We start from the raw sequence: 66,635 nt of genomic DNA on the forward strand, positions 1-66,635 counted from the left end.
AAAAAAAAACATTTACGACTTTTCATTAACCACTCTCGCTACACGTTTGCTGGTAAAGACAATAAAGTGGAGATGCAGGCAATCGCTCAGCTAAAGCCGTTTTCCATTACACTAAACTAGTCGTAGAGGCCGGCAACTCAACGACCTCGTAGCCCTGATTCCATCCTGTTCCGACAACAACAAAAACGCAAGCAAATTTTCTTGGTCTCCTTCGTTTCCTAACCAGCTGTCTTTCAGTAAAATAATTAAACAAGTTTCTCATCGACGAACAACACGAAGAAATCCCCAATGCTTTCCTTGGCTTCAATGTCACTGTTTCTTTTGTTCGTATTTGTTGACAGCATATTCCGATGGTTATCCTTCTTTACAGTCCGCTTCTGTAGCACGTCACCTGACGTAACCACGGCCGCATAAACGATTTCATTACCATATCAAGTAACAGGGCAGTTACGCAACCTGGAGGCCCTGGACCGGCACTCTTAAAACGACAAACGACAGAAATATATATGCTCCCACCACAGGGTCGCCGCATTCATTCTTCCATCGCATAATATCGCCCGCGCACAGGGTCGCGTACGGGGCTGGCGGTCGTCGCCTTTTTCCTCCGGATAACGTAACATACGCGACACGCTATAGGTGGCAGCAGTAGTGCGTTTATCGTGCATCGATGTCGCTTCCGCGAAGGAGACCTAATCTGCTAGAAAGAATCGGTTCCCCCAGAACCTGGGCTGCAGTAGCGATGCAAGGAGGGGGCGGGACATAATGTGAGCTAGCAGGATACCTTGCCTTGGAGCGGCAAGTATAGGCACATATCACTCGTGAGACTCACGCGCATGCGGTCAGTCCTTGACGGGCGGGCATACATCTAGTGCGGCAAGTGCGTCATTGCGAACTCTCTCCCCCCCCCCCCCCCCCCTTTTTTTTTTTTTTTGTAATTCTTCAAATGTGAGAAGGGCACGGGGAGCTCAATTTCCAGACGCACGTCTAGCAATTTCGTTGTGTTCAAGGCTTGATATTCTCCGATAAGCGGCAGGACACAACGTCACTGGTGCGAAGTTCCGAACGTACACCAGTAGGGCGGTTGGCGTACAGATTTGCCGTCTAATAAGTTGAACTTTGGGCGAAAGCCTGCATGGTCCGGGACAGTTCCTTGCGACCCCTACTTCATTATGTGCAAGGTTCCCGCATGATGAATGAACCATATTCTTCCTTTTCTGTTTTGCTGTTGCCGTCTGTTATTTTTTTTTTTTTTTTACATTCACAGAGATCCATCAGGGGTGCGAGAATAGCACAGTTCTCGAAGCTGAATACAGTGAGAGTAGTATAGGCAAAACCTGGATATAAAACTAATTGAACAATAATAGCGATAGGAGAGAATCGAATGCGAATCGAATATTTGTACTACTATTCGCCAACTGAGCGAATATTCGTACAAAACAAGGAATCGTGCGGTACACTGACGCACCATCTGCAGTGCTAGTGTGCGGTACTATAACCTATGAAGTTAAAGCCAGATATGTTAAAAGAAGCAACATAATCGCTATTAAGGGGCCGCGATACGATTCAGTACATTAAATCTATGACCGTCAAGTTATACCTTGCGCAAAAAACCGTTTACTATGACAAAAGAAAATAAATTAGTGCCGCACCTCAGGACATGAGGCGCGTGTCAGCTGCTACGACCTTACCGTCTGCTGAACTTCCCTGAGCTCTGACGTGTCTTCCAGTCATCACATTTATGGCCACTGCCACCAATGAAGCGCGTCGCGACGCTTGCAACGCGCATAGAGTGACCGCGGCAGCTTGGTGCGAAACGTTGGCGTGGACTCTGTATTTGTAACAATCGTCGAAAAAAAAAATACGCCTGGCCTTAATCGAAGTTTCTGCCAATTATCCGGAAAAGACTCAGGAAGTTCGGAACATATTCTACGTTTCGAGTTATCTCGAACATGCCTCATTTGATTTGTGCTAATAAACAAATAGGAGAATTTATTAGATTCGATGTTCAAAATTTTTGAGTATTCACAGTATCGCGCAATCACAGCGCAATTTTCACAGCGTCGCTTCGGACAGCTATCCTGCCGTCGGACTGGCTTCGCGCAAAGGTTCTTCCAATACCCGATGGAGGCAGCAATTTGCTGTTGAACACTTCCAGGTTGAATTTAATTGTTTCTAAACCACGGAGCATCTTGTCAGCAAGACAGCTACCATGTACTTAGAAAATAATTATCGACTGTTCTCAAAACAGGACAAAATGCAACGCACGCTTCTCAAAATAACACGTCTTTGCCGCAGTAATTAGATTCAGATATCAAGCTGACGCAATAATCATAGACATTTCCAAAGCACCAAATCATGAAACGCAACCCATTCAAAAGTGATCTGCCCGCCGCAGATGCTGCTTAGGGCGTTCTGACGCCTATGAACTAGGAGACCGGGCTTCGAACCCGGCCAAGGTGTCCGTGTTTCAGTGGAAGCGATCACATGCAAGGAGACCGTGTGCTGTGGGATGTCAGTGCAAGCTCAAAATTGCAGGTGGTCAAAATTATCCGGCGCCCTTCACTATACGCCATCCATCAAGCCACAGTTTCCTGGGACGTTAAACCCCGGAAAACAAACCAAACCACGCATTTCTAAAAGCACACTACGTGCTTTACAATAAATGGCACTGAATCTGAATAATTGATGTCTTTTTCGATGCTCTATGAGTGTCAGCGCTATAGGCATATCTCTTTTCCCAATTATCTGTTATTTCATTTGTTCAGTGCTTGTCGTGCGTCCTCTTCTTTCGTCGTTGTGTTTTTCTCTAGTCACGATCCTTCGCTCTCATGTTGGAGCTGATTCAAGTATACAAGCCTGTCTGCCGAAAGCTGCCATGCTTCACACCACAGTGCGCAGTGTCGTGGCGCTCGGAGCTCGAACTCGAGCTCCATTTGGTAGCCTACGGAGTCTTCGGGTCCAGCAAAGAGTGATGCTTGGAAGTTGAGAAAACAAAAACGATCAGGCTTAATGGCACTTTAACGAAAACGTATCTACATGAAGAAAACGTTTGAACAGCAAAAGATCTAGAGCCGAATTCTTTGCGATGAACCTCTGGATGAAACTTTTCTCCAGAGCCCAAAAGCATCCTCGTTCGTTTCATACGACCCTTAAAGTCACTCAGGCCCAAAAGCCCCCTCCCCCTAAGCACGCTAGCGATGTAATCAAACACATGGCGTATATACCTCACGATCGGCAGCCATGCAATCATACACATTACTGCACAGATGACGTAATGCACGGGGCTGTGCAGTAACTGTTCCAGTAGACGGAGTCGCCATAGTTGCGCTTTGTCAGGCCGTGGAAAGGGCAATTCTTCTGTGGAGCAGCCACGGCGGTGCAGGTGGGTTCCTGTACTCCGAAGCACGTGTGACACTAGCGGAGAGCCGCTCAAAACAGAGACGGGCTGTCCGCTGTTCAAGACGGCTCCTAACGAATGCGTCTAATTGATTTTGTCGTCCGATCCCTTTCTTCTCTCGAACGGCTACGCACTGCAAATTCCGACATACCGTCGCAGTCACTGGGAGCTCTACTCTGGGAGGAATTCCCTTTTCAGGCAAAGAGTGCGACCGCGCTTTTGCCTTAAGTGGCCTAAGTGGTCTAGTCATTATGATCCCATCAGGAACAAGAGAGAGGTGACAAATGAACGCGCGGATAGGGTTAGCGGCTGGCGGCTGTGGTGATGAAAATGTGTCGGGGGGTCTGACACACACACACACACACACACACACACACACACACACACACACACACACACACACACACACACACACACACACACACACACACACACACACACACACACACACACACACACACACACACACACACACACACACACACACACACACACACACACACACACACACACACACACACACACACACACACACACACACACACACACACACACACACACACACACACACACACACACACACACACACACACACACACACACACACACACACACACACACACACACACACACACACACACACACACACACACACACACACACACACACACACACACACACACACACACACACACACACACACACACACACACACACACACACACACACACACACACACACACACACACACACACACACACACACACACACACACACACACACACACACACACACACACACACACACACACACACACACACACACACACACACACACACACACACACACACACACACACACACACACACACACACACACACACACACACACACACACACACACACACACACACACACACACACACACACACACACACACACACACACACACACACACACACACACACACACACACGCACACGCACACGCACACGCACACGCACACGCACACGCACACCGCCGGGGTGGCGCAGTGGTTACGGCGCTCGACTACTGTTCCCAAAGACGCGGGATCGAATCCCGGCCTCGGCGGCAGCTTTTCGATGGAGGCGAAAAGCAAGGCGCCCGTGTGCTGTGCGATGTCAGTGCACGTTAAAGAACCCCAGGTGGTCGAAATTTCCGGAGTCCTCCACTACGGCGTCTCTCATAGCCTGAGTTGCTTTGGGACGTTAAACCCCACAAACCAAACCAAACCAAACCAAACACACACACACACACACACACACACACACACACACACACACACACACACACACACACACACACACACACACACACACACACACACACACGCACACACAAAAGACAAATAAACCAACAGTGCGAAGGAAGCCGATGGTAGCAACAGGGGTCAGAACGCTCGCAGCAAGCGACAAGTGACGCTCAGAGAGACTGCGACTGGATGACCGGAATCTAGCCATCGCGCAAGATCTGCCTCAGCCAACCTATCCCAGTGTCTGGCAGTGAGAATGGCCAGCTGAAGACGAGAACTACGCATCCGCGAGGAGTCCTTGTCCTGGCCACGGCAGGCAACCATGCCGCGTGCCAGAACCCTGTAGCGCTATCAGCCCACCGACGCAGCCCCAGCGATGACCATATCTAACAGCAGTATCCGTTGTCAGACTGCCTAACTAAATATGTCTAACATCAATTTCCGAGTTTCTGCTTCAATCTCATTGTACCGAACGTGGATCCAACTTTCAAGAGCGACTGTCAGTCATCCATGCTGTCTCACAGTAAACGAGGTAGAAAAGCTGGCTCTATGGTCTATTGAATTTTGCCTGGTAAAATTGCGTCCTTGAGCTTACCTTTCGTTGTAAATTTTAGTGCCTTTCGGAGTACTTTTCTTCTGAATTGTATTTATCACTTGTTCATTTAAATATTAAATATATTTAAATATGAAATATCACTATTAGCAGCGGTTTATTTTTACAAAAAGAAAATTGTAGCGGCAGTTTTCCAGCCTCGGCCGCAGCAATATAAAAGGGATATACGGAGAGGGATAGCGGGGGGAGCTACAGCGAGAAAGGGCAGGGGAGAGCTACGTATACACTATTCACAACGTAGAAAAAGGAAGTAAGTACTGTATCATGGGCCACTCGCTCGGGAGCATCCAGACACTGTCCGAAATACAGTTGCGTGCGAGCGACCAGCGTAATTATTTGTACAAAATTCAAATAAAATACGGTGTACGCAAAGCCTCGAGTGCGTATACTGTCCTGTTAAATATCAGTATAGATTCTTAAACGTGTTTGCGGTTAGAAAACGAGAGCAATGAGATATTATCGAAGAAATTTACCGCCCCAATTGTGTTCTCGGTTTATTCGTAATCAACGCATGCAGTGAATGTATAAGGTCGCTGTGGTACACAGTTGTTTTCACCTGTTTCACAGTTGCGCTCTTTCCAGATCCGCCCATCTGTCTGACTGATGCCAGCGACAGTGAAGGCGTATGCATGGGGCAATATAAAAGTGTACAAAAAAGAATAACAAGAATGCAATACGAATTGAATCATTATATCATTCCGGCCTTTTCTTTTCGGATTGTTCAGTACCGTATTGCCCCTCTTTGCATGACGTAGAAAGGCCTGCGATTCCAGAGATAACCATGCAGTCTTCACACTTGATTTATGAGCGCTAGAAATATGCGTTTAGCGACCGATGTATCCTAAGTAAAAGCGCCTCTTGTTTACGTAGCCGCTTCTAGTGCAGGCAAATCGTCCTCTCCGAAATATGGCCTAGGTGTTTACACAAGTGTAATGTCATGATTCTGCAAGCGATCCAATAGAACTTGAAACACTGCCATCTCCACGGGCTCTCTGCGCCGAAAAATTGACGCCATGGTACTTAGCGGCTCTTCTATGGCGTTATTTTGTTATCTTACTTCATTTTTAACTAGCAACCTTTATGTAATAGCGATCCTCAAATGTATTATGCAACGAAATTCGGAAAACAACATCTGTACGCGATCGCAAACTAATCAGGCAACGGAGGAAACGACGTGGTTTCAAGCTCTATCCTGAACTTGTTCATAGCGCGCCGGTTTTGCGAAAATCCTAAATAAGGGTGCTCGTTTTGTAACATAATCTAGCAGTCACCTCGTGCACCACCATCTTTTAATTCACGCTTTGACTGTGTTTCCGCAATAGCTGAACCGTGCAGTGACCTACGCCAGGCCAATGACCATATAGTATATAGCCGAAATCGAAATGATTTGAAGACGTACAGATTGCCAAGACGACATCATCACACCTTTGTAGACACTTTCTGTTCCTAAGTTAGTCCGCTATAACAGGATGTTCAGGGATCAGATAAGAACCACCAACAAGAACTCCATTTCACAAGCCCCGATTTCACAAGTCTGTACAAACGTACCTGTGAGATCAGGGTTCCATTCCCACCTCGTCCTTCCACCTCGAAGGAAAAACCCGAGTTGGCAGCGCCTGCCAACTGGACCTTTTTATTTAGTCTTGTGACGCCACACGACCTACCGACCAATCAGAGCTCGGTCATGTCGATCGCCTGCCAACTATCGCCACCCAGAGGCATGGCCGTTATTATTCTCTCACGACCGATGGGAACAACGCGCACACCGCGTTAAAACGAGGTACGCGATTCATGACTGTATACCACAAACTATCGTTATAATTAGGCAAGAATTGTAAAACATCCATGTGCGCTGCTCTTACTGAATGCGCTGGCGGTTCAGGAGGAGGAAGTTGAAAAGAGAAACGGCATTCGCCCAGGGGTTTTTCTTTCCTCTCTGGGAGCTATGTGTCGCCGAGGAGCCGACATTGATTTTTCAACGTCGCAGCGGACCGGAACGTGTTCACGAGAAAGCGAACAATGGGACGGGACGAAGATATGTTCGCTTCGACCTGTGACGTATCGTACACGCGCGATCGTCTATGTTATGCCTACGTCATCGCTCACAATTGGCGACCAATGAAGGATGGAGGGCGGACGACTTACGCATCTGATTCCTCTATCGATCTGCTTGTTTGTTGAAGTACCGCGACAACCTTTACCATTGCCAACGCGAGTAAGTGCGAAACTGCGCCGCCGTCGAATGAGTTCGGTGTGAGAGCTTTCGCTTTACGGTTCAGGAGGGGGTGTCAGCTAGAGTTGAAATCCATTGCCTGTGCAGAATACCCGTGCGGGCACCTCATGTGATATATGTGTGGGCCTGATTAGTATAATAACCGGGCTGCGAATGTAACCCTGCCTAATTATTGTGAAGGTGGGCTTGGAATGCAAACTTAACTAACAACGTTAAGTCCCACCCACGGTTCAGCCGTGTAAGGCGTGCGAAATCGAGTGTTAGGTTATATTTCCGAGTGAACCGAACGACTTAGGCTGTTTACGATTTCCTTGACATGAGCCGTCGATACCGCAGCATACCAGTACTTTATTTCTGGCCTCATCCCCGCACTCAAGGCGACTGCGCATGCGTGATATCACGTCCCGACGCTGCACCTCGCCGTTGAAGGTCGTCTTGGGGTCATTTTCTCGTGCACTGGCATTACTGCACAATGCACATGCGTTTCTGAAATTCCGCTTTTATGCCGTTAGCGCTGGTCGGTCTCGACCCGCCACCTCGCGCTTAGCGGAGCCATTCGTTGCGCGATACTTGTACTCACGCAAGAAAAAAAAAAAAAAAAGGAATATTTCTACGTCGCATACGGGATTATCGTGGCAAAAGAAGTGATAAACACAACGAAAATCAAAGAAAGGTATTGCCAGCTTGCATGTTTGCCGGTTTTCCATAGTCACATCACATTCGCCCCATCTCACCTTAAAGGCCATCTGCACTCCGAGTGACCGCAAGTGCGGAGTTACGTACAAAGTCCACCTACGCTGACGCCATGTTCGCTCCCTGTTCAGTGGTTTTTTTATTGGTCTTTCAGGTGTACAGAACGATTTCTGTGTTTATTATGTACAGTGGTTGGACTTCCCGGTTTGAACATAAGAAAAAAAATGAAAAAACGAAAACACAGCGCCAAACTGAATTTTTCAATTTCGCGCTTAACCGAAAAAAGGCTTGCATTCCTGTCATGGGAAGGGCAGCTATATAGCTGGCGATTGATCACGAGTCATATTCAGTTACTAGTTGAAAATTAAGTGTTAGCCAAGGGCGTGCGCATGAGACTGTGGTATTGTTCGATAAGCAGCAGAGTTGTGTGCCTTGGGTTATTGGCCCGCGAGGTCAGACACCTCTAAAGACTAGAAAGCAACTTGCTAGCCATGTTTTTTTTTTTGGGTATCATCATCCTCTAAGAAGTAGCTGGTTACGTAGGTTTATCAAATTGTTGTAGGACGCTGACAAGAAACCGATCTTGGGCGTCACTAAAAGGTACCATGTTTAGGATATCGCGAAATTCGAGCGCCGGCTCCGCTGCTGCCATCAACACGCTAACCACATGATGTTCCGCCTGCGCACGCGCTAAACAGCGCGACAAACCAAAGATACGTGTTAACGTAGTCCTTAAAAGTTCCACCTCCGTTTCTGTCTGCTGGCTATTTAATTTATTTTGCAGTACTTTAGATCATCGATTACAACTACTTGTACTCCTTTTGATCACACTAGACCACCGCAAAGACAATGGGGGGGGGGGGGGGGGGAGGAGGAGGAGGAGGATAATCATTTATTTGTAGAAAAGGAAGTCTCAAGGTGATTAAGGTGAAGGCGCTCACATGTGATGAAGGAAAAAGGTCAGTAATTCAATCATAGAAAATTATATTTGCCATCCCCTCCGTCTCCCTCTAAAAAAAAAAAAAATGAAAGCCGGAAATTGAGCTCTGAAATAAACACTGAAAGATATGACAAGAATTTCCGCGTAAAATAAAAACCAACTCGAACAATCCCACACCTAATTATGTATGGTTAAGACGTTTCGGTGCAAAACCGGTAAAAGTGCGTCGAATTCAATAGTCGAAATTCGATTTTAAACAAAACCTGCTAGTATCTGTGACAAGCGCACCGCAGCTTTTTGGATACTAAGTACATTCTGTCTAAGGAGAAAATGAACAATGTATTTGCAGGCCAAATGTGGCGAGACAATGCTACCATTGGTTTAAATAGCGCAGAACGTGCTTTAAAATATTATTTACTTTTCACATTAACTAATAAGCAACATAAAATATATAGAATGGTCAGTATCTCTTACAGGTACCACATGCTCGCTGGTTATTGAGTAGAAGTCAGGCAGAGGAGAAAATAATGAAGTATGGAAGCCTGGGGTGTGGTGTGACGGTGTTAACGCTGAACGAACTGGCTTGTACATGTCATAGAAAATAAGCAACCGTTGCAACTGCAGTAACTTCATCCGAAATGTAACTGGTTGCAGCGGAAAATTATAGGCTTACAAAAGTAACTGAACAATTACAGGACGCCATTACTATTGCGTTACTTTTCATCAAACTTTATTGCCATATAGCACAAGCTCGCTCAAATTGCCAGGCTGTTGTGGTTTATTTGAGCATATTTTAAAAACACGTTAAAATTCAACAGGAATTGTTTTGCAAAGTTGTCATCGCTTAATTTGCAATGTTTCATAGTGATGACATCCGCCGCTAGACTGAACACACTCTACGTGTAAGCGCTAGAGGCTATAATAGGGCGGTGTTTTGCTGTTTACGAACACCTTTCGCAATGCTCTATGTCCTCTACGAAACATCGCTCTTCGCCACAGGCGCCGTAAAAAGGTTTTGCACGTAAGGGCGCTGAAAAGCTGGAAAAAAAAAATGTCGCCTGTGGATGTTTTCTTAGGAAACTCAGACGCGGCTTCTAGTGTGGAAACATGGTATAGCCAGTTAAATTATTCAGCCGAAAGCTGGTGGAGCTCCTGACGTCAACGCAACACGCCAGGCGCGCCGTTGTGTATCCGAACAATTTGACGCAATCACATCGTCACAGACAGCTCGCCTCTGTAGGCTTTTTGGAAAAGAAGTAGTTGATTGCCTGTAATAGATTACATAAATATAATAATTGCATTATCCGAAACGTTACCTCCTGAAAAAGTAATCGATTACATGATTACACCGAAATTAATTAAGTTGGGTTGGTTCATGGGGTTTAACGTCCCAAAGCGACTCAGGCTATGAGAGACGCCGTAGTGGAGGGCTCCGGAAATTTCGACCACCTGGGGTTCTTTAACGTGCACTGACATCGCACAGCACACGGGCGCCTTGCTTTGCGCCTCCATCGAAAAGCGGCCGCCGAGGCCGGGATTCGATCCCGCGTCATTGGGAACAGTAGTCGAGCGCAGTAACCACTGCGCCACCCCGGCGGGGTATTAATTACAAGTAATTGGTTACGTACAAGTGTGGTTTTAAGGCATTGCTCCGCTGCCTTACACGCCTCTATACTTCGTCTCAAAATATATTTGCAGCACTGCGAAAGGCAGAGGCATCCCTGTCCAATCAGGATCACGCGCACTACAGTAGGCAATTGTGCTCCTACGCGCCTCTCGCCCCCCAAATTGGAGGGGCATGGAGGGGGGGGGGGACTGTAGGAGCACAATTCTTTATTATAGTGCGCAGGGGCGAAATGCACTTAGGATCACAATTCCAAGGCTCCTCTGCCTCTCGCAGTGCTGCAGATATCTTGTGAGACGAACTATAGACGATGATGATTATGCTGGAAATGATGTAAAACAGTTATTGGGTCCAACAAGTAATTTTTCCCCATCAGAAAGGGGCGTTGCGCCCAGACGTGCACTCACCTCGCGCAGCACACAGGCGCCTTGCTTTTCATTTCCATTGAAAAGCGGCCGCCACTGCCTGGGATTTGACGACTTCTGATAGCGCTTCCTGGAATTCCGCAGCCAACCACTGTAAGGGATCGGTGGATATGCGTGGCGCCATTAGGACCATCCGCTCTTTTTCGGTCACTTGTTCAGCGCCCAACTGCGGCCGTCTCCCATTTGCCCTCGGGCAGGAGTCGGGAAGAAGGGCACAGAGAGGCCGCTGCGGCAGGGTCCAACAGCTCAGCGGAAACGTTAGGCAGAGACGGAAATCAGTCCTTTCTTCCGGGGACTTTGCGGTCGCGCTCCAAGAAGAGGAAGGGTGGCTGTTCCTGGCCCTACGGGGCTGGGACGGTAGGTCAACGCCGCTTGCGGCGGGGGCCAGCCGGGCACCGAATTTTTATCTATTGTAGGCCGTCATTGCACCCGCCACCGCTTCGGTGGTGGACGACGGCTGTTGTTGCGGCGCGAGTTTTTCTCTCCCTCTTACTTCTCTATTTTCTCTTCTGTCAGCACGAGGTAGCGGCGGTGGCTCAGCTACAGAGCCAGTAGCAGGCCCGTGCATTTTCTTTTCCTTCTTCCTACAGCCACAACAACAACGCGGGGACAGGCAGTTTTTTCTCGCCGCTGCTTCGCGCGGAGGGCTCTTTTTTTTTTTTAAAGAGCGTTAATAAATGTAAACACCGCCGACCCTTTAGTACGCCGACTGCACCCATCACCCGGACGCAGCGCAGCGTTTGAAAGAGCGCTTCTTTTGGAAATGCGGCATATCATTCAAGGAACAAACGCTGCCAGGCTGAATGGTGTAAGGCCCTCGTCCTTGACGGGGTGCCCATAAAACTGACAATTGGTTGGCGCAGGCGCGCTGAATGGGTGTCGGTGACGACTCCAGCCCTAGATACCAACAATGGTGGGAGACGACGGCGCTGAACGGATGCCTTGGGCGCGTGTGTACACCAGTGAGGGATAAGATGCAGAATGTGAGGACGCGGTTCGGCTGCCGCAATGGTGCCGACTCGGACGCCGATAATTTCCCTGCAAAAGGAGCTGCCAAGGACGCAAACTTTGGACGACGGTTGCGCACGTGGGACTGCGCTTTGATGTGTTTTACTGTGTTTTATTTTCGTTTCCTAGGGGAGAGCGAGGTTGTGTAACACTGGAAGCGTGGGGCGTGGCGTGTAACCTATAGTGAGCCAATCATTTCGAGGTCCATGCATTCTCTAAATTCCATTTCTTGCGAAACGAATTACTTGTCTCTTTTGCACTGTTTGTTGTAGGGAGAGGGAGATGAACCTTATGGAAATGTCAAGACATGCCAAAGTGTTTGTGAACCAATCATGGGTGGGATTTTCGTGATTGGGTGATGAAGAATGTGGGCCGGGCTCTGAAGGTGGTAAGGCCTGTAGAACTTGTTCTGAGCTAGACCTTGATCCCTCGACTCTTCGGCCATGCCGGAGAGTTTATCCAGTTCCATGTTATCGTGCTTGTTGTTTCCCCTGTTGTAAATATGTAGCACATTCCTGTATAAAGTTTTCAGTTCATTTTTCCCCTCAAGTTAACTTTTTGTTGCCAGTTATCGTCGACTCTACCGTCTCAGGCACCGACGACAAGGTGTTGGTGCCGAAGTACGCTATTCACAGCGAGCCAAAGAACCTGAAATTCACTCCCCCCATTACCACAGAAACATGAAAAAAGAGACAAAATTAGTAGTATTTTACTGCAGTGGAATGTTACACTATACTACTAAAAGGGGAAAAAAATTTATGCGTACAGGATATTTGCCGAAAACAAACGAAAATTGTGCTCTGTAAACAAAAAAGGTCCGCCGTTTTTTTACAATATACCAACCGATAAATGCGGCCTTTTAACTTGAAGCTATACAGGAAAGGGAAGGAGACACGCCTTTGTCACTCTGCCCTGGCCTGCATTGTTCGGGGTAGGGATGCGGTGGGATCATAGTAAAGAATTGGATGAGGTAGCACACTCTCCATGGGACAAAAGCCCGTCACGTTCCCTGTCATGCCTAGCATTCGCTTTAGAGCGACAAAATGTTGAGTATAAGTGCTTTCACTAGGCATGGTTTTTAGTTCTTTTTCTGAATTATTCACCATCCGTCCCCTCAATATTTTAACCTCGTTTTTGCTCTTTTATCCGCTGTATGGTAGTTTAAGAAGACTGTTTTGCGTGCTGCTTTGTGCCCACGCCCTGTGTTTTATGTTCTACCTCCTTGCCCTCTATGTAACGCTGCTTAAGCTCGAAGACCTTACTAAAGGATAAACCAGACGTTCATCACCAGCTGAGGTGGGCGACATTCAGCGCAGCGCGGAAGCCTCTTTCACTGATATCTAAATAATCTCTGTCGTGCGCCAGCCAGGCGGCCACGAAACCCTTCTCCTAATTCCTTTATGTCACTTTCTACTGTACTCTTCACCACATCAAGCATACACATGTCCCGCCAAGATTATTTCCTCGTGATTTCAGCTACAATATCACTGGTCATACTTCGCTCTCATTCGCGCCACTCTCCTCCTGTCTCCATCGCTATGCCCGCACCATTTTTTTTTTTTTTTTGCACACTTCCCATGCTCTCCTTATTCTCGGGGAGCTATCCTTTTCTAAAACGCACACACCACTGAAGTGTGCCATTATCTTTCTTTCTCTTTAGGGATGATGTAGCACTGTGCACTGGAGGAGAAAGCAGTATTATCGTTGCCGGTGGAGATATTGCTGTTTTGATAATCATCCACTGTATGATCCATCGTTCCTTTATTGCTTCCACTTTATTTTCAGTAGATGCTCCAAAAAGTTAAATTTCCTGCGATTGATCGCCCGAAATCTTACAGTCCGTAGGAGGCGCGGTCTCCACTGGGTATGTGCTAGCCTAGTTCGTTCACCGAACATCATCGAAATGCCTGACGTTCCCTCCAGCTTTGCAGATACACGGCAAACGCTGAATGAGTCTACAAGCACGTACGCACATTATCTTTTTTAATGACTCGGGTACTATATTGCAAGGAAACTGATTGCCTACGACAGAAAGGCGAAACATTCGTCATCTAATTGCTTTCCTTTCCTGCCTACTGCTTATCTATCACTGTGTGACGCACGTATACCGGCATGGACGATGTTACAGATTTCGCGACAACAAAAATCGCCGATCAAGGTCATCGGATAGCCAGCGATAAAAGGCTATGGGTGACCTTATCAAGTTTGGCCCCATTGCAATTCGCTCTCTGCTGATTTCTGTTCCCCTTTCCTCTTTTAAAATCTTTGCTTTTTTTCTCCCTCTCTCTTGATCGTTTCCTTCCGTGCCTCCTTCCTTCCTTCTTTTTTTTATTTCCTTCTCTGGTTCCTTTCTCTGCATAATCCTTCTCTGCCTTCCTTCTTTCGTTCCTAGTTGTTTTCCTTCATTATTATTTTTTTTTTGTAATGCTTACACAAGTAAGTACGGATTACCTGTATCTATACTGCGCGCTCTACCTATTGGAGCTAAATGCACCAAACAGTAGGAGAAGGCAACATAATAAGATGATGCAAGTTATTATTAATCATCTTGTGATGACGTATATATTTTTGTTTACTTTCACTTTCTATGATTCGTGCTGCTAAGCTAGCCTGGGTGAAGCACCAGCTCCGATGAGTGTGGAAGCTCTTCAGACTAAACGGCGATTTAGCAGAGGTCAAAAGGGTTTTGCCGAGCACCTGAACTGGAAAAATCTGAAGTGAACAGGGACAGGTCCCGACCTGAGACGGGAGGGGAGGACGGTCGATTTCGAACTGTCACGCTCTTCAAAGTTGAACGCAGCATTGTTTGACCCTTGGCCCCACCTTCTCTCTCTCTCTGTCTCTCTCGTTTAAAGAAGGCGTGCAAGACAAAATATGGTAAAGTCGCGCTTGTGAGAAAAGATAAAAAAAAAAAAAAAAAAACTAATCCCGCATACGAGTTACCGCGCGACACTCGCTTGTGAGTTCTCCGGCCCTCGTGCTCGGAGAACCTGTAGCGTCCTCCGCGCGCCGTCGCTCCCTTCGTGGGAAGAGCAATACGGTCGGCATGACAGAGAAGCCAACAACCTCGGCTCTCCGTGAACCGGTGAAAGCGAAAGCGGCGGGTGCCCCGCGCTGATCGGTTGCTGCCGGGGCGGTGGGGTGAGAAGGAAGCATGTACCTGCAGAAAAATATCCATGGAAAGGCTTTAGTAAACGGGGATAAAAAAAAAATATAGCATGTAAAGCTCTAACATACGAAAGGAAGTGGCAAGGGCGGCGGCCGCCGCCGTGGCGTCTGCAAACACACGAGAAATGCGTCACGTGACGGATGACGTCAGTGCGTGTCATCCTTCTCTCTTGCCACCGCGTCTTTCGTCTGTGCGTGCGTGCGCGTTTTTTTATGCCAGCTGCCGCCGGCGTCCCGACCTTGGCAGGCCCTCCTCAGCGTCACGCGGCGGCTGGTATAAAGTGAGCGGGTCGCTGAGAGAGAGAGCTTTTGAACGTTGCGCGGCGCGAACTTGGACTGCTTTCTATTCTGATGCGAAGCTGAGAAAAGCTAGCAGCGCTTGACATTGGCCCCCACTCGCTTCCGCTCACATTCGCTACCGCGCCTCCGCAGCTGCCGCCACACGACCAGGCGATCCACAGCGGATCAGCAGACAACTGCCTGTGAGACACCGACTACCATCGAGGACCGCTACAACAGTGTGACAAAAAAATCGACGGAAAAGTGAACAAGGACTTTTGAAAAAATTGGAAGGATTGTTACGGATCGCCACATAGGATCAGTATCATCATGCCGCTTCTCAGGCCAGGAGACGACGAGTTCGGCGAACACGACGTCGTAGTGACGCGCGCCCAAGTGGAGGACTTCCGGAACAAAATTCTTGGCGAGATGACTGAGCACCCAGGTAAGAACAGTTTTGTACTTGTAGGTGGTTGATTGGCGCTTAGAAGATGTGGAAGTAGCAATGAGATCGGACGCCTGATTGCCTCACATGTCCGTCTTGCAAGAGGCTGTTCATCAGTTCCTCATGTTCATCGTTAAGGCGGTCTACGGGGTGTCAGCCTGTCTAGAACATCATGTCAGAAGCATATACTCCAAAGGGTTTTTAAACCGTCCAATCAATCTCCAACGTTTGCTATGCAAAACAAGCCGCACAGCTTGGTCCGGAAATAAACCCGGCGGGCCCTTTAGTTTTGGCAAAGACTGTAGAACTAAACTGGCGGTTAGCTTACATCAGGGAGACTGGAGTGCATGCCTCGAGAGTATCGGCAATGGTTATTACCTAGGCCGTAATGAGATGTGCGTTACGTAATCCGCTCCCTGACTCACCCGTTGTGCCAGTGTCTGCCGCGGGGTTGCTTTAGCAATCTCCTTTTCGGAAACTTAGGAAACAAGCAGATGTCATGTTCAGGCCACCCGAAGTTGGTTGAAGTAGCAAGTAGCCCGTGATTGTGACTAATCTGTCCTTTATAGACGGTCGCTTGTTCGAGTCAGCTGGAGATGACGTAGTGCGGGGAAAAAAAAAAATTAAATTGGGTTGTCAGATATATCCAAGCCTAAGAATGAATATCAGTGAGGGAAGTGCTGACTAATATTTTTCTTTCTTATATTTCTTGTCCAGTGGAGCTCCTTGCTGATAACAAAGATGTGTTACTGCATCGATGTGAGAAACAGAAATCATGTGGATTTTATGATATCAATGAATGAAGTTGCATGTCCGGAAATGTGGAATCACATTGTGCCGGCGGCTCAATATTTTCCTTTTCTGTGACTTATATGCATGTGATGAATGCGGGCTAAACGGCGAAATTATGGACAAATATTCCGTGAGGCCCTATTAGATTAAATGCTTGGCAAAGGAAAGGGGTGGGAAAACAGCATGTAAGGGTAAGGATTCTGCACTGAACTAGTGGCAGAAGTTGGTCCACTGTCTTTATGTATGTACTAAGTGTCATGCTGTAAACATGCCACGCGCAGTGACGTGGTAAATATATCAAAATAGCCGAAATTTCAATCATAGTGCGATAAATGCTGCGTAGGTGCTCGGGTGCAATAGTTAAATTTGGTCGTCCCGCTCGCTTCGTTGAAGTGAGGATTCGTTGTATCAGCAAATGCATCGATTGTCGGAGCGTATGGCTTTCCTGGGAAGTAAATGAGCTATATTGTACAACGCATATCTGGAGTGAACGAGTGGTGAAGGCCCATTCGATGGATGTCCTAAGGTAACGGAGGTTTGGGATGAGCGCTTTGGGTACGGTCTCTTCTTATCAGTCTTGGCTGGCCAGGAATTTTCGTCGGCGCCTAACGCGAGCTGCTGCTTAAGCGCCCTCTGTTCCACGTTCTTCGCATTCCTGCAGTAATGGGGTCCGACTGGCGCGGGCCGGCATCACGTGACAGCAACTAAGATCGTTATCGACGACCCCCTCACGGCTGTACCGGTCCGGTTTTAGCCTAAATCCTAATCGACCATCAGTTTTCATAACCGGAGTAATTTGAAGGAAGAAAAATACATGAAGTTAAGCGTTGAAAAAGCGGCACACAAAGGACGAAAGTGAAAGAGAGTATCAAAAGTAACAGGAAGAAAAAGTGACGCGTGACTAATAAGGCGCGCGCAAGGCGCATGTATGCTTCAACGATGTGTACGTATGGCTTCAGGGCAGCTGTGCTAAATATAAGTGATAAACGGATGCGTTATATCCTCACATTCAAGCACCAAAACAGTTGATAAACTCCCAGATACAATCCGACAGGAATTCAGTGGTCATGGAGTTCGGCAGGTTGCCGACCAGGTCAGGTAATGGCGTGACTCAGCAGAGGGCGGCTGTGCTGGCAGCAGGGTCAACGAGTCGCTCCGTTTGGCTCGCTCGCTATCGAACTTCGATCCCGATACATGGCGCCGGCAGAAACTTAGTTGAACATGCTGCTCCAGCCTGCGAAAGGTCGCCGGGGGTCCTCTGGCTCGGCTTCAAACCGCCGGAAAGAGCACGTTTGCTACAGCACGCCCTGACCGGATTGTCTCCGTTGCTGGTGTCGCAGCGCATTCGCGCATGCGATTATACTCCGGCATTTATCTTCTAGATCTATCTTTTAGATCTTAGATGTTTCACTCATCGGAGGAAGCTGGTGGCTGTGTTGCTCGACCGTCCAACACGTGGTCTGGATTACTATCAAACATGGCTATGAACAAACTATCTGAAACGAATGTACTTGTAAAGGTTCGGGGTTCGATCCCTCGCCTCTGCGGCCGCATTTAGACAGCAGCCGATGCGTATATGTCTATATACTGAGATCTCACACCTCATCAAAAAAGAAAGAAACCACAGATGGCTGAAATTAAGCACTGCACTTAGACGAATAGCCTGGGCGTGGCTCTCGCTGACTGGCAAAAAAAAAAAAAAAATGGTTAGCCACGCGGTGTTTTTCTGTATTGGCAAAATAGAAGAAAACTTGTATTTACGAACCGTAAACGGTAGAGTAGAAAAGGTCAACTACGCCACCCAGTGGGAAATAGAGTATCTATGATAACGGGTAGCAACACAATTATCAGCCCCGAAAGTCGTTGCTTCTGTGGAGCAATGGGTGAGTGCTCTGCTTCAGAACGCAGCTGACAGCTTCTCAAATCCTAGTTTTGCTTGTACTTAATAGCGCTTTTGCTTTTAAATATTTACACCGCGCAAGACATTGATCATTTATCCCTTAAGGTAGATGTTGGCATTTTGGTTGCATTCTGGGACAATTTTATGCGGAAATTGCTCTGCCCATAAAATACTTTATTTTTTTTTCCCCTTCAAACAACAGTAACCGCCGAGCAAATGAACTAAAAAAATTCCCTGGGGCGTTTCTTACCTTTTAGGTAGCATCCTGAAGTGCTTCGGAGAAAAAATCCCATATTTAAAACGCTTTCAGACGACTCGGGAAATTGGTGAACTTCATTACTTATTGAATCAAACACAGCGACCGTCCCTTGCGTGTTCATTCGTCCTCGCCTTTTTTTTTTTTTTTTTTTGCGCTGTTCTTTCGCGACTTATTTATTATTTGCGTGCAAGAACTCTAGACTTTCTCCATTCTTGCCAACAGTGAGCACGTATGGGGTGTTTGAAAGTTCAACCCTCGCGGTATATTTATGCATGCTCTAGTTCTAGCCAGCTTACACAACACGCATGGGGTAAGCGCATTATACATTGCAGTGTCAAAATAATAAACGCGAACATATGCGGCTTTTAAAGCTTTGATTTTCCCGCACGCTGAATTGCATTCCCACAACAGCCGGTCATATAAGGGCCATTTTTTTAACCTACACCACCTACACTAGTGTAGCAAATCTCCTATACCTCCAATGGTTTTTGCTACACTAGTGTAGCTGGTGTAGGTTAAAAAAAAATGGCCCTGTAGAATGCGATACACTCCCAACAGATCCTGCCTCGACGCTGTCACTTTCGTTGCTTTTGTGCGTTTTTTTTTTTACAGTGAACATTAAAAAAATTACCGGCCGCTGCTTTTCATGGATTAAGAGGTGCATTAATCTTCGCTGTACGTGTGTGGTGCACTGCTGTCAGTAATCTCAAACAAAACATTCCTTCATGTGCCATACTATCTTCAGCGTATTTCAGGCGGCGTTTGCTGAGCGAATGAATAAAGAATTGACGGAAATAATTTGTTGGTGGAAAAGAAAGTTATCTGATACGGAAAGCTTGACGCTCCAAATGTTGCGCGTTCGCCTAAAAAGAAAAAGAAACACTGACTACAAACGAATACAAGGCTCCATGAGGTAACTGTTATGACACTGCGGACGTCTGGGAGGTTACCAAAAATAAAAAGAGAAAAAAAATGGAGAGATAAATGTGTGGACATCCGTGCTGTTTGACAATCAACGCAAATCTGTGCCAACGAAAGGCGGTATCGTGTGCCGCATCCTCGATTGTATCACCGGACGAGGCTCGCGTGCTATAGTGCTGCAGGAAATAACGCAATGGCCTGTTGTGTGCATACACACGCGTCGCTTTTCAAGGAGCCTCAACTACCTGCGACCTCGCAGGTTTGATTCATTTGATTTGCTTTACAAGCGTCGACCTCATTTTTTATTTTTCTCACACAGGCCTTGTCCCATTATATTACTTTTACCTGTGAATAGACTGGCTGGTGTATGCGGCTTGGCGTACAATATATATATATATATATATATATATATATATATATATATATATATATATATATATATATATATATATATATATATATATATATATATATATATATATATATACTGTAGTGTGGTAATCTTCATCGATATAACCACTGACATGCGTCGCGTGCTGCCGCTCTCAAGGACGAAAATGGATTTGAGACGTACATTGCACTAAGGCCATCTTCGAACTTGAGGACAGCAAATGGAAGCAGGAGGCAGGGATGGCGTGAAGCGGCGTCGGAAGGTGTGAAGAAGACAGTCGAACTAATAACGCTTTCACAGGAGAGTGGAACGAGGGCAGCAGAAAATGGAGGAATGTCTGTGTCACTGGCGACGAGGAGTTTTGCAGGCCGGGTAGGGACGTCACACAAGACGGTATCACAAAGAGGTAAAAAGGAAACTTCCGCGCGGGCGCAGTCAATAACGGCATGATGAGCGGAAAGGAAATCGTAGCCCAGGATGATGTCGTGTGAGCAGTGAGCCAGTACAATAAACTCGATGGTGTATAAGACGTCTTCGATGAGAACACGGGCCGTGCACGATGCTGAGGGATGAATGCGCTGGGATGAAGCGGTGCGAAGCGAAAAGTCGGGTAGTGCGGTGGTCACCTTGCGAAGACGACGGCAAAGAGATTCACTGATGACGGATACGGCAGCGCCCGTGTCAACAAGAGCGAGTATTGCGACACCGTCGATGAACACTTGTATTACGTTTGCGGGAGAAGACGGAGGACTTGAAGAGTTCGAACCAAGCGCAGTTCTTGCCCCGGGAACTGCGACTGTTAGTTTCCCTCAACAGCGCCGTTAGAACGTCGGGGAAGCGGTGATGGTGAACGGCGACGAGGGGAAGATGATCGGCGAGAGGTATACGTTTGATTGTCCCGAGGAACGAACTCGGAACCGGGTTGAGTTCTCGGAGAGGGCTGGTCGGCGTCGTACGTGTAGTTCCAGGGGTCAGGGCAAGAAGGTGGAAGGCGTTGGCGGCAAAGACGGGCTACATGGCCCGGCAGCCCACAAGAGTAGCAAATTGGCCGGTTGTCTGCGGTGCGCCAAGGGTTCGTAGGGCGTTGGCGTACCCTTGGAATACGGACATGGAACGCCGACCCAGGCGATGGTGAAGGATGGTTGGAAGGGGCGGCCTGGTAGGAAACAGGTGCGGTTGGCATTAGCGGCCTGGCCGCAACTTGGGCGTACGTTAGTGGTGCCGTTACTTGCGGTGGCACGGGGCTGGTCGGAAGCACTGGGCTGGGCGAGAGCACGGAACTGGGCGAAAGCACATCAGCGATATGGTCTTGCACGGCACGCCGTATGGTAGGGGCCAAAGACGGAGCCATGTCAGGAACAAGGCGACCAGTGTCTTGTAATTGAGGGACCAGGGATAGCTGGCGGGCGACCTCTTCGCGAATGAAGGCTTTTATCTGTTGAATCAAAGGGCTGTCCTCAGATGAAGTAGAACCACCCAGTGCTAGTGTAGAAATGGTGTCGTCTCTAAAACCGGACCGCCGGGTAGAAGCGCGCTGCTTTCGAAGCTCGTCGTAGCTCTGGCAGAGTTTAATCACTTCACTGACGGAGGCAGGATTTTTCAGCCAGAGCATCTGACACGCGTCCTCGGAGATACCTTTCAAGATGTGTCCGATCTTAGCCGCTTCGGACATTACTGGGTCGACACGTTTGCACAGGTCAACGATGTCCTCTATATAACTTGTGAATGACTCTTCGGCATGCTGTGTGCGCTCACGCAAGCGTTGTTCTGCTCGGAGTTTGCGAACTGCAGGACGGCCAAACACTTCCGAAAAATTCTTCTTAAATGCAGACCAAGATGGCAGGTCTGCCTCATGGTTGCGAAACCAGAGGTTCGCCACGTCGGTCAGGTAAAAGATTACGTTACCTAGCTTAATAGTGTCGTCCCATCTGTTATAACTGCTGACACGTTCATACGCCGACAACCAGTCGTCGACGTCTTGGTCAGCCGTGCCACTGAAGAGGCATGGATCACGCTGCCGTAGAACGCCAGAACACAGTACCGTGGTTGGTAGGGGCGCCGATGTCGAGGTGGTCTCGTCTGGCATGGTGGAAGCAGTGGTCAACGTGCGGCTTCTAAGTTCCAGGATGGATGGGAACGTACCCAGCACCTCCACCAATTGTAGGGGTGTGTTTATTCGGTGAACCCAGGTGATTCCAGCCGCTCAGGGGAGACTCGCAGCGAAGCGTCAGGCGTGGCGAAAAGAGCAAGGCAGCGAACAACTTCTTCGTCCTTGAGAGCGGCAGCACGCGACGCATGTCAGTGGTTATATCGATGAAGATTACCACACTACAATATATATATATATATTATATATATATATATATATATATATATATATATATATATATATATATATATATATATATATATATATATATATATATATATATATATATATATATATATATATATATATAATATGCCCTTGGAGGGCTTCGCGGTTGCGTTCTCTTCTTCAACGCCTCCATTTTCGTTCCTAATTTCCTGCTTATCGATAACGGTCATCTCCTCGCCGACCCCGTAACGTATCAGAAACGCCTGAAAACTCTTTCTTCGTTCTTCCCCCTCTAATCTGGTCTAGTCAAGACTAAAGCTTATGTTGAGAACAAGGTTTCCGATGCCGGCCTCCTGACTGATCCGTGACTTTTTGCATATTTTTTTCTTTTTCTGTCATCTTAGTAACTTGCACCCGTATAAACAACTAATGTGAGTTGTTACTTGACCCTCTTCCAACGAATGCACACGATTAAAATACCCAAAAAATTTTGTTCATAAATATACCCTTCCCAGCCGGGTATTTGCTGACGTGGAGAGCATAAGCCGCGAGTTATTACGACCTTTAACAAGCTGCGCTGACAGCCAGGTTATTAATTAACATTATGGCGGTGCCTGCAGCAGCACGAGCATTAAGCCGCGGCCGTATATGCACAGGTACAGTCTTTGTCAAAAGTGTAGAGCCCAGGTGATCTGCTTCTCTGCCACTTCGTGCGACTTGTACTGTATTTACAATGTTCCAAATCTCTTGAGAGTAAGAAGATTTTTTGCCCTACCCTCTCCTAGCGGAAGGACCTCCACTAATGCTAAATCAGCTCTACTATACACGGCTCAGTAGATCCCCTGGGCTCTGCACTTTTGACAAAGGCTGTACGTACAGAAGTGTCGTCACGCCTTTCTTTACGCTGCAATGGGAAGCTGGTGGCGGAGGGAAGTTCTGTATGCAGCTGGTGTTCGAAAGGACGTATATGTCTTGCTGAAATATGTATCCTTGCGAATACAACCGCTGTAAAGCGCAAACACCCCTACAGCCTTGTCCAGTGTGGTGCATGTTATACTATTTAGGCTAAGCGCCACTGTGAATACATTGCCGCATTCGCAACTGTCTTTGCATACGTCGACCTTTTAAGGCAAAAGGGGCTCTTGTACTTTATCCAGCGTGGAGTCCATTAGTGTAACAAGCATTTAATAAAATTTTGAAGTGTGACACAACAGCGGACAAGCAGGAGATTGATGCTTGTGCTGTGGTGGCGTGACCGCTGACATATGCTCGAGGATAGTACTGCCGCAGAGGTGTGCAGGATGTGCGGAAGCCATTCGCGCGGGCGCATTCATACACGGGGACGGTGACCAAACGCTACCAGGATGGCGAAGTCTTGTTCAGGGAATAACAGGACATGACTGCGGACAGAATTCGCGGAGGTCATGGCGGGAGGTCGTAGCTGGTTTATGATAATGGTTATCTATTACATTTTACTGGCGGCTACCGAGCGCTGAACACAGAACGCCACATCGGCGGCGGCAAAGGAAACGCTTGGTTGAAAGAAGGTATACATCGTATCTAATATCTCTGATCAACTTCTCAATCAGCTCTAAATTCCTGCGCCCCGAAGTTCACCAACGACCAGTCTTTTCTTGTGTTAGTGAATTGTCTTGAGTTAAAGTTCAGCGCGCCTACATGATGATAACAAAGAACGTGCACCTTCTGATGCCCTTGGTCCTTGTTAGGGTCCGGTTAACGGGTCAGTAGTGGTCTTTTCACTGCAGGCATGTAGTAACGGTCGTGGACGATGGTTATCGGCTTCCGAAGCCGCTGCCTGCCACGAGCGTCGCAAGGTCGCGACCGGAGGCGCCGTGGATAAGCCCGAGGTCGCCTCCCGCTTATGCATCCACCGATTAAAAAAGATAGTGATCGACCATTTATTTGTTCCCCTCACATCTTCGTGCCCCTGAATGCACTCCGGAGGGTATGGTGTGCTTGGGACGCAGGTCTAGGCTGTATAGCAGATACGCACGCATTCTTGATTTATTTTTGCACCGGGCGAAGCTTTGACTTCCAATAGAGAGTTTTAGCATATGCCGGACGCCGTCTGCTCACACGCAGTTGCGCCGTCTGGCACCGCCCCTAGCTGCCATTGCGCGTGTTAATCCAGCGTACGTCTATGCTATAATATTTCACTACCTTTACTAAAGCTTTCAACACAGAAAAGTCAGAAGGTTTTTCTACAATACAGCTGTTATTGATATACACGTTGTACTGTTCTGTGCCTGAGTTGCCTAAAACGACCACTCGATCCAGCTGTCCACTGAGAACCTAAGGGGTCAGGACTCGGGGTTGGGCGCACGGCTCTGTAAGAATACTTTGAGTGGGGGTCGAACTTTGTTCCCAACAACACCAACAGCCGCCGAAGGCAGTGAAGGACTCTCCTCGCCTGCCTCATATTCTGAGATGGGAGGGTTTTGGATGGGGTGAGAAGATGCCTCCCTCCACACCGTTAGGTTCCTGACTGCAGAGGCACCTTGGGAGAGGTCAGGCGAAAGCAACATGTTTGGATGGTCGTCCAGTTTAAAGCCCTTCTATTTTTTGCCAGCGCTTGTCGACAGAAAACGTCACAGAGGGGTTTTAATCCAGTTTACAGGCAACTCTTGAGCCATGAGAACGGTATCGAAAGCGAAAGCAGAGAGTATACAATCGTTTCGATCCCGGAGCTACTTTTGAAGGTTTCCTTCCAATTTACGTTCCGAGCTCACGATAACGGCGCCCTATGCTGTTTTCTCAATTCCAACTTTCCCCTTTCCTGCCCGTTCGCGTCGAAATTCGCACTTGGTTATTCGCCTGTATTCCACTACAGGCAAGACACTTGCAAGTCTTCGACAGCCGCACTGGGGCAATCTGCTTTCCATCTGGGCCGGACGTATCCATGCGCGCGCCCTTCGGAATGCGCAACCGACCGGAGTGCCGTTTATGTACTTGTAGAACAAGAGGTCGAGGAGGTGCGAAAGGAGACGGGGAGGGGAGGAGGAGGAGAGTGATGGCTCTGCTTTCATTGCGCGTCGCGTGTGCATAGGAAAGAGACAAAGAGAAAGTGGGCAACGCGTTCTGCGACCGGCATCCGATATCGGTTGTGCCCCGCCGTCGGGTCAAGGCCCGAATCCATCCCAAGGGGCGGACGGGCACTCTATTATGTACTCTGCTTGCCTGTCTTGTTTGCTCTCCATATCGCGCTGTAATGAGCGTCCTTGCGCCCGTCACCCATAGAGTTAATACAAAGACTCTAGAGGGAAAGCTGGGCAGGAAAACGAGCTTCTCACTGGTTAGCCGCCATCATCAAATTTATCATTGTGGCCAGCACAGTTTCTGCTCACTGCGTCAAAAATGAACAAAGGTTTGAACAAAAGTTTTAAAAACCGCTGCCGATAACACAACTGTAGGAAATTTCTATACATTGTTTTCAAGTTTCAAACATATTATATAATCTTTCAGGCACCTTCTTGGCCATAAAAAAATGATGTAGAACAATTGGAAACCATGTTTGCGAGCAGACGTAGCAGATCAACAGTAAACACACGAGCACCCTTTGACATTTACTGTATGCAGCACTAGCCATCCCGGATAGACCAAGGGCCGTTGTTGTGGAATTCGTCACTGTTTTTTTTTTTTTAATATACTGTGGTCGTCGTCTTGCGCCAAAGCAAATTTCTGACATATTTTCAGGTGATCGGGCACAGAGGAGATGCATGTGCGCTCGACGGACGAAATGCATGCGAAGCGCGAAACAATCGCAGGGATAGCCGGCCTTGCGATAACAACTCAGAAGAATCAGGACACATATGTGACGTTACAGTAGGTACGCGAAGCAAAATATCACAAGAAATGCTCCACACGCGACGATTCTGCCGTTGTTTACAGCACCTACTGAACAGTAGCCGCCCGCCGTCGGTTAACTGCACGCCGCCATCTTCCCACGATCTAAGTTGCCAGCTTCAAACCATCTTCATGTGCCAGATTTAGCAAGTGAAATTCATCTGGCAACCAATGAACAGTGGGATAATGGCGGCAATCACGCGGTCACCCATCGAATGCATTGGGTGAACGGGCAGCTTTCCCTCTAGAGTCTTTGTATTAACTCTATGCCGTCACCCATCGATGCGGACGAGAAGGCTATATAGTACCGCGACCCGTTGTTCTGCCGTCTTGCGCGTTTGGTTATCCGCTCCTTCACACTCAAGAATTGTGTGGCGACCCCTTAGCTGCAATATGCAAGTGCTGAGTGCACTTAGGGTACTTTTACCAAAGGGGAAGAACACAAGTTACGCTTAGGGCTAGCCCAGCTACATGTACATTGCCAATATAGTGCGCGCATTTGTTATTTCTTTGGGCGTAATAACAGAACACGCCAGCTGCGATTCGGCGGCGTGATAAGTGTGGAACCCGTTTTTCGGTGCGCTTCTCTTACTTCCGGAAGCACCCACAAATGCCTATGGATTCTTCGAGACTCACCATCTTCGTTTCTTGTTCTTGACTCGGCAACCTGGACCGCAGGTGCAGGCTATAAAAACGTCCTTCCCACAGGGCTTAAAGTCAGAAAGAAGAAGGGAAGGGGGGGGGGGGGGGAGGTAATGCCTCTTAATATTATATAGAAGAGATCTGAGGCTCCTCCGCACTCGCATCTAGGTGCAGGCAGAATCCAAGGCAGGCAACTATTTTTTCTATTTTTTTTTTGTCAGTGGCAATCATCTATCGTCTCGAAAATTTCAGAATGAGTTTGAGTAACAATCAATAAGTTGTTTTCTAAAATTCTTTCTTTCTTTCTTTCTTTCTTTCTTTCTTTCTTTCTTTCTTTCTTTCTTTCTTTCTTTCTTTCTTTCTTTCTTTCTTTCTTTCTTTCTTTCTTTCTTTCTTTCTTTCTTTCTTTCTTTCTTTCTTTCTTTCTTTCTTTCTTTCTTTCTTTCTTTCTTTCTTTCTTTCTTTCTTTCTAAAAACAAAAGTGAAAGCACTGAAAAGCGTGCGAACGTGAAAACAGAGTTTCCGCAAAGAGTTCGTAGATAGGGTGCGTGATTTAACTCTTGTGCTCCACGCTCTTTAGCCTAACGCATTGAGAGAACAAAAAATCACACACCAAAGGAGCCCTCACAATTTATTCAGCGTTGAAAAGACTTCCCGCTTTCCGCCTACTTGTTTCACATTTCTAGAAAGACGGGTTGGGAAGAAACGTCACATAAAGCCCCTACCCGATTGTCTTTGGGTGTTTACCGGCGCTAGTGAATCAAGAACTGTGTTGATCTCGCTTGCGGTAAAAAACACATCAGATGGGCCCCTCCCCAAAAAAGGCGTCATGCGAAACATACAATATGCTAACGTCCTGGGGTGTCCAGCGATGAAGGCATAATAGTGAGAGCGGCATTACAGAGTGAAAGCTGCGCCACTGTACGTGTCGTCGTACGGGCGGCGCTCGAGCAAACAGAGAACGGAGAAGAGGCACGCGTGAAAGTTCACTCTGATGACGTCATCGCAATGCTTTCTTCCTTGCTCGGTACCGTGCTCTTCCTGAATTAGCTGTGCCGGAGTCTGGCACGGGCATGCGTCTATTTTTTTTCCCTACGTCTCTCGTGTAACGCAGCTCTATGCGCAACATTACCGAGATGCGAAACGAAATTAAAAGAAAAAGGAAAGGGAGGGAGAGGGGGGGGGGGGGGGGATACTGCCGCGCCGAACATTATACGTGGTGATGCAGTCATACACGCATTTAGTTCTCTTGGGCACTTCGTGGATGCAGCACAGCAACAAATCTTCCGCGTAATCCAAGTTGAAGCTCTGCGTATTTACCGCAGGGCCAGCGACACCTAGACAACGCAAAGAGAGAGAGAGAGAGAGAGAGCTTGTTGTTACGAATGTCCCGCCAATGCCAGGAGTCACATTTATTAATTTTTTTTTACTTCTTGGCAAGAGGGCGACAACAAGAACATGCTCCAGCGGGATGTTACCGAGTGGACAAGCAAAGATCCATGTCGTTTTATCTTTGCCTATGCCTATCTATAACCTCACCTTAGGAAGTCATTCTGAACGATCAGCGAGTTTCCCTGACCTCTTTACTGTAATCTAACCCTCAGGCCTTTCTCATTCGCTTGGTATGAGCTGGTAATTAAGGAAAACTCTGGCAAAGGTCTGGCAAGAAAGTTGCAAACCTGCACCCCACTCGACAAAGGTCTGCGTAACTCCCTACAACATTTATGAGTTCGGTAATCATCGTTTGCCCAACACGTCGAGGTAGAGGCGAGAATAGCAAGGAGGGGGGGATTTCCCCCATGGGTGGCGACGTGGAAGGCGCGCATGTGTCGTGTCGCGACCCGTTGACCGCAGACTGCATGCGTCTGCTGTCGCATGCAGTACAAAGTGTGACTCACAAAACATCCCAAAATGCAAATGAGCACGCATGCCAAAAGCGCGCGACGATTTAAAGCCGGCTAAGTGGTACAGCTGCATCGGACGCCGCACACGTTTTGAGAAACATAGAGCTGGGCTTTGGAAAGAAAAGGCTGCGATGTCGCCCAATGCTGCGATGTCTCGCTGGCTACTCACTATTCGGCAAGGTAGCAGTAAATAATGGAAAGATATGGACAGGCATCGCAATGAGGATGGTCGAGGCTAATGTGAGAGAGCTCATATTCGCTCACAGCAAATGATCACCTCACTGGTCCAGTGTGGACAGCTGTTACATTAAGGACAGGCAGCTGCCCTTGTATGACGCCTTCCCCTCCCACACTCTGTCACCCTCATCCCTCAACCCTCATCAGGAGTAGCATGCTAGGCTTACCACCAGGCAGACATCTCCTGCTGCCATTAAAATATATATATATATCTCTCTCTTGTATGAAGATCACTCGCCACAAGCCCAAGATAAACGCTCGAGACAAAGGCCTTCGTACAAGTGTGCTAAGGACTCCTCCACTAAACGTCGGTCGCGGACTTGAAGGCTCAGGCTGCATTGTCTCCATCCGGGAGCACTAATCGCAAGCGGCGCGGTCCGTATAACCAAAGGACAGACCAAGTATGAGCTTTGCTGTCAGGCTTGAGTGGTTTCTCGGAGCACCGTACCCGGTGTACCAATAAGGCTTCCCCACAGTCTCTTTTCCAACCTCTACATGTGAGCAGGGCCATTTGACGCGATTACCAGGGGAAAAGCGAATCATGTCGGCACCCCATCTTCCTAATGGCACCTGCAAGACACGCCAAGCCGCAGGGGAGAATCTGCAAAGCATGCACTTTCATGCCGGATAGGCTATGTCGGGACAAAGCGGGTTTTCCCCCTTTTAAACGCGACAAGGCGAAACGAATGAGCTTTCAACCTTCAGGCATGCTTCCCGGGAAAACGGGGGAAAAATACGGGGACAAAAGCCGTCACGGCAAAACACGGCAAATGCCGTGGAGAGCAGCATTACAGGAGGGGGAAGCGGGGCTGTAAAATCAGACTGTACAAGCAGACAAACAGGGTGCATAAATGGACGTGACTCTCGTTCCAGCCAAGGAAAGGTGGATCAGCCTTGCTCTCTTTCTTGAAATAGACGATGGAGCGGGTCGTTAGGGGCGAAAAAAGAAAAAGAAAACTAACAAATAAAGAACGACGAGCGCGCACTTAAACACACTCTACCTGAAGACATGCGCAGACTAATGAAGATGCCTCGTTCTGTCCCGAGCACCTGAGCATTTAGGGATTTAGGAAGACAAGGTGGGGGTCGCGAAGAAAACAAACAACAGCGCCATCCCCGCTACCGGTCAAGGCTGCAGCATTCCGACGTGGTCGCGACACTTTCCGGAATCGCAAACGCGGACTTTGAGGACGTCGTATAGCAGTCGACTGCGGGTTGCCCGACCCTTTCCGCTAAGCCGAGCGTGGCAGTCTGAAGGGCAAGTCTTTCTCGCGTACCCTGTCAGGTGCAATGCACGCACGAGCTGCTGCGTTCCAGTGGAGTCCCTGTTGATGAGGCTCTTGAAGCCTCCGTCATGGCCGCTGCTGACGTGGTGTACAGCATTCGCCATTGTCTCGTTCAAGGTTCTCGCGAATCTCTCTCGGGTATTGTGCGACGGTAGACGTTCGTCTCGAATCTCTGCGACAGAATTCTTTGTCAGACGTCGGAATTAAGAGGGGGAGGCAATTATTACGTCGCGGATTGTGGTTCGTGGGAGAACAAGGTTAAACAAGGGATGTACGCTGCATTTCGAGTCTTTTGTCTCCTACATCATGTAATATGCATCTGGTAAAGATGTCCACACTCCAACGGAAAAGCGCGGCGGAAAATCATGCGCAGGGCGAGCAGAACCTCCAGGCCAGAAAGAAGGATGCAGGATGTGTTACTAAGGCGGAAAGAAGCCAACAGTCGGCTAGGCCAAGGAAAGCATTGGGAAGCGTACTTTGTCTTTTTTTACTTCGATAATCACATAAATTAGTAATGTAATCTATTTAGGGGAAAGATAATTAAACACAAAGTAGAAAAAACAACGTACCGATGGTGGGAACCGAACCCAGTACCTCCGAATATCGCGTCCGGTGGTCTTCTAACTGAGCTACATCGGCCGCTGTCCCACCTGCTAGTTTCTTAGGTATTAATGTTGCCTGTATGCGAACCCTCATTTCCCCTTCATATATATATATATGTATATATATATATATATATATATATATATATATATATATATATATATATATATATATAGTGGCGAATTTGTATATATTGAACAGGATAGCAAATCACTACCCCTATCAATCAAGAAGTGGTTTAATCTGAAAACTATGCCAAACCTAACTTTTTTGTTTGCGGCGCCGAAAGACAGCTAGAAATGCATTGCGTAAATGGGACCGCCCCTCCAACAGACACCTATTTTTATATATATTTATTTATTTGAAGATACTGTCAGTCCCAACTGAAACCGTTACAGGAGTGGGTTGATATATACAGGAGTAAATTCCTCCCTAGACTAGACTCAGTAGACGGAGCCAATTTTGTTTAATTCGGGTAAAAAAGACCTGCCTTTAGTATTTCGTGTATGAATTGAATGCAGTCAAAACAGCAAACGAAATCGTTTACACCAGGTTAGCAGTGAAAGAACGCTATGATTTTCCTGGTCATGAAACGCAATAATTTTAAAGGCACATGGGTGAATGCGTGAAGAATATTTGAATCATTGGATAACAATGAACCTACTGTCGCTCAGGAACTTCTAGATGCCGAAGCAACACTTTATGAAGCACAAAACAATAAATATTGAACTCATATGTTAGAATGCTTTTTTGTTTACTTTGTGTCGTTTTTTCTTTCTTGTCTACCCTACGACAACTATACAAACCAAAATGCACGTAGACAGAGAGGAAAAGGGCGCCACAGACGTGTGGTGTCAGTTTCCTCTCAGTCTGTGTGCAGTTTAGGCTTAGTCATTGATAATGAATAACGAGCGAGAGGCGATTCAGGCGTCCAATCTGGGAAAATGTTCGACAGACATCTCAATATCGATGAATCTCGGGTGCCTCGAATCAGCATAAGTATAGGAGAAGAAAAATACAGATAGAACAGCATTAGCCTCATAGATTGCCGCTTCATATTAAGGGAAACTCAAATGTAACGTTGCTATCAAGATCAACATATCGGGATCTATATTCCGCTGCGCTCCCCAAAGCAGATATCGCGCAGCTGTGAAAATAATCGACCCGTTGCCCTGCGTTATACGCTGAGCGCTTCCAAAGGTTCATCGTCCATGGATGTCGCCATTTCGGGCTTCCGCTGTCTTCTCAATGAACATCCTGCACACCGAGATCAGTACTCGTTCAGGTCAAGGCGCGCACAATAGCATGTTCATGACAGGCCTATCCCCCGCCTCTGCCCTTCCCCCCTACCCCCGTATTTTTTTACTTATAACACACACAGAGAGGCTGTGGCCGCGTCCTTGCGTGCCCCAGGTGCGGCCGAAATGAGCGAGTCAGATATGCATCAGCATAAGCCGCACGCGCGCGCAGAGATTGAACCGGCGATGGAGCGCCCGCTGCAACGAGAGCGCACCGGAGGTCCTTTGGTGGGGGCCGGAAGACGCCAAGGGCGACGACGGGACTCATTTGGGCCGTCACACGCGCGACACTCCAATTGCGTGCGCCCCTGCAATGTCGCGCAAGTAAAACATGCAAGGCAGCGAGATAGTTCAATGTGCGGTAATATGATCGCATGCAACGGACAGACTCAACAGGCGTGCAGCCGCTATATGCAACATAAAAGGCCGAATGCTGCACGAGGCCAGTTTTTGGAAACTTGCGTATACGTACGGTAGATGTACTTTGAATGAAAACGGGACCGGCGAGAAATGAACGAAGAAAGTGCGTCGTTTTCTGAAACGGGACTTTAAACAATCGCGAAAAAACTAGCGACGTCCCGTGGTCCTTGTGTCCCGCGCCACAAGTGCGCCAACCGTTCTGCAGCATAGCAAAGCCCATTTTCGTGAATTCCGCACCACTATTCGTGCAACTTGTGGCAGCTGCTTCCCATTTATGTATACAACGAACGGCTTTATATACAGGCATTTTCAACTCGACCTATGAATGTTCGCTTGGTGGATTAGGTCCGCAATCTTCTGAAGTCAGCGATGTTTACCGTGGTTTCTACTAAACAGACTTAGTGCGCTTAGCGAGTTCTGATACTCTGCAGAGGCTTTCTGACAAAGAAAAGATGAACGGGCCATCATGTTTTTTTTTTATTATTATTAATTTTTTTTTAATGCTCGGCAGCTCCCACCCCTTCGGTAACATAACAAGTGACTTTATAGACTAAGCAAAAAGACACAACCGATATCCGCGCGACTTTTGTTACCGTGGGCACGGGTAGTTTGACCCTGACTAACATCCGCACATCAAGACCTGACACAGTATCCGAAAGTAGCGCGAGGCCGAGGCGTCTGCAGAAACCTTTCTATCCTGGGTGACGCCGTAAAGCTCCCCGAACGGCTATGTACACTTATAGCCTACACCGTTTCCACATAGCTTGCGCATGTGCGCACACAGTGGTGTAGCGAACAATATGAAGACACCAAGAGGGCGCTTTTTGAGAAGGTTCATATATGTATACAGCCGCGCAGGTCACTCATGGCAAACGGACGAGGTTCGTGTAGAGAGAGCTGCGTATACACCGGCGATGGGCAGCTGATCTCCCACGGGCAACCTGCCCCGCCTCGCACTTTTCGACCATTCGAGCGTTCTTTACGCTACTTCTTTTCTTATTCATTAAATCTCGACTTACCAAGTAGTGTGCCTGTGTTCTGCTGTAAGGAAGCTTGGGTCCAGCGGGATCACTATGCAACTGTACCGGCGAAACGCAGAACTGTTATGTAATTCAAGTTGTGTTTGGCGCTGCGACAGGCTTGAATTGGGGGATTGCGGCAAGCCTGTTAGCCGAGTGCGTTCTCCGAGTGCAGATAGTGAATGAAGCCAGCCCGCCTCGGCATGTGAATGGACACTAGCGGCAACCACGCATCGGCAGCGCCTATAGCCTAATGTGTATACCATACACATAAATGGGAGACCGTAGTAATTATAATACTGCTAATTTCGACGTTCAAGCAGCAAGGTGCGAGATTTAAAAAGGTAGTACAAGAGGCTTTGCCAGAGGTCGCCTTTTCGAAGCAGTTCAACATGCCAGTAAAGCCAAGCACCTGGCCGAAGCGTGGGGCGGTCGGTATCAGAAACCAGTGCCTTCTGAAATACACGAATGGTCAAGAAAATTTGAACGAGAAACAAGTGTTTTACGGTAACAAAACAGCACCACCCCCCCCTCTCTCGGGGGGGGGGGGGGGGGGGGCTTATCTTTGTTTTTGTCTTAATTGAATAAAGTTTATTCACTCACTCACTCACTCTCTCTCTCTCTCTCATTGCAAATATCGTTATTATAATATTCTACAGGCAATATGCAGAGCTCTGTCTGGTGGCGTTATTGTTCACATTTGTGAAATTCCTGCAACCTGCAGCTTCATTCTGGGATACAGATTTACAACGATGTGCACGTTCTCAGCCGCGCTAGCTGTTTGTCAAGGTACCTCGCTTTTACCCAACGCCTTCCGGAGACCCGATAGACCAACAGGTCACACGATCGATCTGTTTACGAAGTCGGATTCTATATTGTTTATGCATGCACGCTGCAGTGCAAGTCGCGAGTAAGGCATGTGCAGCAAAGCAAGACTTTCGGCACTCCAGCGAGCGCAGTCCGCTGACGTCAAGGGGCCCAGAGCTGCAATTCCCGCTTCCTTCTCCTGTCGCATTGCGACTCCGTAATCCCGACGGCGAAAGCGCTAAGACGCCCGGTTTTAGTGGTGCCTCAAGAGGCAACGACTAGGCGATCAAGTGTGTCCGTGTTTTTTTTTGTTTGTTTGTTTGTTTGTTCTTTTTTTTTCCCGTCTATTTCTCCGCGGCTCCTTTAGTTAAAATGTGCCGGAGAAACGCACCCGGTTTATCATCCGCGCGTGCAGGGCTGAATTACATCAGCAATGCAGTGTTGGAAGGTTTGACCTCTGCAGTTACATGTAACTGTGTAGCGTCCTTCGATCCGCACAAAGCGCGGAGAAAGTTCGTCCTTCGATCCGCGGGGCATCGGCATATCACGGCGCCATCTCGCGGCCATGCGTGCGCATGGACTGAAATGCGCAAGCCCAGACTGTGTTCAATTTGCGTGCAAATAAGCAAAACCCGAGGCCGCGGTGTTACGTTCGCTTTCGGTAATCGGCCACCTCAGTAGAAATAGACCTGCTGTGACGTAAGGGGCCTATGCCCCGTTTGTTTAATCTCGTATTTTTTCTTCTTTTTCTACTTGGTTCCGTTCGGTATACAGGGACAAGGCCTGCCGGAAATGGTTCTCGTCTCTAGGCGCGTTGAGCCGTGTGTCCATGGGAAAGGATACTGTAGCTTATTTTCATTGAATTATTCATCGCACACAGCAGTGATTATCTTTTCACAACGTCGTCGAATCGCTAGAATTATTCAATCGGAACGTGGAACGATAAGACGAGCAAGGACATAAAGAAAACAGTTATTGCATAATGAGGCTCGTTTAATATTTTGTGCGACCGCAGAGCAGAGATACGGGTTTGCTTCCTATGAGATTCTGAGAAAGAGAGTTCTGTATCAATACTGTTATCTGACTCTTTACTCGATAACAAATCATTGCGCCGCTCTTATAGCGTACGATATTTTTTTTTATTTAGCAACTACGTCAAATTGAATGCCTCAGATATATAAGGATATATAGGTGTAAAAAAGGTTCCCAGCTAACTTGGGCCAAGTTTTAAAAAAATATGGTTTGCCCTAGCAAAGTGAAACAAATTCAAAGTCGCCTAACCTCCAGTATTTTTTTGTTCACTCATCATCATCATCAGCCTGACTACACCCACTGCAGGGCGAAGGCCTCTCCCATATTTCTCCACTTAACCCGGTTCTGTGCTAGCTGCATCTACTTGACCCCTGCGAACTTCTTAGTCTCATCCGCCCACCTAACTTTCTGCCGCCCCCTGCTACGCTCTCCTTCCCTTGGAATCCAGTTTGTTACCCTCAGCGACCGTCGGTTATCCTCTCTTCGCACTACATGTCCTGCCCATGTCCATTTCTTCTTCAGTTTCACTAGAATGTCGGTAACTACAACTGATTTATTAGTAAAGACTAATAAGCTATATTTTTAAATATTGGCTTGAGAGAAAAAGTGTCAATGCAAAAGTTGTAGATCTTCTCGAAAACAGCTAGCTACGTTGTTTCCAACAAACTAGCGATTAAGTAAATTGATATTTTTACCAGCCAAAAACGACGCCTGGCGCAATAATAATAAAAAAAATTTCCTCGTGATATCAGCGTCAGTTTAAAGTCTCGATAGGCGTCCGAGATAACAAAACCCGCTTTTCTGGGCCTTGCTCTCTACGATGAAGCTGGTTGTACGCACTTGGAGAATGATTTAAAAATAACAGCTGGTCACGTGACAGCATTTTTGAAGGCCTATAAATAGGACAGCGTAAGTCGTAGCGGGATTAAAACAACGTAGCTATCCGTTTTTTGAGAAGATCTACAACTTTTGCATTTACACTTTTTCTGTCAACCAATAATTAAAAGAAGCTAGTTAGTCGTTACTAATTAACTGTAGTGAACGAAAAATACACTGGAGGTTAGCATAGGCGACTTTGAACATCTCTTAATTTTTTTTCACTGTGGAAGGAGAAATGGTATTTTTTTAAAACATTGATCCAACTTAGCTTACCCGCACGTGATGTACGGGGCACAGTGTTAACACGTGGTCCTAGGCCGCCTCGATGTTTCCACTTGTAGATCTATTAATTTCTTGAAATTATGGCGTGCGTTCGAATTGCTGTTATGCACCATGAGAAAAATTCAAAGGAGTTTATCCAGAGTTCTCGGACCACGCCCTTTTCCACAAAAGCAGTCAATCATATTTGGCCACTCGTTATCCGGCTGCTGCTTAGTATTGAATTGATACCGTTCCTATAAAGGCTCAATATATTGACCCTAACTCAGTCCCGTGATGCTTTGTCATATATGCCTGTGGTTGTTTGGGGGTAACTGTACCGTTACCATGTGCTACGTGTTTATAACAGAAGCACAAAAAGTGCCTGTGGTGAAAGTCCAGCAACCCGTTTCTCCAACGTTCCATGCAGTATCAAATAAGGGCTGCGCATCTTCGCGCATTTGACATATAAATATACCTGCTTCATGCCGGTGGGAAACGATCAGTAGTGCCTACGGGCGCCCGTACGTCGCTCGCCCGCGCTTCCGATTAGAGTGCTGAACTTTTCGCCAAAGCGCTGCCGCAAACTGACATGGTAAGTTGTGCGAAAAATGCATTCTGGAGGTGCACTGGTGCAGAACCAGAACTTCAATGGGGCGCCACTAAAACATCACCATAAACCCGCTGGGGTTTCTCCCGCAGGTTTACATTTATTTATTTATTTATTTATTTATTTATTTATTTATTTATTTATTTATTTATTTATTTATTTATTTATTTATTTATTTATTTATTTATTTATTTATTTATTTATTTATTTATTTATTTATTTATTTATTTATTTATTTATTTATTACCAGGATTAAAAGAAAGAAATCGCGCCCAGTGCTATTTACCAATTTGCTTTGTTAAAAAAAAAATACATGGCAGCTAATTGACCAGGAAGATGGGCAGTTTCAGTTTGAACATTCGTTATCCATGTCAGTCATCCACAAGGCAGTATACGATCCACTCCATGTCTTTCAAGCACTCAACTTTAATGAGAGTCTTGAATCTGTCCTACAGTCTTATATATTGTCTAGTTCGAAACATAGTGAAGAACTGAGTCATAAAAAATGACGACCAAAAACGTAAGAGAAAAACAAGGTTTAGTATTTTCGGAGCATCTCATCCGTGGATGAATACAGGAAAATAAGGAAGAACTGAAAAGTGGAAGGTGCGACGGTGAACACCAGGCTTTAGTAATAATGCACATGTGTGTTTGACAAAGAGTTACAAAGATAGGCACTTTCATTTAGTAGCTTATATTGGACGCCGAGGGGAATAAACTAAGCGTATAATCACGACCCTGTTTCTCATAATGATAGAAAACTTTTCCGTATTGCTTGAAGCCTTAACCATGAAGGTTAGGTCCAAATCGTAGCTTTCCATCGCCTTTTGCATTTAAGCAGGACACTTCGAAATTAGGAAGTTTGCTTTCATCTTCGCTCACTGTAAGTCAGTACATCATTTCTTACTTATGGGAAGCCTTCGTAACGTAATCTTTGCGGCCTCCACTGCTGCAGGCTTAAATCTTTGGCATCCAGTCTCGGAAGAACAATTTTATAGTTCTTTATTCAACTTCATTTTTGTTCTGTTATTCCGTGCCGCGCTTCACTGCTGGTCATCTAAAATACGCCAACTAGGGGTGATAATATTGTGGGGATTAAACTCAATTATTCATGTTCTACCATCGCCACCCAGCGAAAAAAACCGTATGAGTCACAATAACCTCATAGATTTCTCATAAAAACTCATAATAAACTCACAAATCTCATACAATCTCATATACTTCTCATACGTTGAGTGATATTTGTATGAGATTATATGAGAACTATAAGAGTTTAGTATGAGAAATCTGTATGAGGTTATTGTGACTCATAGAGGTTTTTCGCTAGGGATATATATGCATCGGTGACATTTAAGCCCTTCAAATTTTTTTTTTTTTGTGTTGAAATGCAAGTTGGTGTTGCATTCAGAAAGTTTAATCTGGCTATACGTCTCCCCTGATGCGCGCTGCTCTCAAATTCATCTCCTTTTACACAACTCATCCCCATCTCGATAAGCGAAGCGGGTGCGCTTAGGCATTCTATGGGATGGTTCTGGTCGTGGGCGTCCATCCAATACACAGCTTTCCTTTGTCAAAATTTCGGACCGGATCTCGAGGGTAAGAGCAAGGGAGTGAAAGCCACTTCTGGTTTCTGCACGCAGCTGGCTCCGCAAGCTGCCGCTTATTTAACGGCGCAGATGCGCCAGCGTCGGGGTCAGCGGCCGCCAAGGGGAGACGCTGCTCGCCATTCGAGTCGTTGTGTCGTAACACCTTGCCCGGCCGGACCGGCTGCCCTTCTCGTGTAAACGCCGCCACTTTCTCGGCGAGTGAGGATGACGCAAAGAGCGGAGCATGTAACGCATTCCTCGCACATCGCAGCCGCTTCTTGTCGATACAGGAAGCGGGAGCTCATAGTTGGTATCTCTGATGTTGGCTCCCGTTAGTAGCGGCGACCTCTTCACCAGAAATCAGCGATCGCGCTGCTTTATTCGGTCGGCATAGGCTGGGCTCGCTTATGAAGAACGGAAACTTTGTGCTGGCTGTAGCACCGTTTCATCAGGAGTGGGTTGGAGGTCGTGGAGAGAAGAGGGGAGAGGAAACAAAAAGAGCTGTGGGGGATACTTAAGCTCCGCGTTGAAAGGCATCACGCGACAGTATCAAAAGTTCCTGTCTGCTATTTCCACTTGATGATCCTCTTTCGAGTATAAGCACTTTGCTCCTCACTTAACCACGCATATCTTAATTTCTACCTTTGTTATCTCACCTATATGTTCATCAGCATATAATCGCAGGTCATATTATGATGCAGTAGCACCCGGTATACATACAAGGGGGTATCCAAAAAAAATTGGCGCTAATCGTTTCCTCCCAGCACCGTTCATGTAGAATTCACGAAATTCAAGCAGAATACAGCCACATATATGTGGCGCGCCCATATTATTTGTGTGCGGAGGGGGGGGGGGGGGGGGGGGGCTTTGAGCGACCGGTTAAGAACGTCACGGATGATTTCTCTGTAGCAGTGGTTTCCTCTAACGGCGTCGACATGGGATCAATATTCACAGTAGCCCGGAAAGGAAAGAAGCGATAGCCAAACTTGTATGGACCGTACTGTCCCGTCCTCCTCACAGTCCTGACTGGGCACCATTTGATATTTCAAGTTTCAGCTTCGTGAATCCCGGTTTCAGAACCACGACAGCGACATTCGTTCCGTGAGGACATGGCTGTGCCAGTAGGAAAATTGCGGATACAACGAAGACATACATACATGCATGCCATATCGTTGTGCCAGCAGAGGTGAACAAGGACATCATTCCCTTGTTTACTTTTGACGCAGACATACAATTTGCCGAGGATTACATTAAAAAGTAGTAGGATCGGCAGACACGTGGCTGCATTTTATGTGGATTGCGTAAGATCTGAAAGAATGGTGTTGAAGAAAAAACAGAGCTCCACTCGTATAACATCCCGCTTTAAAAGAGATACTGACATATTGTCTTGCGGCATGTCTGCTTTAGAATGATGCGTTTAAGACACTAGCAAAAATGTGTGCCACCGCGTGAAATTCGTCAACGCTCAGTAAATAACTTATATTGAATTTATTCTGCCACACAGTTTCGGTTTCAGGTAGCCGAACGCCGACGTCACAGGCTAGTATTATTCTATGTGCACGCGCATGCAAGACGCACCTCAAATGAGCTACCCCAGTTGGCAGCTGCTACCATCTCGATGTAATGTGACGTCACACAACTCACTGACTAATCAATTCCCAGTCATGTCACTTACGAGCTAACGCTGGCAGCACCGGCATTTCTGGAGAACGGATGATGATGATGATGATAAGCTCTTTATTTACTCCCAAAAAATGGGAACCAGCCGAAAGACCGGTTGCACTGCTTAGAGAAGGTCAGCAGGGATCCCTTGGGACTCTGCGGCCTCCAATGCGCGCAAAATGTAGCCTTCGACGCTATCGCGGTAATTGTGCACTTCGCGACAAGCATGGTACGAGGTTGATGGATGAAACCCGGCGGCGGCAGCATGTCCTGGTGCAGGCGAAACGCGAAATACACCCGGGTAGTCAAAATTAGCCCGAACCCCCCCCCCCCCCCCCCCCCCTCCTTCCATTGCTATTACTGTGCCTCTTTCGTTAATCTCTTGACTGCTGAATTGAATAATGCATTTCCCAGAGAGAAATAGAATAGAAAGGGAGGGTGGTTAAATAGGAAAAGCAGTATAACCCTCATGATGTTAATGTCATCACAGATTGGCTGCATCCGGCCGAGCATTGCTACCAATGAGCATTGCATTGCTACCAGTCAGTGGGGAAACAGTCAGAGGGGTCAGACGAGCAGGATGGGTGAAGCGTCTATTCCAAAGCCCCACAGCTACAGACAATGGGTGCCTCACGAGTGACCCGGATGATCCTCCCTATATAGCATCCGGGCCTGCGCTGTATACAGCGCTGCCTCCTACATGCCACGTTTTGGTGACTGCTGCGATCATTTTCCCTTACACCCTGACGATGTGTAGTGGATTGCGGGGAAAGCTCTACACCATGCGCATAAGGCTGTGTACTCGGTTATATCTTGTGTTCCGGTAAAAGGTTGGGATTTGTTAGGATTAAACGACAGTCCACTGCTTCCGCAGCACTGTGTACCACGTACTGCCTTAAATGCAGCTACATTAGCTTCCTTACGTCATCCATATGTAGTCTTGTCAAGATGGCTGCCTCGTCAGGGCGCATGCGTACAGCTTGAGCGCACCCGTTTCCAACATGGCGGTAGCTAAAAACGACAAAGGGCGTCACACAGGTCCTATTCACAAGTACACATCACAAGTGCACGGGCCAGTGGCTGGCAGCCCGAGAGGGGCGAGATATCTTACCCACATTAGCTTTCTCTTTTCCGCACACAGCGCGCTTTGTTTATCTGGGGATGACGTCAGAAGTGAGCTTTTCTTTTTTCTTCGAACCGAGCCGTCCCGCTTTGACGGAGTCGGGCTGTGCGCAACCGGTCCGGTGTTGTCTTTCGGCCGACCCACGCATCGGCTGCTGCCAAAGTACACACTCGCCAGCGGGATGCACTCAGGACAGCTGTCGAAGGGAAACATGACAGCCGGCTCAGATGGCCGTCGTACAGAGTGTGGTGGAGAGACTTGCTTTGTGTCCAGCGGCGGCTTTTGTGCCAAGAAATGACATTGGCTCTGGAAGTGATTAGAAGGGGTTTCCACTCGCTGATGGGCGTTGAAGGCATGACGGTTTAGTCGCCCCGTTTGAGCGCCTGCTAATGGGAAACCAACTTGCTGACTTCAGCTGCCTTGCGAATGGAGCGCTGTCATGGTCTTCAATGAGCTGGGGTTCACTACATCTAGAGCTACGGTTTGCCATCGTCCTCGCGATGACAAGTACTGGAAAATGGTCACCTGAAATAATTTACAAGAAAGAAAACGCAATATGCAGAAATGACAACCTTATGGAAAGGCTGCTCCAAATTAAAAAAAAAATAAATAAAACAAAAGGCTAAAGCTACCATGCGCACATAAATTAGTTGGAAAGATCTATACTCTTTGTATTAGACAGCGTGTCTTGTATTTTGCCTCCGACACGAAGTTTACAACGTATCTCAGTTAAAGGCCAGCTGCAACAAATATTACTTTGTCTACACGGCCTGGTAATGTGATTAGCGAGTCTTAAATGTGCCATAACGAGGCTTTATGCTTGTTAAGAAAGTATTTCTGTTGTCACAAGCGTTTTAAAGGCTGTGTAGACGACTCGCGCACTAGGCGGCGCGTCGCAGACACGGCAACTTATCGGATATGATGAAGGAAAAACGGACACTCGTGAAATGTTCTCAAGCCGAGCTCATTGTGGGTAAACGGCATGCAGTAGATGCAAAAAGCTGGAGGCTGAAACGTCACTTGGAGGTCTCTGGTTTGTTACAATGGTGCTTTTTTTTTTTTTTTTTTTTTAATATCCGCCGCGATATCTGTGACCAAACGATGTGCATCCGTCGGGGGCCGTTATGTTTTCTAAGCTTCGGAAGCGCATGCGACGCGCGCGTTCTTGCAAGTCGTGCACGACTTGCAAGAACGCGCGCGTCGCATGCGCTTCCGAAGCTTAGAAAACATAACGGTAAAGAAGTTGTAGAATGTCTGGGCCTTTGGAATTCGTTCACAGCAATGTATAAATTCAATAGATCGACGTTCCTTGTCGCTCACCATGCCCGCATATAATGAGCAACCACTCGCTGAGGTTTTTGCAAACAGCAGCAAGCCGCCAAAGTGCCACAACTGCAGCGTCCGAGAGTCCCATTGTGTCCCTTTGTACGTTATTTCCTGCTCTTAGTAATGAATCCCTTTTTCAAGTCTCAGTTCGAATAAATAACGGCTTTTGCGAGCGTTTTCAGAACCACTCGTTTCAATTACGAGTGCCGTATTTTATTCTGGTACTCTTTCTTGACCTACCAACAACAACAAAAACTCTCATTTTACGAAGCCAGACATTTCGTTACAGTTGGCCTTTAAAGCATGTCGCTACCTTTGAAAAGAAACGTTTTTTGGAAAATACAATTTTGTTCTATTTATTTAAAATATACTGCAGTCAATAAAGTCGTACCATACAAGAGGGCCATACAAGTCATAAGATATGCAACTCAACGCCACCATAAGCAAGCAATGAAAAGGAGAAAGTGAGCAGCGAACCAATGCATTCAAAATTACATCATAACAGATCATAATAGCTTTTGGATGTAATTTTTGGCGCTTCATTTTCTGCCAACCTGTGTTTCTTCCTGCCACATGACGTGAAATGACAATTTGTTGCGTAGAAGAATTTGTTTCATTATATTTCGATCGCATAATACAACTTAATTACATAAATATGAAATTGCCCTTCACAAGATTGATATTAAGAAGAAAAAAATAGCGCCCATTTCTTTCTTTTTTAATTTTAAAGGTACCGCCATACCTTAAACAACACCGTTTACCGGAAAGTGTGCAAACAGACAACGGCTGTGCAAATATATTCCCGGTACCACCTGTTGTTTGTCACGCTGGAATGCCCAGTGCCAAGACCGCAGGGGAAAATGCAAAAGTACTCTATGTTTTCTTCGCGGATTTTGTTTTTGTGGCGTTCTTGAATACGCCTGTTTCCTTTAGGCCGCGGGGTGTACGCGTCACGTTTGTTTGCGTTACAGCTCTAGAGCAGGCGATGGATGGGGGCTTCCCTGGTACTTTTCAGCTAGAATGCACTGGACCCGTTAGCAGCGATTATACATGCTCAAGGTCGTGGCAATAGAAGCAAGAAACAAACAAATAAACAAAAAAAAAAAGAGACTGCGCGTATTCTGAGATATCCGGGGCACACGCCTCCGCCTTCCTGCGTGTCACCAGAGCGGGGCTAGGGAGCCGGCAACGACGTGTGCGTCATCGGCGGATTGTCGCCTTTTGTTTTGCCGCTGCGTATTCGCGGGGAAAATGGAGATGGAGACACATGGTGTACAGTCTCATCGCCTAGTGATGTGTGCTTCCCGCACAAACAGCTCTTAACACTTCTCCCGTTGCACGTGCAAGCAGCAAGAGCACGGGACGCTGAGTCGACGAGCGGAAAACGCGAAACTCGAGGACGAGCGCGTGACGAAGAAACAGCTGTGGCATGAAAAGGATCAGCGCCAAAGTCCCCTTGGCCAACGCTCGTGGGCGTTTTGGAAACGATAGAGCAGAAGGCGAACAGGGTGAAATAATTGCTGACAGGAACGATTCGTTTCCAACTTTCAAAAGAATGGGCGAGCCTATATTACCGCGGAGCAGGGATTCCTCTATTGAACTCATCCACAAACTGCCCACACTATCGAAGTGGTTGCTGACACGTAATATTGGCGCTCACGTCCACATCAGCGCTCGTAGAAAAGCTCAAGAGCCGCGAGTCAGAAATGCGATAAAAAGTATTGTCTTGTCGTTTTGTTATAACATTAGATTTTTCTGTTATTTGTAGCCTTTTTCTACAGCACTCTAGTTTTTCCGCAATATTTTTCTATAGTCTGCATTAAGTAACAACACAAAATTATGTTGCTATTAGAAAAATATGCGTAGCTGCTAATGGTTCGTGGCCAGAAACACTATGTTCGCGCTTTCTGAGGCATTGCAGCAGAGGCTATAAAAATTTACGAAAAAATGGAAGATGGTGTGCCGTTCTCGCGCCGTGCGGTGTGACCTACTTCAAATACATATACATATATCCACCTCGCACCTAGACCCAACAACGGTCCGTTCACTCCCCTAGGTACAGAAACAAGGGCTCGTCTCCTTTCCTTTCCGTGCCTGACCTACGCTGCAGCGCCACAGAAAGCTGCCCGCGAGCGTACAGTATATCTGTTGTGACGGAGAAATGTTTGTTGTGTTTTACGACTAAATTAAGTTCTAACATAAGTCCCGCATAGTGAGCCCTCATATCGCATCGAGAGATCAGGTTAGACTTGTGCGGTGACAAAACTAGCCTATATAACGTATCTTTAGGTCCGAGGAAACTGATGTCGTTGTGGGCGCGTACCGTTTGCCTCTTGAAAAGTTGAAATTTAATTTTTCATGCGAGAACGCGCTCTGGTCACACGGACGCGCGAGTATACGCAGCGCCACTGGTTAAACACTATCTGTTGCACGCATAAGAAAACAAAAATCACAGAAAATGCACACGTATTATAAACGCAACACAAAATCTTTCGTCATTATAACAGATATGTTTGCAGCATTCTGGTCCTTTACCGTCTGAAGGGACAACTCCTTTCTTCTTTTCTTTTTTTTTAATTTTGAGTTCGTAATCACACCACAATCCACACAATCACCACAATTAGAGCGCTCTTTCACGTGTACAAAATCGTTTTCAAAATACCAAGTATTTAATTAGGAAAAACCAAGAAACCGAAATTGGGTTTCAGCCATCCTATGATACCACGGATGTAGCTAGAAAAATATGGTGCGTGCGCGTCACTGTTAGTTTAAAATGACCAAGAACAAGCTGAAAATTCTGCCTCTCGCACTGCGCATTTCACGTCGTCGTCCCCATCAACTTCCATCTGTACAAAAAAGGTTTCGCACGTCCTACTCGAGTGAACTACTTTAGAACTCTACTGTTTTCCTCCCACTGTGGTATAGTTATATCACATGGCGTTTGTTCTTTCCTTTCCTTCGGCTGACGGGATTATCGAAGCCGAAGTAAGCTCGAGAATATTAATCATTCTGCCATCTCTCTCTCTCTCTCACTTTCACGTGCGATTATACGTTTGCCGCACTGGCTTCTCGTTTCAACACAGTTTATACCATCTCGCCAAACCAGAAGTTTCAGAACCTGGCAGAAAATTTGTGTCGGTGAATAAGAGGGATAACAGGGTAAAAAAAAAAAAAAAAAAAATTCTTGACCCACTGAGACATAGCGGCGCAGTTTTACACAAGATGATCACAACACCAGCAGCTCTTGCGAGCGTGCCTTGAAACAAAACGAGCAAATGCGCTGGAATACGGCAGCAAGGACATCCCGTGTGCGTCTGCCTCCGTGTACACACAGGTGCGCCTTTGGGATCCAGGAGTGCCGACTTCCTCGCGACAATAGAGAGGGAGAGAAAAAAGAGCAAGTAGCATGGCAAGCAAGAAAGCAGCGGTTGGCCATGTGGCCTCAACACGAAGAAGCTCGTATAGAAAAGACCTGTTACGTGTGCGTCGCATCCAGGACAGAGACGCGTAACCGCGCACGCCATGATCGAGCACTGGAGGCGCCGGTGCGTGTCATTGACGCCGATCTTCCAAAGCGCGCGCTGCTTTGCATAACGACCTGGTTGCCGGAGCGTTGAGAAAGCGGTAGGAGCTGGGCTCGTCTACAGAACAAGTATGGCAAATGCGCCAACGGCAGAGTGCGGGAAAGAGTTGTTTACGGAGTGTCACCCCTTCCTCTCGAAACGGCGGCCGAGGCGTAGTTGCCAAGGTCTCTGGCACTGTACCCGCGCCGTTCACGGACAGCTCCTTTTCATAACCGGCTTCCGAATATCAAGGACCAAGCACTGCATTCAGGCAGTGCGCCCGTGCTGACATTCACTGCATCGGTTGGTCGCCTCATGTTGACCCCTGGAGCGAAGTGAAACGGGGAGCGTGGAGGGTTGCTTTGCGTGAATTCAGACCGCGTGCGCGAGAACTTTGAAGCAGATCCGTTTGCGACCCTTTCACTAACTACAGTGACCTTTTATATCTACCGAAGATCTCGCAGCGAATTCATTCGATGGCAGAGTAACCGGTGTGGCATGGAACTAATCGCGATTATAACGCTACCTGTTTTTGGTTTTTCTCGCGCGTTAGTGCGTGTGCGTGTGTGCGTGTGTGTGTGCGCGCGCGCGCGCGTGTGTGTGTGTGTGTGTGTGTGTGTGTGTGTGTGTGAGAGAGAGAGAGAGAGAGAGAGAGAGAGAGAGAGAGAGAGAGAGAGAGAGAGAGAGAGAGAGAGAGAGAGAGAGAGAGAGAGAGAGAGAGAGATGTTCATTGCAGAGGAACAGTGTAACACAGAGACGGGACAGGGATGCAGCTCCTGTCTTGTCTATATGCCCCGCCGTTCTGCGAAGTTCCCGCGGAATGGATTCATGTCAACTCGGCCAAATCTTAGGTTCATGCTCAGTGTGAGTGGTGAACGCAACGTCACATTACGAGAGCACCCCCGTGGAAGCCAGCTGTTTATCGACAGAATTTGTCGACAGAAATGAGTGCGAAGGTATGCTGAAGGGTTGCGCTACTCAGCTATTCCGAGCTGCCCGCATTTTAGTGCGAATTAGACTCGAACCGCTTCTGGAGAGGGACCAGTAGATGGAAGGAACTTGTGCGTGGGTGTGTGTATGTGGATGTTTAATAAGCGTACTTGTGTCTTGTGTGCGCAGAGCTGTACCACCCGAAGGATGTGCAGCGGATCCGCGAGAACGACGACCTCTGCCGGCGCTACATGCGCCACAAGGAGAACGATATCCAGGCTGCGCTCTCCTGGGCCAAGAACTCGCTGCGCTGGAGGAAGCAGTCCGGCATCAACGGTATGCGCACCCTGCAGTGGCTTTGCACGCAGAACAAAGTTTATAAACTGAGGGGATGTCTTTATAGCTCAGAAAGTGGCGCTCAGCCCTGGGGAAATGGGCGTGAAAGGAGAATATACGTAAGGAGAAAAATCGTGACGTCAGTGGTAGATGAGGTCCTCCACCGAAGACACACAGGGATGCGGAGCGAAGGACGAAAATAAAAAGGTGGTAACCACGAGTCCCAAACTCTCGCGCAAAAAAGCAAATTTTCTAGGCAGACAGCCTGAAGGTGCGAGCGTATTTCTTTCGCACAAAATGCTCATGATTTCCACAATGAAATATCGAGACCTTTAGCAAACACTTCAATGAATACCTTTACCGAACGTTTGCGCTAAGCACTCCTTGAACACGTGTTGCGTTACTTCACTGAGTGCACACCTGGCCCATTTGCAAGAGGCTACTTTGCATTATGGAACAGCGATGGAACGATGACTTAGACATGGTGCACCAAAGGGCGACCTCGGAAGAGTTAAGGTTGATCAGCATTGCTTAACCGTTCGACCGATAAAACGCACAAAAATAGTCTCGTTTCACCGAAGAAGTGTAAATAGGCACAAACTTCGTCGGCGACAAAGGAGACGGCGCATAAAATAGAAATTATGCACGTCTAGTGAAGCGAGGCATAACTCCCCTTAGCGATTGAGAACTTATCAATGTAATTTTTCTAATGCATTCGAACAAAATAACGAAACGAGGACGCTTAAGCTTCGCCTTAAGAACAGACGTGTGCCCTCATCGCCTCACTTTTAATGCCCGTACGTCGGCATCCCGCCTTCGCTTTAACCGCATAGCTACCTCACATCGAGCTTTCTTGTCCACCTTCTCGGCATCCGTCAAACAATTTTTTCTGGTTGTCGAGCCCCACCATCACGTGTAGACACATCCTCAAACAAAGCCACCATACTATTACACGCATCTGACACAATATCAGACGAAGGTGTCGCATTGGTACCAATCTGCGCTTTGCCATGAGAGAGAGAAAAGAAAAAGCATCATTCGTAGCACACCGCGTCACGTTATCGCGGTCTTCTATGCTCTAAATCTACTTTCTTGGTGTCACATTAAATGTAGTCGCATATTTGACGGTACTTCTCCAAGAATAGCACGCTACTGTGTTCAACAGCGTAGAAAGCGCCAACGCCTTTATTCGAGTATACTTAGCGACGGCAGTCCAAAAGCGGTTACTTATATATCGGCTATTAAAACGCAAATCGAGAAAGGAACGCAGTGGCCACTGCAAGGAGGTATTTAAGGATGCAGATCGTGCCCGCAGGAAGCAGTGCGGATCAGATCGACAAAACGAACGTGTTCGTTGCCCCAAAACTGCTATATGCAACGACGGCTTTGGCACTGAAGGCTGATCCGAGTATTTCGCACCCCCCCTTCATTACTTGGGGCGCGATGTACTATATTTGCTATGCAGCCAAGTTTTATCTTGCTCGCTGCTGCCACATTTTTCACACAGATATCTGTGTCGATATTTGGCAATGCCTAGAACGTGACGCAAAATGGTAGGGTTGGGAAAGCCTCAACCGGTTCTCGAGAATCAGGACTGCGGATCAGTTTAGCCGCACGCTGGGCCAGCTCGCAATTGATAGCAAGCGCTCTACAAGTGCACGCGACGCTTGCACCTCTGAGTGCGCTTACAAAATTACGTGGACAACGTGTGTATACTGGCACGCGCTCTATACGGAAACACATTATACCACAGGCGCTTTGTCTGGAGCCGAGATGACACTCCCGAGATCTGTCAGACTATACGAGAGGCCACATTACAGCAATGCGGGGGCTTACCATTGTTGGGCTCGGGCGCTGTTGTCATCATCGGTCTTTCGCCGTGAGCGACTGAGGATACTTATTACGCTGCAGGCTGAGGCAGAGGGACCAAAAACGATTTTTCGTCCCCTCTCGTGCTACCTGTATAGCACTGCCAATCATTTCAAAACTGGCACAAGAGTTTGGAAGTTTCGTCTGCCAACTGTGGGAACCGAAACATCTGCGAAATAAGAAAATTATACATTGGAGAACGCAGTGCATCCTGCAATGAAGTTTGCTGTGCCGATCGGCGCGCCGTAACACATCCTAGCGAGAAGAGCAAACACTTCTGAGGTGGCTTTTTAGGGCGTTTTCACGCCACCTGCATGAGCTTGCAGGGATCAGATTGCACGCTCTGCTGAAGCATTGCATGGCATGTGTCAGATAACTGGGCTACATCGAGAGCGCCTGGGCAAGGACGGTATCTGTCACACGCGTATCTATAATGCTGCTGAGTGTGCTCGGTCGTCTATCGCGAACCAAGTGGCTAACGGCAGCATTTTTGAGTCACGCTGCGGTACAATTGCAGTGCAGGTTCCCTATACCACTGGTCATCGCCGCCGGCGCGTTCGGCTTGATTTCTTCGCTGTCATAAAAACGACCAAGGAAAGGCATCAGGCATACTGAATGGTCCTGCAGTCGTAATAAATCAAATAGGCAAATATATTTATTCTCTTGTACTTCTATCCAACACTCTGAAAGCACAGCAGCGTGATCGAAACTTAAAGAGAATGAATTAAGAATGACAGTGCTACGGCATCAGGTTTCTTTTTTTTTTCTCCTGCGCGATCAACAAAAAAGATAATGATGGTTTCTTTTCTTTTCCTTTTTTTTTTTTTTTTGCTTCTATTCAACCACAGATGCGACAGAAGAGGGCTTCCCGATCGAGTTCTTCAACCAAGGCACCCTGGTGCCCTACAACATGGACAAGTTTGGAAGCCACGTCTGTAAGTGCCTGAAGTATAGCGCATGGCCTTCTAACTAGAAGTTTGTCAAAATTAATGACGATTAGAATATTATCCTCGCTAGGAATTTCGAGCGTCATCGTTTGTATTAATCTTTCGGAGAAAGGAGATAAAGGTAATAAAATTGATCACTCTGCTTGATCCACAAACAACGAAATGCTCCAAGGGAATATTTACTATCACATCACCCGAACATATCAAGCAGCGCACCTTATTTACTGTGCGTCAGCCGCAGTCATTCTTTCTTGCGTGGTATGTCTCCAGACCTCCAGCGCCTGTCCTTGTCATTACTCTCTCGTTGTTGTTCTCCGTCGCAGCGCTCGTAATTTGCAATCATGTCTCCAGAGTTAACGAACAAAAAGAGCTGATGCAGGACAGTCAATTATAAACTAAACGCTTGAGCGATTTGACAGGTAATGAAGCTTATTTGAAGCTTGAGCACTTTCCGCCTATAACAAATAGCCAATTAGGAAGTGTACAGCTACCATGCGCCGGCACCGGCTTATGTCCGGGAAAATCCGTTCTTAATGAGCGAGCAACCTCAAGATCTTGTGATAGTTTTAGATGCTATATGTTGCCGAGTTCTTCCGAGATTACAGCACTACCAGAGCAAACCCTCTTGACAGTCACGAGCAATCTGCAGTGCCGCTTACTCCTACTCTCGCTTGACTGCGTCAATCATGCTCAAGCGATTAGCTCTCTCTCTATCTCGTTCTTTGAAAACATGTTTTCCATACCGAACGGTCAGGCAAATAATCGAAAGAGGACATGTTATATCACTGAGCGCAAGCATAACTAAAACGCTGATGAGTTGGGCTTAAAATCCACCTAATGCCGACTTCCGATCGATCGGATGAATGCAGCATATAGGCGGTCTATGGTACAACAACCAGCGTTCGCGCGTTAGCCGTTCCAATCCCTGCTCGCCGTCCCTCACTGCACCATGTCCATGCAGTAACCCTGCGAGTGAAGCTGCACCGCAAGGAGTCCTCAATGGTGGACGAGATGCGCAAGTACTTCGCCTTCTTCATGGACAAGCTGATCTTCGAGAAGGACGCCCTCAGGGTCACCGTCGTCTTCGACTGCACCGACGCCGGAATCAGCAACGTGGTACGTACGTCTGCTGCATAGTCGGTGACACACTTAAGTCGTTAGACACGCCCTCAAACGACGCTATATGCACCACATATACGCCGCAGAGAACGGGGACGAACAATAACAGAAGCATGACAACATAAATTGACGGTCTGTCAGTGCGTTTGATGCGTTTGCATGCGGGCTCCGATTTCGAGAGTGCATGGCTCTTTGTATTGACGAACCGAGTTCGTTCACGTGAACCAATAACATTTTTCTTCGATATCCTGCTTCGGTGGTTCAAACCTCCTTCAATTCCCTCTGACTGGCCACATACTCATCAGATGACGCTTCTGTACAGAATTTTTTTTTTTTCTTCACACGTGTGCTCTCGTGCACCGGCCACGTATTCGAACTAGGGCTCGCATATGTTGATCTGCTGTTGCTACTGAAGGAACAAAGGAAAGAAATGCAGCACGGGTCTGCCAAATGGTGAGCCGCTACCGTCGTCTCATGTGGACGGACGCGGATAGAGGGGAGTTAATTGAAAGTGTAGTGTTGCATGTGCAAGAGACCATGCTCTTTTGTTTGGGCTGGCTGGAAGCACGAATGAACCTTGATGGCTGCTGTAATGGCTGAATGGTTTAAAGCATTGGCCAGCGAGACTGATCTGTTCGCACCGTCGCGGGTTCGAATCTCCGCTCGAGGCAATATGTTTTAACGTTCTGCATCGCTCCACCGGTGGTTCATGATACCATTAACGCCGACGGACAGAATTCCACGAAGTGGGAGTTCTAATGCTTACATCACCAATATCCGTCTGAGGAAAGCAGAAGCAGAATAACTGTCTCAGTTCCCGGTGGACGACGCAACTTCGCTGCAAGAGAAGGAGGCGAAAGAGAGAGTGAAAAAGAAAGAAATCGATGGCGGCATAACTTGCCCTAAGACTGAAGAGGAGAAGAAAAGGCGCTTGTATAGAAGATATTTTAATAGGCAATGCCAACACTGCCACAGTGCTGAGCGGCAGAAATCGAGAGATCTTGAATTGTAGGTCACGCTTTATAGTAGCCACTATACAACCAAGAAAACCAGAACAGATTACTCATGATCTCCTACGTCGACAGCGTGGACTCAAAAGGAAATGATACGTGTTTGAGATACCTTTTGATCATGAAGGCGCTGTTGGCATTCCCTTTTACTCGTCCTGCTATCGAATTAAGAAACAGGACAGGAATCTACTCGCCAAGCATATTACTGTTCATGGGAAAAACTTACCGGGCAGAGGCAATTATCGGAATGTACCGTCTTTGCCAAAAGTAACCAGGCTGCATGTTTTGCTTCTCTCTTGTATTAGTAAAGTCAATAAGGATTTCCATGTGATAACAACAAGTTAAGAAGTAAGGACAGGCGCTCGCCTTCACATTTCAAAGATTTAGAGGTTCAGACATGCTGCGAATTTACTACCACATGACTAAGAAGCAGATCATGCAGCCTGGTTACTTTTGGCAAAGACGGTACACGCCGCGTCTCAGATTTAAGCCAGCTAGCTTCCTGAACAATTGGAATACTTAAAAATCACAAATTATCGGGTTTATTCTACTTGGCACACGTTACTTTACACCATCTGTCATTCTTCAACGTATACGAGTGCTGATACCGCCCAGCACACACGGGCGCCTTACCTTTCTAATGAGCGGCGACATGCACCTGAGACATACTCTGAACGTTACAGCGCGGTTGTGACACAAAGGTGTTTCTTTTTTCTTTTGTTCACGACTTCCTCGTTCCTTCTCTTTTCCAGGACATGGAACTGGTCAAGTTCGTCGTCACAGTTTTCAGGGATCTGTACCCTTGGGCGCTGGGTGAGAGCTTGCTGAATTTGACATCTATCCGACGGAGCTCGTAAAAGCCCTCGGGGACCGTACGGACTGCTACCGTTTCCGCGTGACCCTGATTCGATCTTGCGGCGCAGGCAACAAAGAAGATACAATAAAAGAGAATAGGCGAGGCGAAGATAAGCGCCCACTGTCGAAGGGCACGTTTGCGGTCATATATACACCGCCGAGACAGTCGGCGATCTTGGCTGAGAACAATGGCAGCGCCTGCGGCATATTATATCCTGCTTTCTGTGCCACGGGAGCCTTCCGGGGGTGCCCGACAGCGGAGATCGGTGCTGTTAACACGGCTGGAAACAAAGTGTCGTAAAGGGGATAACGTGTGATGTAACCAGTCAGCGTGTTACAATTAAGCTATAAACTACCATTTCCATGGCAGCTCGGCCGCACGCTTAACGCCCAAGAGAGGCGCATCCGCACAGGTAACAGACGCGGGCTGACCAGCAGAATTGGATGGAGAGCTCAACGAAAGTTGAACCCTAGCAATACGCTTTGTATTCAGTGCTACCAAACCAGAAAAATAAGGAGTAGTCGATTTCAAAGCAGCCTCTAGGGGAAAGAAAACTCCCACCGTCAAAGTATTAACGAACGTATGTATGAGCAGACTGTAACCACAGGTAATCATGACGGCTTTGGAGAAAACAGAGGAGGGCCACTATCGCGCGGTACACTTTCTCCGGTAGGAGCTGCATATATAGGCAAAATACAAGAGAGGCGCTTGAGCTGTTCTTGAAGTGGTTTCACGATTGCGCGGTTTTTGCGGGAGTTAAGTCACCTGCTGCAGTCTCTGGTAGGCGAAGCAACTATAATTCATTCCTGTGATTGTTATATGAAACATAAGTGCCACGGTGCGCGATTAAGAGAGATATGCACCTTTTCATAAAACACTGCACTTCAAACGAGCCCTCCCGCTGCATGGAATGTGAATCGCATTTCACGCGGCACATGCTTTGACATTGTCGCCTTCGAACAGGACAAATGCCTCAAGGTGTTAACTATACTTCGTCTCACAAGATATCTGCGGCACTGCGAAAGGCAGAGGAGCCCTTGCAATTGTGCTCCTAAGTGCCTCTCGCCCCTGTGCACTATAATATAGAATTGTGCTCATACTGTCATTCCCGCCAATTTGGGGGCGAGAGGCGCGTAGGAGCACAATTGCCATTGTAGTGCGCGTGATCCTGATTGGACTGGGGTGCCTCTGCGTTTGGCAGTGCTGCAAATATCTTCAGACGGCATTCTTAGCGCAGAAAAACACACACGAACACGAGAGAAAAGGAAGAACACGGGACAGGCGCTTGTGAAATGAAGTATAATGATCATGGTTTAATTATCGTTCTTTGATCTTTTTCAGGCTACATCATCGTACACAATATGCCATGGATTCTCAATGGTAGGTGTCCTTGTTTGGATTATTCGCTTGCTCAGTAACGCCACGCGCATTCACTTTAACCAAGCTGTTCTTCTCTGCTTTTGTCTGTTGTCCGTTCCGGGTAATTAGTGCATTAATTGTTTTCAGTGCATTGCGTAACTATCGTTTTCCTTTATCCGTGCGGAGAGACGCGTCACTCCCTTTCATGGGGACAAGGAAAGTACCTGCTCTGCGGGCTAAGCTCCGAGCACGCGGGTTCATTGTCTATCATCTCAGCGACCTAGCACTCTTGCACATCAGGTTCTCGCTCGCTGCATTGAAAGTGACGAAAAATTACGGGGCGCCTAATTATCATCGTGGAATGAAAACGCGTTGACATTACTTTCAATTGTGTCTCTTATCTTTTCCTTATATTGTGTTATATAGATTGCCATGCATTTCCTTGCTCATTAGAGGCCCTTAGCTCAACTTTGCTGAGCTCGCTGCTAAGCCAGTCGTATAGTCAATCTTAGTATTCATCGTTTTAGTCATTTCTTTTCAAAGGAGTGGGAGGGAGGGGGTGGGCGGTAGAATTTACCATTGCGGTCATTTTCCGGCACCCTCCGTATAAGTTGAGGAGGAAATGCTTCATTTAACCGCCAGATATCATTGGGAAGTAGCAAGTATATAAGAGCGTGGCATACGCCAACCTCTGCTTTTTCTCCCGATGGCGCTTTTAATCCTGAGTTATTCAGCGAACAGTACTGTAGCCCGCACACCTTCAAAGTTAGCTAAGGAAAAATCGCACCACCTTCCGAGCGAATTTCTTAAAGAGCGCTCGATCCGTCGTGGACGACTTGTCGGGAAGTTGAGGCCTCGCACTTGGCTTGTGTTGGGCCGAAAACGTGGATTCATGCCATGACATAGAGCGGCTAGATCTAGCGCGACACCCGCGATGCTCTCCACCCTGTGCTGATTCAATTATTTTAATAATGTTTCTTGACCTATAAACGTGCAAAAATAAATGTATAATTATAAACGCTAAACTGCCACCAAGTCAGTCGACAGAGGTGCTGATTTCCTCGGCTGTTTATTGTGCTTTCTCGCAGCGGTGTGGAAGATCGTGAAGGCCATGCTCCCGTCGGAAGGCGTGCAGCGCGTGATATTCACCAGCAAGGAGAGCATCCTGCAGTACATCGACAGGAGGAGCCTGCCCAAGTACATGGGCGGAGAAGTACGTATGCGCTCGATCGCCTGCAGTGGCGCGGCTGTTCTTCCACACGTACGCTTGCTCAGGAGTTCTATATTGACATAGCGGGCGCTCCCGTAAACACAATGAAATGTCCTAAAAACATGAGTTCGAAATACAAAATATAGCATTTCCAGGAACGAACACTCATGCGCAGACATAGTTTAGTTCAAACATTTAATAATGTAGGCAATTAACTGTAAATAATTATCCTTTTAATCAATCCGCATTGGGGGTTGGTGCCAGTGAGGAGTTCGAAGCCGCGGACAGGACGATGTCATATGATTTTTTTAAACGAAGAATCTATATATATATATATATATATATATATATATATATATATATATATATATATATATATATATATATATATATATATATATATATATACTGTGTGCCCATGCCGTGAAGGCATTTTTGTGGGTGAAGATACTTGCACAGCTAGCTTGCCGCTGCACACTTCACAGCGCCCTTGAATAACAGCACGCATATATTCAGATCGAAAAATCTGCGAAAAAAAAAAATCAGTACTGCACTTTCTTAAGAGCAGCAATGGCGAAAGTCACTTTACATGGCTATTTTCACTAACTGGACCGTCACTGTCATCGCTACTATCATCATTATCAACTAAATGCACCGTCATTTTCATCGCTACTACCATCACTATCACTAACTGCAGCATCATCGTCGTCATTATCACTAATTGCGCCGACATCGTCATCGCTGCTATCATTCTCACAGACAAGAAGAATTGGTTGGTTTGTGGGGTTTAACGTCCCAAAGCAACTCAGGCTATGAGAGACGCCGTAGTGGAGGACTCCGGATATTTCGACCACCTGGGGTTCTTTAACGTGCACTGACATCGCACAGCACACGGGCGCCTTGCTTTTCGCCTCCATCGGAAAGCTGCCGCCGAGGCCGGGATTCGATCCCGCGTCCTTGGGAACAGTAGTCGAGCGCCGTAACCACTGCGCCACCCCGGCGGGGCTGCAGACGAGAAGAATTACCATCTCTTTCTCACGAGCCCGGCGTGGAGTAGTCTGCGTTCGGTTGGTGATCGGAGGGATAGTGGTTCGATTCCCAGTGCAGACAGACTTGTTTTTTTTTTTTTTTCTGTCAGTTCATACGGACATTTTTTGCGGATATTTCTGTCTACATCATCCATGAGCCAAGAAAGGCTTTCTCCTTAATAAGGTGGCCGCAGCTAACATGGGGAAGCACTTGTTGAAGATCGATGAGAGAGAGAGGCCTTCTTCCCGCCCTGTTGGTAGCCTGGGTGATGACAATGATAGCGTTCAGTCAGGCTATTGTGAACTGTCGGGGAAAACTCAAGGCAAAAGCAAGCCAGACTACCTCACACCTAGACCAGAATACACGATGAACATCTGCAAGACACAACTAGTCCTAATGGCGCGATGCCTGCTTTCCTTCCGGCTTCTTTCGCAGGATACGTACGTCTACGAGTACCAGAAAGGAAATCCTCTGGGCGACCGCTGCGAACGATGCACGTACCCCAAGGTGGCCATCCCGTAGCAGCGCCTCTCCCATCCTCTCTCCTGCACCGACGTTGCCCTCTAACCGCGGAGAAACTGTGATACGGCTTGATTGAGCGCCCTCTTCCGGCTGGCCTCCACGAGAAGACAAGAATTTTCACCTGTATAGTGACCGATCAAAAAGATGTACGCGTTGTTTTCGTAGTCTGGTACTACGCGAGCAACACTGACAGAAGCGGTTCATCCCCACGAGCGTATCGTTTTTAATACTTTTTTTTTTTTTTGCGCCATTTCCGTCGAGTCCTGTTCAATTCAGGAGGCGGTCTCTTGTGCTCAAATCTGAACTTGACCTAGTCGACAGTGCCGGATAGATGAATGTAGACATGCGTACGTACTTAGTCCCATAATGCCTTAGGCAGCCAGAAATACATGTGGAGGTGATTGGCCGTTGGCCAGGCAATATTTACATCTGTCTGCGGACAGCCCTTTCGAGGCCGCCAAGTCAAGTACGCTTATGGAATGCGTTTGCTTGTCAGGATTTCGACGAAAAAATAAGAGTGGCGACCACCGATTAGGTTCAAGGCGTAGTCAGTTGTCTGGCTAAAATTAGTCTGGCTAAAGTTATAGTTTATTGTTCGATACCGCAAAATGAGGACAACGATCAAATTCAATGAAAAATATAGAAAAGCAACTACACAAAACTATCAATTTTTGTTATTTTGTTTTTCCCTTGTATAAGCACAACTCATCGTTATTTCTCCGCAGAAGTTTGCGCCACATCATCATGACCGACATTTACCCTTTTCGCTATAAGAGCGCGCACTTTACTCTTAATTTATAGCTATCGCTAGTGACGTAATATGCCGTACTCGCGTACGCACCGGACCTTACGTAATGAAGCGAAACTACGTTAAAATTAGTTAACAGCTGTTGGGCTAAGCGAGTCAAACGTCACACGAGGCGAGACACTAGGATGCTGCCAGACTTACACGAAACAGAGCAGATTCGTTTACAACAATCCTTATTGTTTGCCCTCTTTGCAACCTACACCACAGTAGTGATTTCTGTACCCTCTACAGACGCTCAATTCGTAACACAAAGGCCAGGGCTTACAGTATGACCGTGCTTCCACTCGCGGGCGACGGTAACTGGTTAATAGCTGCCGTTCTTACTACCGTCTCAACGCAGTCTTAAATACTAGTAAAATATTAGCTAGCAGCTTCAACATGCAAATTCTTAAATATTAAAAATAACTGCTTGATTACACAGGAACCAGTGCATACACGGTTACAGCATTTGCGTTTCTACACAGAGATGCACGTGATGCAATGTTGACGCCATTAAACGACGCTGTAAATAGGCAAGTGTTTGTACACACTGCAGGGAACAACTCGGTTTTGTTCCCTCGTGAACCGCATTCCTAACTACGTCAATAAAAAACTTTTTCTTAAAAGCGCTCGTACGTCTCCGTATTTTATTTTCTGCAAGAAACATATACAGCAGGAGGAGGTGCGCGCAAACGAAAAGCACCTTGCTGCAATGCAAGAAAGTTGAAAGATCCCAGAGCAGAGTTCAGTTGGAAAAGCCAGTCGAGGCTGATTTTTCCTTATGATAACGGGCGGGCCCAACAGCTCTCCAGCGGGGAAAGCCAAAGAACGGGAGGCTGTGAGGAGTTAACAATTCATTAATATAAAACGAATGAGCCTTGGAAGTTAGCTTTTGCATCTCCCTCTCTGCTTCCCAATTTAAGAGTGACACTCTTTGAGGCTGCCTTCAGGGTATGTTGCTGGGCGAGTTGGTTATTCATTGTCAGAGAACGAACGCTATAGCAGACGACGGATCAGGAAGAGGAGGACACATATTGCGCATATGTGCGTGCCCTCCTCTTCCTGGTCCGTCGTCTGATAGCGTTCTTTCCCTGACAATGCCTTCAGGGTGCGTCAACATTGATTCGTCTGGCATCAACACACCCGACGTAGTCGGTGATCCTTATTCGACAAACTCTTGCTCCATACCATGATAGGGATGCATGCCGGGTCTATCGGCGCAGAACGCCTGCTTGACCCTCAAAGACGTTTTTGCAAGAACACAAAGCGGTTGTGTTCTTGCACTTGGCGCGTTCAATAACATGTCGCGACGGCCTATTTTAAGACATGCAGCTTAATGCTATCAACCGCGGGGAGCGCGTTTTTGCCGACTTTAAAGCATTCCTCATAAGTCGCAATACCACAAACCCGCTCTAAAGCACGTGAAATGCCGAACAAGAGAACGCTGCGAGGAGCGATCATTTCTTTTCATTTTATCTCTCTATGCTTAGATTAGCAAAAGAGCTGGAATAAGTAAACGAAACAAACAAACAAAAAAAAAAAAACTTAATTGGGAGATATGGTAGGGAATGTGTGGGTTGTGTCCATAGTCCGGTACTCCAGCAGCTGGCGCTGCTGTCTCCGCTCGTGTTACGAGGGAAAATGTCAAGGACGCGAACTACGCCATAAGCGCTCCCGTTCCTTCCTACGAGCGGAATGCCCTTTTCGTGTTCGAGGCTCCCAGTAGGCTTCGCTCTTTCTCAGAAGGTTGCTATTGGCTGGGAAGACGGAGACTTGCATCCGTTACACGTGTGTGTGTTCGGTGCTTCCATCTGGTTTCACAATACTGGAACACTTTGGAGCAATAGAATATTGATTCAGAAGCACTCTAGACATAATGCTTTCAGTTACCAAATAGATTAGGTTGGGAAACAAAGCTAGAGAAGTTAGTGTGATGCAGAGTGCTACGCCGTTTTCTTCGCCATTACTATCGCAGAATTTCATTTGACATTACTTATATTCTATAAGATTCATGCTGCGTTATTTGAATCAAGACAGTTTTAGAAAATACAGTTGACCATTACTAATATAAACACAAAGGGACAAGATGTTTTTGCCTGAATTGTCAGTTGTACATCGTTAACACGAATCGCAGTTTGCTTTATGGTTTATCTGCGTATACAAATTGTACTACGGAACTATTTCGATGCAACCATCACAAGCACATCATAAAAAGGGATGGAAACAACCGATACTTTCCTCGACCAGCTATCTACAACTTGATTTGTACAAGGTTAAAAAAAAATCGAATACCGTATTGATTTCTCACGAACAAAATCGCATCTATTGTGGCCTCATGTGACAAGGAACACAAAGAAATAACCTTAAAGTAGAATCAATGGACGGTTACAAAAAGTAATTCTTTCTGTGGCCTTCCTCATAGGTGTGACGCGGTAGCGGTGACGTGCCTCGTTAAAAAAAAAAAAAAAAAAAAAAAAAGAAAGAAAGAAAGAAAAAAAAAAACGGCACATGCATATAAGCTTTCACACGCATATTGACACGACATTCATAGACGACGAAGATTTCAACGGGCGATTCGGAAAAGACGACGACTACCTGCATCTAAATTATTCTTGGAATAGAAAATTATGTCATTCACGGCAACTTGAGATTTCACTAACAAGGCTGCGATGCCGCATCCCACCTTTAAATTTCTATCTTCACAGGTCTGGTTTGGCAATGTCTCCCGTCTGCGCATTTTGCGGTGAACAAGAAACATTAGATCACTTTTTATTGTTTTGCCGCCGCTTTACTACGTTGAGAAAACAGTTGATCGAAAGGCCATTGCAACAGCTTGGCCTTAGTTTAAGCAGCCCGACATTGTTATCATTTGGCGTCACCATCCTTGGGCACAGTCACAGGTCTATTTTTACCGCCATGCAAAATTTTTTACTGCACTCAAATCGTTTTCCTTGCTAAATATTAAAACATCACTTGTCCTACAAATATAGTGTCAATCTCCCGTGAGTGTTACCACTTTTCATATTATATTTCACTTATTTCCCATTTTTTTTTTCGTTTCCTCTACCCCTCAAATTATTATTAATATATATATATATATATATATATATATATATATATATATATATATATATATATATATATATATTTCTTTTTATGCAAGTATATTAAAAAAAAAATTCTTTGCTACCCAATTCTTGGCCGATCCCCCTCTGTGGGTATGTGCCATAAGTTATTTGGACAACAACAACAACAACAACGACGAAGCAATACGGTGCTGCGCTTTTGTGCTGCCTTGACTGGCTGTTGGTGTTCTTCGGTGCCAGAGTGCCAGAGCGCCTTCTCTGTAACGTTACGTTACAAATCTGGTGGAGGAATAGCCAGGTATCGATCCAGTCCTGCATATTCAACCTGTCAATACGGAAACCGCGTCGCTCACAAATGGAACTGCCACCGAAGTAGCAGAGTTTTTTGTCCACGACATCGTGTTGCGTCATGGCGCTCCGGCTGTTATCATTACCGACCGCGGGGCAGCTTTTACGGCCCGCCTGACTAAGGCTGTACTGAACCTTACACACACTAGCCATAGACGGGCCACGGCATACCACCCGCAAACTAATGGCTTGGTGGAACGGCTAAACAGAACTCTGGCCGACATGCTCTCTATGTGCGTGGATATAGAGCATAAGGCTTGGGTCAAATCCTCCCATATGCCACGTTCGCATATAATACGGCACTTCAGGTGACGACGCGGCTCACACCCTTCGAGCTTGTCTTCGGCCGTCGAGTGACCACTCCACTGGATACAACGCTGCCCGTAAACACCGACGACGAGCATGAGCTTGACCTGGACATTGCTAGTTTTACTCAGCGTGCGGAGAGAGAGAGAGAGAGAGAGAAAACATTTATTGCTCTAAAATGTTTCTGGTTTTAGCGGCGGGCCGATGTCTTCATATCTTCGGCCTCTTCACAAGGTCGGCGCCCCTATTCCAGGGCACCGCCGAGTCTTGCTGCTTCGCAGGCGTGCCGCACCAGTGCCCTTTGGGCCGTGAGCTCGCTGCTGGTCAGCAGACCCTCCCATTGTTCCGCACTCGGGTTATTTAGTTTGTGGTAGGCTCTGTTTCGTTCGCATTCCCATGTGATGTGGTATAGTGTGGGGGTTGCCCCGCACCACGGACATGTGTTCCTGTATTGTGTACGGAACATCTTGTGTAGTATGTATAGATTGTGGAATGTCCCTGCTTGCAGTCTCCGCCAGCAGACCGCCTCGTGCTGTGTTAATGATGTGTGGGGTGGTGGGTATTTGAATCTTCGCCCTCTGTGGCAGTTTAGTATTTCTGTATACGTTGGTTCCACCGTTATGGGGTCCTCCAGGGCTTCTGACTGCCCTGCTCGGTTCGTGATCTCGCGAACTAGGCTGTCTACCCTCGAGTTACCCTCTATCCCGGTGTGTGCCGGTATCCAGAAAATCCTGTGTCTTAAGGTCTTATTTGGAAGTCTTGCTTCGAGGAGGATGCTCAGCGCTTCCTTGCTTATTTTGCCCCGTGTGTAGTTCCTGCATGCTGCTTTGGAGTCTGTTAAGATTATGAGAGACTTGTTCCTACGGTAACCTTCGGCGGCCGCTAGAGCTACGGAAGCCTCCTCCCCCTCCGTTACCGTACAGTTTCTTAACGTCGCACTGCTGATTGGTTCCCCCATGTGGTCTACCACTGCTGCCGCGACTCTGAACTTTCTGGTCCTGCGGTCCCACACCCATGCATGGGTATAGGGCCGCGTCAGTGTATACCGTATTTTCCATTGTGGCTAGGTTCCGCTGCACATAGTCTGCCCTGGCCTGCCTTCTAGCGGCGTGGAGGTTGGGATCCATGTTTCTCGGCAGGGGGCTGACATCCAGTGTTTGACGGACCTCGTCTGGAATGGTGGCTGTTCTATCTACGATCCCTTCTACGTCGTGTCCTAATCTCTCTAGGAGCTTGCGGCCGGTGACTGTCTGTTGGAGCCTGACTATTTGCGCACTTAGCTGGGCGTCCGTTAGTTCTTCGAATGTGTTGTTTAGGCCCATTTGTAGCAGCTTTTCATTTGATGTGTTTTTTGGTAGGTGGAGTGCCGTCTTGTACGCTATTCTTAGCAGCGCCTCCGTCTGTTCTTTGTCTTTCTTGGTCATGCGGTGGTATGGCAACGAGTACGTGACTCTGCTGACTATCAGGCTTTTGACGAGCTTGATCGTGTCGCTTTCCTTCATCCCGCTTCTGTTCTGCGATACCCTCTTTATCATGCGGCTTACTTGTTCTGTTGACGTCTTGAGTAGACTGATTGTGTGGGTACATCTTCTGCTTCCTTGGACCCACATGCCTAGGATGCGTATCATGTCCCTTTCGGTATATTTTGGCCTTCTAACCTTACTGTCAGGTCCACCTTGGTGGGGTTGGACCCTACCCTAAGAAGTTCCGACTTCTCCGTGGCACAGGCTAGGCCCCTTTCTCTCACGTACTCTTCTACACATGTTGCTGCTTCCTGCAGTCTCTCTTTTGTCCTAGCTAGCCTCGATTCGTCCAGACCGTAATGTCGTCGGCGTACATTGCGTGCTGGATGCCATCGATCTTGTTGAGTTTTCTGGCCAGTCCGATCATCGCAATGTTGAAGAGCACTGGTGAGATTACGGATCCTTGCGGCGTGCCCTTTCGTGGGGTGGTGAAGGTGTCGCTTCGCAGGTCTCCCAACCCCACTGTCGCTGTGCGTTCTGATAGGAAGGATCTTACGTAGCCGTGGGTCCTCCTTCCGCAATTGGCGTTGTTTAGGCCTTCCATGATGGCTTCGTGGCTAACATTGTCGAAGGCCCCTTTGATGTCCAGGGCCATGATAATGTTTTCGCCAGTTCTGGGTGCCGTGTCTATGATTTCTTCCTTGATCTGCAGTAGGACGTCTTGCGTTGACAGGTTCGCCCGGAAGCCGAACATGCCGAACGTCGTGCCTTGGCAAATTGTACGAGAGAATCGTCACCAGGCGAATCCAACAATATCTAGAGGCCAGGAGCAGTACCCGCACAGCGTGCGAAAGAAGCGCGGCAGCTGGCAAGACAGCGCATATACCTACAACAGCAACTAGACGCTGACCGTTACAACAAGGGACGGCGCTTCGCTGCCTACGAGCCTGGAGACTATGTCTGGATTTGGACGCCCGTTCGTCATCGTGGACTCTCTGAAAAACTGCTGCGTCGGTACTTCGGCCCATACCGTGTCCTCCGCCGCCTCAGCGACGTTACTTATGAAGTTGAATCCGCGACCCAAGATCCCTCAAGCCGCAGACGACGCAAGTTCACTGATGTTGTGCACGTCGTCCGGATGAAACCCTACCACGATCGCCCCGCTGACTAATCTTGAGACTGATGGCGCCCCGTTTTGTGCTGTGGTATCCCTTACCAACCTAGCATACTATCTGTCAGCTCATCGCATCAAGCAGCATTTGCAGCATCGAGGCGATGCTGCCAAGAAGGGGGGCAATGACACATGCCATTCATAGACGACGAAGATTTGAACGGGCGATTCGGAAAAGACGACGAAGCAATACGGTGCTGCGCTTTTGTGCTGCCTTGACTGGCTGTTGGTGTTCTTCGGTGCCAGAGTGCCAGAGCGCCTTCTCTGTAACGTTACGTTACAATATAAACTTCCAGCACATGCATATAAACTTCCATCTGCTATCGGTGCCGACGGAATTGCCAGTCCGTTCTCTATGCCTGAGCTGCTGGCTGCAACAGATGATGCGAAACGTAAAACAGCGCCTGGCCTGGACAATACTCACTAAGGGGGTTAGAGTAACCTAAGTAGCGCTGCACTGTATACCCCTTTTACATGCACCTTGAGCAAAGTATGGCTAAAAAGTGTCCTGCCCTAGAGCTAGAAATCCACTGTCGTGATAATAATAATAATATAATTGGTTCACAGGAAGGGAAAGGCGCAGCTAGTATCTGTTACACTTGTGTCTGTGGACACCTGAACCGCGCCGTAAGGGAAGGAGAGAAGGTGGGAGTGAAAGAGGAGCCGCAGTGGAGGGCTACGGAGTAATTTCGACCACCTGGGGATCTTTAACGTGTGCTGACATCGCACAGCACACGGACGCCACTTCGTTTCGCCTCCATAGAAACGCAGCCGCCGAGGTCGGGTTCGAACCCGGGAATTCCAGACAGTAGTCGGGCGTCTTACCACTGTACCACCCCGGCGGGGCCACTGTCGTGATCCCTATCCCGAAACCAGGAAAGTATTCAACGGGCCTTGCCAATTTACGACTACAATGTGCAAGCTGGCAGAGAAAGTGCTAGCTATACACGACTGTCGTGGTGACTTTAGTAGCACGGTTTCTATCACGCCGTTCAAATTGGCTTTCGTTCATAATATAGGGACAGAGGACGGGTTGACTGCCTTGGCATCATCTACCCGGAGCCACAATGTGTATTCCGTTTAGCAGTGGGCATTAAAAAGGCAAGTGACATCAGTCATACTGCAATCTTGAACTCTACTGACGTGCTTTATCTCCCTCTGAGAGTGCGCAGTTTTGTTGAATCATTCTTGAAAGGGAGAACAGGGGTGAAGCGTTCGGACCATTTGTTTCGATATGCGGCGTGCCTCAGGGATCAGTACGCCGACGTTATACAATACTGCTTTCATCCCGCTGCCATGGCGCTTACATGAAATCCCTGAAATTAATTTTTTGCAATACGCGAATATCACGGTGTGCAGCACTCACCAAGATCTACTGGCTCAGGAGGCATGTCGTCAGCCTTGGATATTACCTTTAATTACAATTCTTCAATTGGCTCTAGCTATCTGTGAGCAAAACTACATACACGTTGGTCGCCAACCGCTGGGGAC

The 66,635-nt window shown here is 47.3% G+C and overlaps 1 protein-coding gene across 1 annotated transcript; it reads left to right on the forward strand.

Moving 5' to 3' along the window:
- The first annotated feature begins 15,613 nt into the window (after positions 1-15,613).
- On the forward strand, positions 15,614-59,386 carry LOC146198639 (motile sperm domain-containing protein 2-like). The gene is made up of 8 exons (XM_084594149.1): positions 15,614-16,097; positions 47,916-48,062; positions 50,780-50,866; positions 51,840-51,994; positions 53,760-53,820; positions 55,205-55,243; positions 56,311-56,435; positions 57,897-59,386. The coding sequence occupies exons 1-8, from the start codon at positions 15,983-15,985 to the stop codon at positions 57,981-57,983; spliced, it is 816 nt and encodes a 271-aa protein (XP_084450275.1). The 5' UTR covers positions 15,614-15,982; the 3' UTR covers positions 57,984-59,386.
- The last annotated feature ends 7,249 nt before the right edge of the window (positions 59,387-66,635 follow it).

This window comes from Amblyomma maculatum, chromosome 2 (assembly GCF_055883805.1).
Source record: "Amblyomma maculatum isolate TAMU_Amacu chromosome 2, ASM5588380v1, whole genome shotgun sequence".
In the NCBI taxonomy this organism is placed as follows: Eukaryota; Metazoa; Arthropoda; class Arachnida; order Ixodida; family Ixodidae; genus Amblyomma; species Amblyomma maculatum.

Coding starts and splice junctions, on each gene's coding strand:
- LOC146198639 (XM_084594149.1), top strand. CDS start 15,983: ATGCCGCTTCTCAGGCCAGGAGACGACGAGTTCGGCGAACACGACGTC. Junction 16,098..47,915: donor CGAGATGACTGAGCACCCAG/GTAAGAACAGTT, acceptor TTGTGTGCGCAG/AGCTGTACCACCCGAAGGAT. Junction 56,436..57,896: donor CCAAGTACATGGGCGGAGAA/GTACGTATGCGC, acceptor CTTCTTTCGCAG/GATACGTACGTCTACGAGTA.